Here is a 72089-nt window from a genome sequence, read left to right on the forward strand (position 1 = left end):
TAGTATGGGAGAGTAACCCAGCCAGAGGAAGACAGATCAATGTGCCACTCAGTAGGTAGATAGTTTAAGGGGCCAACCAACAGTTAGAAAGGATGAAAATTCACCCCTCCTCCAACTGCAGCCAACCAGCTTGGCCCAATTTCCATATACTTTCACACAACTTCTAAAGTTGCGCATCCTACAAATACATAAACACAGCCTTCAAGTACGTTCACTCCGGCTCCAACCTCCAACATTCGATTAGATTGCTTTACCATCTTTGATACTTATTTCTAGTGTACAACTTCGAATCCAGTTGACTCCTTTGAGTACAACTACCTAACCTCTGAATACGTTGACGCCATGTTGGAAGCCATCAGCCCAACCCTTACTATGAGTAATCTCCCCGGCCCAGCCTCCCTGGTACTCCTACCCATTCCACGGTGGCAGGAGAACACTGCACTTTATCGCCACGTTTACAGGTCCGTATCGAAGCGGTCATTACTTTGCATAGAAATTTGGTCGCTCCTCCTGCTGGCTGCCGTGGTTGGCTGCAGACTTGTGCAGCGCCGGGGGAGGTGGGCAGAGGAAAGACCATTAAAACTCTGGCAGGCAGGAGTTTGGGTCCATTACTGAGATCAAATATTTCTGGAACAGTTCCATCGTTAACATAAAGTTGGATTATATATCAGTTTTGTCTGGCAGTCTTTGAAAAAGAAACGAACGCGACAAAATGCATTTATTGAACCAAAAGAGTCATTACCGAGGACCCTGAAATATTCTGATTATAGGACCTAAGTCACACAGGCAGAGCTGGTAGGGATGTGTGTTTCTCTCGTGTACCTGACGGCTAGTGGCGGAAAACCTTCCGTCAATAACAGCGTCCGGTCACATTGTATCCTGCTGCCATGGTGATCCACCACGGCATGTTGTATTCTCGACAAGTGTGTGTGTGTGTGTGTGTGTGTGTGTGTGTGTGTGTGTGTAACCAAGTCTGTATTTATCATCATATTGTTATTCCTGTAAGACTCTACAGTATGTAGTCTGACGGCCTCGTTGTAACACGTTACTCGGTGACTTAACTCACACGTCAGAGTCTCAGGGTGTTAGTCGATTGTGTCTGACACTCTTGTCTTCCATCAGGTCGTCACTTGTTCAGGCCAACAGCTCACTCGTGGGGCCAAGCACCACAGACAGCCAGAGGTCCCTCACACCTCAGGGCCCGTGAGGTCATCCTGCCTCTGGTGAAGTCTTTTGCTAAGGATTTTCCTGGTGAGGACTCACCTGGTGAGGACTCACCTGGTGAGGACTCACCTGGTAAAGACTCCACGAGTGAGGAGTCGCATGTTAAAGACTGTGTGGTGTGAACTCCCCTGGTGAGGTGAAGGGGTCTCCTGACCTCCTGGCGAGGACCTCATTAATGAGGACTCCCTTAGGAAGAATACCTGCGGTAAGGACTCATCTGGTGAAAACTCCCCAGTCCATGGGTCACACCACCTGCCAGCTGGTCCATGAGTCACGCCGTCATCTGCCAGCTGGTCCACGTACCGCACCATCACCTGCCAGCTGGTCCACGGACCGCACCACCGCCTGCCAGCTGGTCCATGGGTCACATCACCTGCCAGCTGGTCCACGGGCCAAACCATCACCTGCTAGCTGGTCCACGGGGCCGCACCATCACCTGCCAGCTGGTCCACGGGGCTGCACCTTCACCTGCCAGCTGCTCCACGGGCCACACCACCACCTGCCAGCTGGTTCAAGGGGCACACCACCATCTGCCAGCTGGTCCACAGGGTACACCATCACCTCCGGCACAGTGCTGGCTCATTGCTCTCCAACTGACGTACGTACAGACCAGAGGTTTAATACCAGCTACAGGCGACACAGCTCCGCCTCCAGCTGGACCAACCCCAGCCAACAGCATCTGTGACCCAAGCTCATGTTGGCTCACGTTCGGGAGCAGTGCGTGTGTGCGTGTGTGTGTGTGTGTGTGTGTGTGTGTGTGTGTGTTTGTACGGCAGGGATAGTGTGTGGTACGGCTGGTCTTCGGTACTGGTGGTGTGAGATAGAGGTGGTGTTGGCCGTCTAGTACCACAGAAGGTAAGACATCATCAGTGTGAGTTTAACCTCAGTAAACCAACAGATATTTGTTCCAAGTGTCAAGACTCCACGGAGAATGTGTCAGACATATTCTAAAATGTATGATCGATCATTCTGTAGCAGGAACTTAAACTTGCAACAATGAATCTGAGATAATATTTGCTATTAACAACGAGACTGTTTGCAGCAGGAAACAGGTAGGAAGATTCTCTGTATGTAAGAAACAAGAATGTTCTCAAACTTTACCGTCTCAGGTTAAGGTCCTGCCTGACAACGACCCACATGACTAGTGTGCTGCTGCTGCTGACCAGACCTTCACCAAGACTGCACTGTCTCCACACTAATGACTGGTAACATCTTTATATATCCACTGATGCAATAACTTATGATGCACAACAATGAATGGTCTACGCTTAATGAAACACTACACTGTACGGCACATTGTCAGTGAGACGCTACACTGAACGGCACGTTGTTAGTGAGACACTACACTGAACGGCACATTGTTAGTGAGACACTACACTGAACGGCACATTGTTAGTGAGACACTACACTGAACGGCACATTGTTAGTGAGACACTACACTGAACGGCACATTGTTAGTGAGACCTTACACTGAACGGGACATTATTACTGAGAGACTACAGGAAAAGATAATGTGTCACTAAGAAAATACACTGAAGTGTACACTATCACTGAGATATAACACTGAACTGTACACTGTTTCTGCGGAAGACTGGGAAGATCAAAGTAAAAAACAAAACGTTGATGGCATGCACGAAGTACAGTAAAGAACAAGACAAAACACTACAAATGAAGGCCGTAAGGAACAGCAAGATTCATACTGCAATGCCTGAATAAAAGTTGATGGAAATCATTACAGAGAACCAGACGATATATCAGAGAAGCCAGACTTTAAACACACACACACACACACACACACACACAGAGTCAAGCAGAAGCTAACGTCAAGAATATTCTGGGCAAAACTTTCCTAAGAAGACGATGAAAGCTACTGTATGATCCGGTCCTCCATTGCCACGTCATTATCCGACCCTCTGCTGCTACATTATCATCCGACCCTCTACTGCTACATTATCATCCGACCCTCTACTGCTACGTTATCCTCCAGCCCTTCCATCTCACGTATGACCTGGCTCTTGACTCACATTTACACAGGACTCTTGAGACATATCACCCGTGCGGGCCCGGGAGAGAGTCTTGCCAAAGTGTAACAGTGTGGGAAGGCATAGCATCCCACAGGGAGCGAGCAATTGCCACGTGGACAGTATTTCCTCAGTACAGTCAGGCGAGGTGCGTACGTCTCCCTCACTCTTCACATAGACATCACATTCCACCGTCCACCAGACGCAACACACTCTCTGGTGTCGTCTGTGGTGCCTCTCACCCCCAGCAGTTCACCCACCCTGTCTCTCTCTCTCCTCCGCGATCTACATGCCTCCCACTCTCCCCTCTTCTCGTGCCTGCAGCAGTATCATCACAAACCCTCCTCTATAAACTTCTACTTGTCATAGTCTCTGGATGGCTTCACAGGTGAGTTGCAGTGGAAGTAAAGTTGCAGAGTCACAAAAGTTGGAGGGGGAGAAGAAATGATCGAGGAACACTGTCGTTATGGATGACCCGTTGGGAAATAAACAAGAGTGAAGAGATTGCGTTATCTCCGGAGGAGGCAGGCTAGTAATTTATGAGGAAACAAGTCCAGTGGACGTTTTTTACATAAGGTAGGGCAAAAATACAAAATCCAACGCATACAAAAATGAGTGAATGCGAAGGTAAATGACACAGAATTTGAGAACATATAAGTCGATAGAATGTAAGAGAGAAAAGATCGAATGATGAACCGAGACACTTGAAAAGGTGTTTGAAGTCCACAAGGCAAATGGTATCACCCAAACACCTCATGATATCATCAGAGTTGTCGAGACATAGTGCAGACCAGGGCACCTGCTCACCTACCAATACCTATCACGAGACGTTAGCTGAGGAAGGGCGAACACGTAATGCTCAACACAGTGTCTCCTTACCTTGTAGAACTATTGTCCTCTGGTGCACCAGGGATATGCAATTCTCTTTCCACGGCTGATCATAATTACAACGACCATATACACCAGTAATGATCACAACGACCACACACACACACACCAGTAATGATCACGACTGGTGTGTGTGGTCGTTGTGATCTTAACTGGTGTGAGGGGTTAGGTCTGAGGTGAGGCGTGAGGTGTGAGTTGAGAGGGATGAGATGTGAAGGGTGAGGTGTGAGGGGTGAGATGTGAGGGTGAGGTTAGAGGTGTAAGGGGTGAAGTGTGAGGTGTGATGTGTGCTGGTTGAAGTGTGAAGGGTGAGATGTTAGGTGTGAGGGATGAGGAGTGAGGTGTGAGGTGTGATGTGTGAAGGATGAGGTGTGAAGGGTGAGATGTTAGGTGTGAGGTGTGAGGGGCGAGGTGTGAGGTGTGATGGCCGGGGCAGCTTAACTGCTGGACTGCTGGTGATATTTCATTGGGATCATTGTTGCCATTTCTTGGCTTAATTAATTTCCAGGGTAATTCATCTTTGATTTCCAGTAGGATTTGTCATTACCAGAGCCAGTGAATACTTCACTCAGCCAACGCTAACATTCACCTGCATCTTCACTACACCCTACACCCGAGCCCCGTGTAATTAATTAGTCATTCGTGTCGTAAATGAAGAGCTTCATTCTCTTCAAGACCACTCATGGCTGAGGAGAAGAGGGGAGCAGCGTGGGGTCCAGCCTGCCTGGGTGTGGGGTACAGTTGTGGTCCAAACTACCTAGGAGTGGGGTACAGTTGTGGTCCAGCCTGCATGGGACCGCCAGGTGGCGGGGTAGGCTGAGTGAGGGAGCCGGTCAGTGGCCCAGCGGCCGGCCTGGCGTGAGGGTGTGTGGTAAAGCTCCGGGTGGACCATCTCGTGATAGCTGTGTCATCCTGCAGGAGGACTACTGCCGTCATGGTAGGTGATCTGACCTTCTACTTTTGTTGTCCCACGTTGTGTCCTAGCCTTCGTCAGGAGTGCATTTGTGATCGTTGATTCCGTACAAGATATCATCACATTCATTTGTGAGTTAGGGAAACATGGAGGGAACTCACCGCAGGGAGCGAAGGGTGTCATATGGTGTTGTCATTGCCATAAGCTACTGGAATGTCAACCTAGGGATCACGCGCGTCAGGTGGTAGTAGACGAAGTGAACCCGTGGGGCAGTATGGCATGTTCAATGATCACCACCCCTGGGGTATCTTGGCCCTGGATTTACGTCATCACCCCCGAGGGTCGTAACGTCCTGCTCAAGGGTTATAACATAGCGCTTACGAGATTACAAGTGGGTGGGGATGGGGGTCATATAGTGAACATAGCCAGGTGGCGTCAGTGGGGTCTCGGGTGCCGGCGCAGCCCTCATGAGTCGCCTGAGCCGTTCGTGTGGCGTTCCCCTCAGCATACTGCACCACAACTGACTTAACTCTCTTCATAAAGACGAAGGTAACACAGGTTTAGCAGGAAAGGATTTGCATTCAGTATTTACAATTTACAAGTTATTTGCAAGAATGTTATAAAGGTTCTAGTGATGTGAACTACATTAATGTAGAGTACAACCCCTTGTGTTCTGACAACGATGCGTGGCTTCCTGTGTTGTGCTTGACACCAGTGTGTGGCTTCCTGTGTTGTGTTCTGACAACAGTGTGTGGGTTCCTGTGTTGTGTTCTGACAACAGTGTGTGGGTTCCTGTGTTGTGTTCTGACAACAGTGTGTGGGTTCCTGTGTTGTGTTCTGACACCAGTGTGTGGGTTCCTGTGTTGTGTTCTGACACCAGTGTGTGGCTTCCTGTGTTGTGTTCTGACACCAGTGTGTGGCTTCCTGTGTTGTGCACTGACAATAGTGTTTATGATTGTTGTTTCTAAGCTTCAGGTCTCTCTTGCCAAGATTTCTTTTACCAGTGACACGTAAGCCTCAGACTGCTTTGTTCTCAGTGGATGTTTCTGCGATCTTTGTCATATGTTTAAGGCTCAGGGACTTCTACCTTTAGGATAAGGCTCAGAGAATTCCTCTTCCTTCAGCACAAGGCTTAGAAACTTCCTGCACCCTCAACGTATAATGTTCAGAGACCTCCTCCACCCTCAACATAAGACTCGGAGACCTCCTCTACCCTCAACATAAGACTCAGAGACCTCCTCTACTTTCATTATACAGTAAGGCTCTGAGATAAGGCCTCCCAACTACGTGTCGCGGACCGTCGTCGCGACTCGTAAGTTGTACTCTTGAGATTGTAAAGTTATGAATAGTAAATATTTGGGTTGTGGGTGAACACTTTTGTGAGGTGGTGCAGCAAGACCTCTAACCTTGCCTGCCCTCAGCAAGTATCCACGACACCACCTTCCTCGGAGTATGAAACTAATGTCTCTCCTCTCAGTAGGTACCTCAACACCACCTTCCTCAGTATATGAACCTAAGATCTCTCCTCTCAGTATGTACTCCCAACACCACCTTCCTCAGTATATGAACCTAAGTTCTCTCCTCTCAGTCATGTACTCCCAACACCACCTTCCTCCCGTAGGAAAAAGAACCTAAAGGGTTCCCCCCATCCCTTCCCCACATAGGGACACCCCAACCCCTTCCTCCAAGGGAATTAATGAACCCAAAAGGCTCCCCCCTTCCCCCTCCCGTAAAATTAACCTAACCCCCCACATTGGGATTCCCCCCACCCCCCCGGATTCCCGGTTCACAAGTAATTTCCCCCCCATGGCCCCCCCCCCAAAACCAATTTTAAGGTCCCCACACTGGCCCCCCCCCCAGTCCCTTTTTCCGGAGGAACCCCCCACCGGCCCACCCCAACCAAATCCTTTACACACCCATTTTAAAGCACAAACCCCCCTTGAAACAAAAACAATCCAAATGCCCCTTCCCCGTACATTAATAGCCCAACCCCCGGGGGGGGGCACCCCCCCTTGTTCCCCTTGTAACCCTCCCTGCCCCTTCCCAAAATTAACCCTAATAACTTCCCACGAGGACATCCCCCCCAAAACCCTTCCCCCCTGGCCCTTAATTGCCCCCCTTTTAGGCCCCCCCTCCCAGCCCCCCCAGGTTAAATGTTTTGTTTGTGTGGTGGGCGGTAAAAATTTTGGGGTTAAAATTTTTGATTTTTTGGAAAACCGCAAGACCCCCGGAAAAAGCGGGGGGAAGGGGTTTGCCTTAAAAATCCCTTTTACTCCCTCACACTGTCTACTTCCCTCACACTGGCCGCCACCTTCACACTGGCCACCTCCCTCACACTGGCCACCTCCCTCACACTGGCCACCTCCCTCACACTGGCCACCTCCCTCACACTGGCCACCTCCCTCACACAGTCCACTTCCCTCACACTGGCCACCTCCCTCACACTGTCCACCTTTCTCGCACTGGCCACCTCCCTCACACTGGCCACATCCCTCACACCGACCACCTCTCTCACACTAGCCACCCTTCACACTAATCACATCTCTGACACTAACCACATTCCTCACAACATCAACAACTCTTATACTAGCCACATTCCTCACATTAGCTACATCCCTCACACTAGCCACATTCCTCACAGTAGGTACATCCCTCACACTAGCCACATTCCTCACATTAGCTACATCCCTCACACTAGCCACATTCCTCACAGTAGGTACATCCCTCACACTAGCCACATTCCTCACAGTAGGTACATCCCTCACACAGTAGCCACTTCCCTCACTGGCTACATCTCTCACACTAGCCACATCCCTCACTTTGGCTACATCCTCCACATCGGCCACGCCCTTCACACCAGGAATTACATACTGTAAATAAATATTGTTTCCCGATACCGTGAGTGGGTCGGCCTCACTCTCGCCTCCCTGGCAGTTAAAATGTCTTGCATTTTATGTGAGCAGCAGAGAGCCAGAATGAAAATTAGAAACTGGAGTTTTGTTGAGGTGTAGCGGTATATAACATCCCGTGTTGAGGTGTAGTGGTATACAACATCCCGTGTTGAGGTGTAGAGGTATACAACATGCCATGTTGAGGTATATTGGTATACAACATCCCATGTTGAGGTGTATTGGTATACAACATTCCTTGTTGAGGTGTAGTGGTATACAACATCCCGTGTTGAGGTGTAGAGGTATACAACATCCCGTGTTGAGGTGTAGTCGTATACAGCATCCCGTGTTGAGGTGTAGTGGCGTACAACATCCCGTGCTGAGGTGTAGTGGTATACAACATTCCGTATTGAGGTGTAGTGGTATACAACATCCAATGTTGAGGTGTAGTGGTATACAATATCCCGTGTTGAGGTGTAGAGGTATACAACATCCCATGTTGAGGTGTAGCGGTATACAACATCCCATATTGAGGTATAGTGGTATACAACATCCCGTGTTGAGGTGTAGTGGTATACAGCATCCTGTGTTAGTGTAGTGGTATACAACATCCAATGTTGAGGTGTAGTGCTATACACCATCCCGTGTTGAAGTGTAGTGCTATACAACATCCTGTGTTGAGGTGTAGTGGTATACAGTGTCCCGTGTTGAAGTGCAGTGGTATACAACATCCCGTGTTGAGTGTAGCGGTATACAACATCCCATTTTGAGGTATAGTGGTATACAACATCCCGTGTTGAGGTGTAGTGGTATACAACATCCCGTGTTGAGTGTAGTGGTATACAACATCCCATGTTGAAGTATAGTTGTATACAACATCCCGTGTTGAGTGTAGCGGTATACAACATCCCATATTGAGGTATAGTGGTATACAATATCCCGTGTTGAGGTGTAGCGGTATACAACATTCCATGTTGAGGTGTAGTGGTATACAGTATCCCATGTTGAGGTGTAGTGGTATACAACATCCCATGTTGAGGTGTAGTGGTATACAACATTCCATGTTGAGGTGTAGTGGGTTACATCATCCCGTGTTGAGGTGTAGCGGTATACAACATTCCATGTTGAGGTGTAGCGGTATACAACATTCCATGTTGAGGTGTAGTGGTATACAACATTCCATGTTGAGGTGTAGCGGTATACAACATTCCATGTTGAGGTGTAGTGGTATACAACATTCCATGTTGAGGTGTAGCGGTATACAACATTCCATGTTGAGGTGTAGCGGTATACAACATCCCGTCTTGAGGTGTAGCGGTGTATAACATTCCATGTTGAGGTGTAGTGGTATACAACATCCCGTGTTGAGGTGTAGAGGTATACAACATCCCGTGTTGAGGTGCAGAGGTGTATACAACATCCTATGATGAGGTGTAGTGGTATACAACATCCCATGTTGAGGTGTAGTGGTATACAACATCCCATGTTGAGGTGTAGAGGTATACACCATCCCGTGTTGAGGTGTAGAGGTATACAACATCTCGTGTTGAGGTGTAGCGATATACAACATCCCATGTTGAGGTGCAGTGGTATACAACGTCCCGTGTTGAGTGTAGTGGTATACAACATCCCGTGTTGAGGTGTAGCGGTATACAACATCCCATGTTGAAGTGTAGCGGTATACAACATCCCATGTTGAGGTGTAGTGGTATACAACATCCCATGTTGAGGTGTAGCGGTATACAACATTCCATGTTGAGGTGTATTGGTATACAATATCCCATGTTGAGGTGTATTGGTATACAATATCCCATGTTGAGGTGTAGTGGTATACAACATCCCATGTTGAGGTGTAGTGGTATACAACATCCGATGTTGAGGTGTAGTGGTATACAGTATCCCATGTTGAGGTGTAGTGGTATACAACATCCCGTGTTGAGGTGTAGAGGTGTACAACATCCTGTGTTGAGGTGTAGTGGTTTACAGTATCCCGTGTTGAGGTGTAGAGGTATACAACATGCCATGTTGACGCGTAGTGGTATACAACATCCCGTGTTGAGGTGTAGCGATATACAACATCCTGTGTTGGTGTAGTGGTATACAGTATCGCGTGTTGAGGTGTAGTGTTATACAATATCCCATGTTGAGGTGTAGTGGTATACAATATCCCATGTTGAGGTGTAGTGGTATACAATATCCCATGTTGAGGTGTAGTGGTATACAGTATCCCATGTTGAGGTGTAGTGGTATACAATATCCCGTGTTGAGGTGTAGTGGTATACAATATCCCGTGTTGAGGTGTAGTGGTATACAATATCCCGTGTTGAGGTGTAGTGGTATACAATATCCCATGTTGAGGTGTAGTGGTATACAATATCCCGTGTTGAGGTGTAGTGGTATACAATATCCTATGTTGAAGTGTAGTGGTATACAATATCCTATGTTGAAGTGTAGTGGTATACAATATCCAATGTTGAGGTGTAGTGGTATACAATATCCCATGTTGAAGTGTAGTGGTATACAATATCCCATGTTGAGGTGTGTTGGTATACAATATCCCATGTTGAGGTGTCGTGGTATACAATATCCCATGTTGAGGTGTATTGGTATACAATATCCCATGTTGAGGTGTAGTGGTATACAATATCCCATGTTGAGGTGTAGTGGTATACAATATCCCATGTTGAGGTGTAGTGGTATACAATATCCCATGTTGAGGTGTAGTGGTATACAATATCCCATGTTGAGGTGTAGTGGTGTACAATATCCCATGTTGAGGTGTATTGGTATACAATATCCCATGTTGAGGTGTAGTGGTATACAATATCCCATGTTGAGGTGTAGTGGTATACAATATACCATGTTGAGGTGTAGTGGTATACAATATACCATGTTGAGGTGTAGTGGTATACAATATCCCATGTTGAGGTGTATTGGTATACAATATCCCATGTTGAGGTGTAGTGGTATACAATATCCCATGTTGAGGTGTATTGGTACACAATATCCCATGTTGAGGTGTAGTGGTATACAATATCCCATGTTGAGGTGTAGTGGTATACAATATCCCATGTTGAGGTGTAGTGGTATACAATATCCCATGTTGAGGTGTAGTGGTATACAATATCCCATGTTGAGGTGTAGTGGTATACAATATCCCATGTTGAGGTGTAATGGTATACAATGTCCCATGTTGAAAAGAATCTTGGCAAGCGGCGAGTTATTATCCTTATCTTTTGGAGGAGGATCTCTGATGTGGTTTGTTCTTTCCTGTATATTCTGAACCATATTTCCAAGCAGTTCATGATCATATTTCCAGGTAGTTCATGATCATATTTCCAGGTAGTTCATGATCATATTTCCAAGCAGTTCATGATCATATTTCCAGGTAGTTCATGATCATATTTCCAGGTAGTTCATTATCATATTTCCAAGCAGTTCATGATCATATTTCCAAGCAGTTCATGATCATATTTCCAAGCAGTTTATGATCATATTTCCAAGCAGTTCATGATCTTATTTCCAAGCAGTTCATGATCATATTTCCAAGCAGTTCATGATCATATTTCCAAGCAGTTCATGATCTTATTTCCAAGCAGTTCATGATCATATTTCCAAGCAGTTCATCATCATATTTCCAAGCAGCTCATGATCATATTTCCAAGCAGTTCATGATCATATTTCCAAGCAGTTCATCATCATATTTCCAAGCAGCTCATGATCATATTTCCAAGCAGTTCATGATCATATTTCCAAGCAGTTTATGATCATATTTCTAAGCAGTTCATGATCATATTTCCAAGCAGTTCAGGATCATATTTCCAAGCAGTTCACGATCATATTTCCAAGCAGTTCATGATCATATTTCCAAGCAGTTCATGATCATATTTTCAAGCTGTTCATGATCATATTTCCAACCTGTTTATGATCATATTTCGAAACAGTTTATGATCATATTTCGAAACAGTTCATGATCATATTTCCAAGCTGTTCATGATCATATTTCCAAGCTGTTCATGATCATATTTCCAAGCTGTTCATGATCATATTTCCAAGCTGTTCATGATCATATTTCCAAGCAGTTCATGATCATATTTCCAAGCAGTTCATGATCATATTTCCAAGCTGTTCATGATCATATTTCCAACCTGTTTATGATCATATTTCCAAGCTGTTCTTGATCATATTTCCAAGTGTTCATGATCATATTTCCAACCTGTTTATGATCATATTTCCAAGCTGTTCTTGATCATATTTCCAAGCTGGTCTTGATCATATTTCCAAGCTGTTCAGGATCATATTTCCAAGCTGTTCATGATCATATTTCCAACCTGTTTATGATCATATTTCCAAGCTGTTCTTGATCATATTTCCAAGCTGTTCTTGATCATATTTCCAACCTGGTTATGATCATATTTCCAAGCAGTTCATGATCATATTTCCAAGCAGTTCATGATCATATTTCCAAGCTGTTCATGATCATATTTCCAACCTGTTTATGATCATATTTCCAAGCTGTTTCATGATCATATTCCAAGTTGATCATATTTCCAAGCTGTTCTTGATCATATTTCCAAGCTGTTCATGATCATATTTCCAACATGTTTATGATCATATTTCCAAGCTATTCTTGATCATATTTCCAAGCTGTTCATGATCATATTTCTTCTTCAAATGAAAGAATCCGGTAAACTCCCTATGAAATCAAACATTAACATGTCAATACAGAAGTACTGATGATGATACACCGCTCGATTCCTTGCTCCCACAATTTATGTTTGAAGTGGTCACTGTTTGTCTGTCCCAGAAATGTCAATATCCACAGTTTTGTTGATGTTCTAGACTTAGAAGAAAGAAAACCTCTGTCTTCTGCCGGTACATTACCTCAACTTCCCACTTGATATTCCCAGTTTAGGTGATTTCTTGACTTCGTTGAAAGCAAACTATCTGCAAACGACAGTCATTTTCAAAATAATATAAAACTCAACGATTTAAGAAAAGACTGTAGATACTTGCTTATGTAATGCTAATCATAGTGAAGTTAAACGTACCTAGAGAGTCCAGGCCTAGGATCATATCTTTTCAAAGTTTGTATTTCCTTAATAAACTAACATTTTATAGTGCATGGTCTGCACAGCTGGCCGGTCCAGCTCCAACCTCAGGAAAGAGATGAAGGCTTCCTCAAGTTAAAGAAAAGCAAACACACACACACACACACACACACACACACACACACACACACACATACACACACACACACACACACACACACACACACACACACACACACATACACACACAAAAAAAAAAAGAATACTAAGTTGCAGCTATGGACTGTGTTGCGATGTAGAGGCCCATGATATTTATATATTTTCTTGGTTGGTGTTCCAGTCATGGACAAAATTCCACAAGAAGACCGGGTCTTTATTGAAGTTTAGAGAGATTAATGAAAGGGAAAAAGAAGAGACAAGAAAGTATATACTATTTTGGATCAGGTAAAAAACCTGTTTTTCAAAATGTGCGCAAGGTCATAAGTATTGGGAAAGACATGATAGGGTACAGAGTTCCAAAGCTTCGAGGTGTAGGGAAAGAAAGTTTTCAAAACGGCCCACTCTTGAGTTGCCAGCGTCCGCACAACAATCACGTAACACAGCAGATTGCCGAGTACTGCGTGTTCTAGCTAGTGGTTGGGGCACACAAGCAGCCAGCTCTCGGGAGCAAAAGCTAAAATAATATATATAGAAGAGGGAAAATGAACCAACATTATGGTGTAGGGCAAGCGGGTCGTGTTGAACTTACCATAGGAAGATTTCCAAGTTGGAGCTCTTTCGAATCAACTGTCAAGTAGGATGCAGAACTAGAACCACCCCAGATGTGAAAGAATAAGGGGAGCAGCTGTTTAGAACAGCTTTTGTTTATCCCACTATGATATTCTGGCCAAGTCTGAGTTTGTGAGGAAGTTGCGCCGAGATGCAGATCAAATGAGAGAAGAGGGAGCAGAATTGAACAATGTGGAAGAATGCAGTGCTGAGTCGCTAGCGTGTGAATGCATTTCGTTGTGTGTGGAACAAAGGAAATCGATGAAAAATAAGGAGGAATGTGTAGGAGACAGGACAGAACCTTGAGGGGCACTGCTGCTGATGGAGAGAAAGAGGAAAGGCTGATATATCAACAACCAAGGAGATAGATCGGCCTAAGACGAGGATGTATATGAAGAAGCAAAGTGAGGAAGGTACGGCAAAAGAGGGAAGCCTAGAGATAAAAACCGATGCCACATGTCAAAAGCTATAGATATATCAAGGCCAATTACATAAGATTCCCCCAAATCTTTCAGGGTTGATTACCAGACATTAGTAAGACAGGATCTTGCCTTACGGAAACCATATTAGTGATTAGAGAGAAGTCTGTGAGATTCCAGATGTTTAAGGATATGGGAGTTGAGGAGGGATTCAAAGACTTTGGAAATGTAAGATTTTAAAGCAAGGTACTTTCTTCTTAGGTATGGGATATACTAAAATGTGCTTCCATGAATGAGGAAATACTTAGGTTTTTAAACAGAAACGGAACAGACGAGCAAGCACAGGTGCAAGTTCAGAGGCACACTCTTTCAGTGCAATGGGATGGATACCATCAGGATCATGAGCCTTACTTACTGGGAGGGACATAGGATTAATAAGAGCATCAGGGGGTGAGAGTTAGTCATCCAAAGTGGAGTTAAAAGAGGAACGAAAACAAAAGAGGGTTGCTTTGTCTACGGGAGAGACAGTTATAGTACTGTCAGAACGGAAAAGTGAAGGAAAGGTGGAGCGATAGAAATTGTTAGCGATGCCCTTGGCTACAGAACAGAAAGACCTTGTCAGTGGATGACGAGGAGAGGTTATCGTACTTGTTTCGAATAAGGAACGCTTTGCCTCACGAACAACTCAATTGTAACGGTTACAGACAGTGATAAATGCTGAGAGGAAGTCAGAGGAAGGAGATTTTTTCGTAATTCGATATGCTGACCCCTTGCCTGAATGGCCTCAGAACGGGAAGAGCAGGAACGTCCCTCTACATTTCTTAGACGACGAACTACCCACAGTGAGGATCACTGACAGTCTTCTGTTATTGTAGCAAGGCATGCCATATAGTGGCACTAGCTGTGCAGCAACATTCAGCAATGTAAGTGTTTCTTCGCTTCCAAGGGAAGTAGCAGATAAGCTGTGAGGTTATGAATCAGTATTGTGTAGCGGTCAGATGGAGTGGTGACGGTTCATGAGGAAAGTGATAAACACTTGTGTGATGGCTAGGCCTCAACACTGATGGTTGTGATGGCATCTTGCTTCACTTAGACACTTGCTTCACGCAATGTAAACGGACATTTTGAGTAAAAAGGCGCACTAGTTTCATTCCTCAGCAAGATCAACACACCAGTGTATTAACCTTCCATTATATGTTCGCTCTTGGAAAATGAAGCTCGGCTAGAACTCAGGAAGGGTCATTAGGGAGCTATCCATCTCGGACCTGTAATTTGCATAGCTCTAGATTACTCAACATTTCCTGCTCAACGACGCACTAACTTACACTTTTATTAAGTGTGGCAGCAACATATTTCACAAAGCAAGAGAAAACGAAAACATACGAGACGATTGTATCCGTGTAGCTGTCTCACGAGGAGCTCTTACGGGAGCTCTTACTAGAGGGATCTGTCCCACCTGAGGCAGACCCATGGGTCGTTTGTACTTCCGTGGTCAGTGGACCAGGTCTGCTGTACCCCGTCTGTAGTACAAGTCTGTTCACACCCAGGAACACACCTCGAGGACAGATACGAACTGGCATGACCTGGTGTACTCGCACACTGCACTACCACTACAGGAGACGCGTCTGAGCTCAGATCATAATGTACAGAGCGAGGCTGGTACCCTCCCGCCCGCCTTCCTTCACGTATACAACCTGCTCCTGCGCTGCCCTCCTCCTGTGGCCTCCAGATGGACATTCCTCCTCCCATGACCTCCAGATGGACAAACGTTGACATTCACGATGGAAGGAAATCACCCGCAACATAAAAAAAAAAAAAAAAAAATCAGTGGCTCAGTCTCGTATCATCATAGTGTAGCCAGCACGGTGGAGAGGTAATGTAGAGGTGCATCAATACGGTGGACAGGTGATGTAGAGGTACATCAGCACGGTGGAGAGGTGATGCAGAGGTACATCAGCACGGTGGAGAGGTGATGCAGAGGTACATCAGCACGGTGGAGAGGTGATGCAGAGGTACATCAGCGCGGTGGAGAGGTGATGTAGAGGTACATCAGTACGGTGGAGAGGTGATGTAGAAGTACATCAGTACGGTGGAGAGGTGATGTAGAAGTACATCAGCACGGAGGAGAGGTGATGTAGAAGTATATAAACCAAAATGTTATAACAGTTGTCACAGCGCACGCTACAACAGTTGTCGCAGCGTACTTTCCGACAACTGTCTCAGTGCGTTCAGACAAATGTCACAGTGACATATTCTGATCCCAGCGTAAGATATTCCTCCCCCCCCCCCCCAACCCCCACATCACTCATGTTCACAACGATCATTTGTCACATTTGTTGCTGAGGACGGGTGTGGTCAGCCCCCTGTAGCGCCCCCTGCTCTGTGGACGAACACTAAACAATTAACACATGAAATTTAACAAAGCATGTCTCTCTCTCTCTCTCTCTCTCTCTCTCTCTCTCTCTCTCTCTCGTTTCATCATTCCTCTTTCCTCGTTCACGCGCGCCGGTCAGCATGTTGCGCTGCTGCTGTGCAATGTCTGTTATATCTAATTAAGTTAAAGGACAAAGGTCAATATTTCGAATCTTTTAAGCCTTTTGAGCTCTACGGTACGATCCCTGAACACGACGGCACGATCCCTGAGCACGACGGTACGATCCCTGAACACGACGGTACGATCCCTAAACACGATGTTACGACCTCACCCAGGTTCTATAGTGGCTCAGGTACAGCCTCCCAGATGTTAGAGTGGATCAGGTACAACCTCCCAGATGTTAGTGGATCAGGTACAGCCTCCCAGATGTTAGAGTGGATCAGGTACAACCTCCCAGATGTTAGTGGATCAGGTACAGCCTCCCAGATGTTAGAGTGGATCAGGTACAGCCTCCCAGATGTTAGTGGATCAGGTACAGCCTCCCAGATGTTAGAGTGGATCAGATACAGCCTCCCAGATGTTAGAGTGGATCAGGTACAGCCTCCCAGATGTTAGTGGCTCAGGTACAGCCTCCCAGATGTTAGAGTGGATCAGGTACAGCCTCCCAGATGTTAGTGGCTCAGGTACAGCCTCCTAGATGTTAGAGTGGATCAGGTACAGCCTCCCAGATGTTAGAGTGGATCAGGTACAGCCTCCCAGATGTTAGAGTGGATCAGGTACAACCTCCCAGATGTTAGAGTGGATCAGGTACAGCCTCCCAGATGTTAGAGTGGATCAGGTACAGCCTCCCAGATGTTAGAGTGGATCAGGTACAGCCTCCCAGATGTTAGTGGCCCAGGTACAGCCTCCCAGATGTTAGAGTGGATCAGGTACAGCCTCCCAGATGTTAGAGTGGATCAGGTACAGCCTCCCAGATGTTAGAGTGGATCAGGTACAGCCTCCCAGATGTTAGAGTGGATCAGGTACAGCCTCCCAGATGTTAGAGTGGATCAGGTACAGCCTCCCAGATGTTAGAGTGGATCAGATACAGCCCCCCAGATGTTAGAGTGGATCAGGTACAGCCTCCCAGATGTTAGAGTGGATCAGGTACAACCTCCCAGATGTTAGAGTGGATCAGGTACAGCCTCCCAGATGTTAGAGTGGATCAGGTACAGCCTCCCAGATGTTAGAGTGGATCAGGTACAGCCTCCCAGATGTTAGAGTGGATCAGGTACAGCCTCCCAGATGTTAGAGTGGATCAGGTACAACCTCCCAGATGTTAGAGTGGATCAGGTACAGCCTCCCAGATGTTAGAGTGGATCAGGTACAGCCTCCCAGATGTTAGAGTGGATCAGGTACAGCCTCCCAGATGTTAGAGTGGATCAGGTACAGCCTCCCAGATGTTAGAGTGGATCAGGTACAGCCTCCCAGATGTTAGAGTGGATCAGGTACAGCCTCCCAGATGTTAGAGTGGATCAGGTTTGATACCTGACCCTCGTGAGGCAGCTGATACGTAGATGGTTGTCATTATCATACCCACAGGTCAGACCGTCCTGCTCAGCCGTTACCTCACATTATCTTCAACTAAACTTAACAAATAATTTCTCTTTGGGAGGAAATTATACAATGATCTGGCAAAATTATGAATTAATCCGGCAGAAATTATACATTGATCTAGTGGTAATTATACACTGATCTAAGGATAATTATGCACAGATCTAGTGGTAATCATACACAGATCTAGTGGTAATTATACACTGATCTAGTGGTAATTATACACTGTCCTAGAGGTAATTATACACTGATCTGGGGGTAATTATACACTGATCTAGGGGTAATTATAACTGATCTAGGGGTAATCATACACTGATCTAGTGGTAATTATACACCGATCTAGGGGTAATTATACATTGATCTAGTGGTAATTATATGCTGATGTAGTGGTAATTATACACTGATCTGGTGGTAATTATACACTGATCTATTGGTAATTATACACTGGTCTATTGGTAATTATACACTGATCTAGTGGCAATTATACACTGATCTAGTGGTAAGTATACACTGATCTTGTTTTGATTATACACTGATCTAGTTGTAATCATATACCTATCCAGGGGTAATTATACACTGATGTAGTGGTAATTATACACTGATGTAGTAATTATATACTGATCTAGGGGTAATCATACACTGATCTAGTGGTAATTATACACTGATCTAGGGGTAACTATACACTATTCTAGTGGTAATTATACACTGATCTAGTGGTAATTATACACTGATCTAGGGGTAATTATGCACTGACCTGGTGGAAGTTACAGAGTTCCTGTTCATGAAACTAGCTAACTTCAATACACGACCTTTGATTGCGACTACTGACCTGACCAGCCAGGTGTGCTAACATCTAGCGCCAATAATGAAGGATTTAACTCCTTGATCCATTTCTATTTACCCCAGTGATAAAAGTAAGCATACTTCATGTTACAAGAGAGACAGAGCCTGACGTGAACTATCGCTGTCATGGCCAGGGTTGTCATGGCCAGGGTTGTCATGGCCAGGATTGTCATGGCCAGGATTGTCATGGCCAGGGTTGTCATGGCCAGGGTTGTCATGGTCAGGGTTGTCATGGCCAGGGTTGTCATGGCCAGGATTGTCATGGCCAGGGTTGTCATGGCCAGGGTTGTCATGGCCAGGGTTGTCATGGCCAGGATTGTCATGGCCAGGATTGTCATGGCCAGGATTGTCATGGCCAGGGTTGTCATGGCCAGGATTGTCATGGCCAGGATTGTCATGGCCAGGGTTGTCATGGCCAGGGTTGTCATGGCCAGGATTGTCATGGCCAGGGTTGTCATGGCCAGGATTGTCATGGCCAGGGTTGTCATGGCCAGGGTTGTCATGGCCAGGGTTGTCATGGCCAGGATTGTCATGGCCAGGGTTGTCATGGTCAGGGTTGTCACGGTCAGTGTTGTCACGGTCAGTGTTGTCACGGCCAGGGTTGTCATGCCAAGGTTGTCATGGCCAGGGTTGTCATGGTCAGGGTTGTTACGGTCTAGAATACCTCCACGGGACTCAGGTACAGCACCTGGAGCAGCGTATCCTCCACCCTCCGTCAGGAAACAAATTAAAGAACGTTAACTGTTGGACCACGTGACCCACGCTGACCACGCCCTGGTTACTGGCATGACCCGTAAGGATAAAAGGTCACGCCATCATAGCTCCGGGTCGTATCATCGTGTTCATGGATGGTACCGTCAAGGGTGGCACCGTCAAGGATGGTACCGTCGTGATGAAGGGCTTGAGAATGTGCAGTACACGAGGGCAGCAACACTGGATTGTTGTGTGCTCAGGAGCTGATGATGGCGTCGTGTTTGGCTGCTACTTGATGTTGGAGGGTTGTCAAATATTGTTTTAATAAACAATTTGCGAAATAGAAAGTCTCGTGTAACCTTTACGTAACCTTAAACGACTTTTTCATAAATGGAATTGGTTATCTTTTACACTTGGTTTCCAAGTTGGAAAATAAAAAAATGGAAAACATCTAGTTAGCGGCAATATTCGTCTTACTTGTAAAAGGACGTTCCATGAGTCTTGGATGTGTGGTATATCTCCTGTGGTACAGAACATTCAAGAGGAAATTTATGATGAGCCGCAGAATCTTTATCTGCTTAACAAATACGTTATCGACTGGCTACATGATTAGGAGATTGCATCGTAGGAAGTCTGGTAAACACACACACACACACACACACACACACACACACACACACACACACCAATAACTGTAAAGTTTTAAGGTTTCTCCTGTCTGTATTTCTTCAGGCGTCTTCATCTCACTTCTACGCGCGTGTCTCTTGTGCTAACTTCATCGACCAGATCTGTCGCTTGGTTCACACATAAGTCGTCAGAATAGACGTCATATCTTGAATCCGAAACTTTCTATCCCGTCCGAAGGTCTGGCTTCCCAGGACAGCAAGCGCCTCACAGAGGGCAGCAGGGGCAGTTCCAGACTCACAGTTACTCGCTAGGAAATTCTTCATGAGGAAAAGTCCAAAAGAAAAACATGAGTCCTATGGCTTGATGATGATGGAAAGTAAAAATCATGCGTGGGATAGAATGAATTTGAGCATTGTGTTATACACGGGGTGACGTACGGCCAGAGGTTTGAACTAGGGCACATGAAGCAACCAGGGAAACCACGGAAAGGTCTATGGAGTCTGATAGAGGGTTGTGGTTTCGATATACACATGACAACTAGAGAATTTGATGTGACCGAATGAGGCCTTTCCCTCCTTTGATCTGGGCGCTACCTCGCGAATGCCCGTCAGCAAACGGTGTATAGGGGGAGACAAACAAATCATTATATTTGTCCATTATCATATCTAGGTTGACCTCTTAGACTTGTCTTGAAACGTATAAGATACAACATATCAATATAATATCAAATATTGATATAGAAATTTACAACCAAGATCATGTACTCATCATTAGTAGACAGACATTGTCATTTATTTTTATGTAGCAGAAAACAACTTATGAGTAAAACAAAGACAATAAACATCAGTTAATTATTGTCTTGTTAAAAATCCTTCCAAGAATCTAGCCTGGGTGAAATCATTCTCCACTCGAAGCGATGTTGGTTGAGAAGGTGAAATGTGTTTATGAAAAACTGAACAGAAAGATATGCAGCGAGGATTAGTTTTAGTTTTTCTGGTGTTTGCAGACTTAAATCTTGACAGTGGAAGCGTTATATGGAGGGAAAGACGACAGCAGGAAAAGAATCCAAAACTTCACTGAACGAGGAAAGGAGGAATCATAACAGCCAGTTCTCTTGCGTCTGGTCTTCATACGGAGACTATAGGAAGAAACAACCAGTCTGGTACCACGCACGCGTGGGTCTTGTTCATTGGACACGGGCTGACGGCTGAGGAGAGAACTGACTGACGTGATGCTTTTGGAGTAAGGAGAAGGGATCAGCATCATAGCTGACGGGATAACAGGAGATGATGATAAGCTAAAAGGCCTTTGATTTTACTTTGGCTAGAGGAAAGTTGGAACACTAACCACACTAGAGATGTGAGGAGTGCTGGACGAGTAAAATCCCTGTACTTTCTAAATAATTGCTCAGAAGAAAAATTATTTGCCGCACTTATATACAAGACCCAACTTTTCGAAAGAGGGATTTATGAACATTATGTGGAGTGTCCAGGTTAACATGAAGAATACGGCCATGTTTAACATTTATGCTATTGTTGGGTTAAACATCTGATCGATCTTATTCACCTGCCGACTCCTGAGTTGAAGCTGCACACTGGAATCCCACAACCTTCACTACAACTGGGACTGTGAACAAGTGGGACTGGATAACTGGGAAAACTTATTAAATGAGAACAATGCTGAGAATACGTCGTCTGCCTCTGTAGGAACAATGAATCTCCCGGTATCTACTCAACGGTGCAACGCGGAACCATTCCAAGTACTTTATTCTTATGTAAAATTGTGGTAAATATAAAGAGACGGACATGTATTGTGTGGCTTCGAGAAAGCCTATGACTCGCTGAAATGTCTGATCTTAGAACCATTATCCTGAATCCACAGTAATCCATTACAAATTTTTGCTCCCTGTCTGTGAATTTTTCTAAGTTTTACCTTCCATGGAGGGAGATGGAACTTGGACTATGTTTACGTTATACTTACCACGGGTAAGTTTTCTTCCCTACCAAACCATCGATTCGTTTTCTATAAAAGATTAACAGCATAACTATTTTGTTTCTCAAGACTTTCTGCATTTTGGGTCTTGTCGCTTTTGTGCGTAAATGGAAATGAAAATAAGAAAAATAAAAGTTTTTCATATTTTGGTTAGTTAGCTTTCTATTGACGGTATTTTCATTTTCCAAGAAACCATCATATCATTGAAGAGAGAAGGAAACATTATCAAGGATTCAACCTTGTTTAAGGTAAGGCCCTTCATGCATATCTCCATATTCTGAGTGATGAAGACCTTTCTTCCAGTGTATGTTATAGCTTCCATCATCTGATGAATCTGTTCCCCAGTAACATTTGGATGCAACATTCTTGGCCTGTGTATGTCACCTGCTGCTGACGTTTGACCCAGCAGTGACCAACCCACAGTTCACTGTAGCCAATAACCAACCCCCGTCTACTTTTCACAGATCTTTAAACTAGGCCGCGATGTACCGCTAGGCAATGGTACACCACGCGTTCATATACACTACCAGGTGATGGTACATCACTAGGTCATAATGTACTACCAGGTGATGGTACATCACTAAGTCATAATGTACTGCCAGGTGATGGTACATCACTAGGTCATAATGTACTGCTAGGTGATGGTACATCACTAGGTCATAATGTACTGCTAGGTGATGGTACATCACTAGGTCATAATGTACTGCTAGGTGATGGTACATCACTAGGTCATAATGTACTGCCAGGTGATGGTACATCACTAGGTCATAATGTACTGCTAGGTGATGGTACATCACTAGGTCATAATGTACTGCTAGGTGATGGTACATCACTAGGTCATAATGTACTGCTAGGTGATGGTACATCACTAGGTCATAATGTACTGCTAGGTGATGGTACATCACTAGGTCATAATGTACTGCCAGGTGATGGTACATCACTAGGTCATAATGTACTGCTAGGTGATGGTACATCACTAGGTCATAATGTACTGCCAGGTGATGGTACATCACTAGGTCATAATGTACTGCCAGGTGATGGTACGCTGATAGGCCACGAGTGGCACTATGGTATGGTGCATCAAAATGTCCTCGGCCGGTGGTGCTGGGTGTCCTCGGCCGGTGGTGCTGGGTGTCCTCGGCCGGTGGTGCTGGGTGTCCTCGGCCGGCGGTGCTGGGTGTCCTCGGCCGGTGGTGCTGGGTGTCCTCGGCCGGTGGTGCTGGGTGTCCTCGGCCGGTGGTGCTGGGTGTCCTCGGCCGGTGGTGCTGGGTGTCCTCGGCCTAGTATCGCTACATCTTCCTCTGGTCTTAACCTTCCCACTACTGAGCTCCTCGCCCACTCTACTTATTGGGCAGATGTTATATATTTTTGTGGACTGAGACAGATGATTATATCGTCAGCGACGGAAGAGAATCCTTCATGGTGAGGAAGGAATACACGCTAACGAACGCGTCTGCGTCTTCTGCCATTAGGAAGAAACATTAAAAGATTAAGGAGGCGTTGTGACTGCTGTAGTGGCTGTGATGATGATCGTACCTCACTGTCATGACCAGCTGAGATCAATACTCCAGCCCACAGCAACACACACACTCTGACCACTGCAGGAGACGCACCATCATCCAGGTTTTTGCGATCGTTGTCTCGTTTCCCGAAAGACCATCGTTATAGGGATGTATAGTGACGTGTGTGGGAGGAAGGAGGAAAACAGATCTAGATGCGCACTGTTACAGAGGCAGATTGTTTTAGGGTGAGTGATATGAATGAATTATGAAAATGAGAGAGAGAGAGAGAGAGAGAGAGAGAGAGAGAGAGAGAGAGAGAGAGAGAGAGAGAGAGAGAGAGAGAACAATGATAGTATCAGGTCGTTATTAGTGATGTTAATGGAAGTCATCTATATTTTCTCCTTTGTAACTTTTTTGTCTTTTCTCTTTCTGTTCACAATCTGTATGACAGTAGAAGATATTAATGGTTGGTACAGCTCATTTAATGACACTACCTGTTTATCGTGAAAAACTCGTATGATTTCTCGCAAAATAGACATGAATAATGAAATATTGGAACCATGAGGCAGATGATGCACACACGTATCGCTTCAAATTATCTGCAAAATATGCAGAAAATATGAGAAAGATAATTTTTTTTTCTTTTATTCATGTTTGCCGTTTCCCGCGCTAGCGAAGGAGCGCAAGGAACAGAAGAAAGGCCTTAGTTGCTCACATGAACTTTCTTCTGCATTTATTAGCCGCCTCATATGGCACGCAAGGGATACATGTGTAGTTATTTTTTATATTCTTATCCTTACGTATAAAGGAAACTTGTGATTTAGGATAAACGATCGTGTGAGTCATGTGTTGCCATGTGATTAATATGGTACAGAGGAAGTTTCTGTTTGTGAACAGACTTCCAACAACCCACTCGTGCATGAAGCAGAAAAAGACAAATTGCAACACTGTCCATGAAAAAGGAAGATATACAGCACCATGTGAGCAGATCCTGCTGCAACAGACGTCAGGAATGGTTGTGTTATCAAAAGATATCTGGAAGTTTACACAGTGTGTCCTTGTGCTGTATTGATATTACCTCCCGCTGACAGAAGCGGTATCCTGATGTAGGTTGTGAACGTTCGTCCGTATAATATAAAGTCATGTTGAAAAGTTTTGGAAATTCATTTCATGGGCAAAGAGCAACAGCTGATATCGTGTGTTGTGACTATATAAGCGTAAAGCTTCTACACCACAGTTGCTTTTTACACAACTAGTGATGCATTTCTGTGGCACAACTAATAAGAACAGAGGTTCGTAATAGGAAACAACACCTCAGTACACTAGAATTCCACCGGTGCGCTGTCTCCCTCCCGCCGTTCCACCATCCCCCTCCCGCTTCTGTTACACGCATCTTCCCCCGACGAAATTTAGTGTTGTCCCTCATTAACCCGTCACACAAGTGCCTAGCTCAAACACCAGTTTCTAAACTGAATTCATCGTCGTTAGCCTTTGCTTACGTTTGTGAATTTGATTCGACTATCCATGATGATTTTGTTACATGTAATGTAACTATATATATGTTTTTCCGGTGAGGTAGGGGAGAAAGAATTCTACCTCCGTATTCCCTGTGCCTTAGACGCTGACTAAAAGGGGCGAGAGAGGGGGAGGGCAATAAATCTTCTCCCTCATCTTTGTATTTCAATTTCTAAGAAAAGGAGCAGGAGGAGGAGCTAAGCAGGGAGTGCTCATCCTCCTCGAAGGCTCAGGTTGGGGTGTCTGACTGTGTGTGGATGTAACTAAGATACGAAGAGAGGAGAGATAGGTAGTATGTTTAAAAAAATGGAAGGTACGCATGAGATAGATTGAATTGGACCTATGCGGTATAGTAGGGCCGACGTGCTGTCATTGGACTGAACCAAGGCATGTGATGCGTCCGGAGTGCACTATGGCCTGCTTGTGGATAAGGAGCTGTGGTTTCGCTGCATTACACATGACAGCTTGAGAATGGATATGAGCGGATGCGACCTTCATTTGTCTGTTCCTGGCGTTACCTCTCCAACGCGGTTAACGGCGATCAAGTACGGCATAATGAAGCTGTCATATAAAGTCGTACTAACTTCTGAGATACTTATAGCTTCTAATGCAAGACGACCCAGCAAAAGGCTAATCTATCGTGTAACACAGCCATCCACACTCGGAGACTCCATTACCTGCAGAGCCGTACGACGGTTTCAAAATCGAATGGCATCATTCGCAACCCGGCCGACTAGTCGGCCACTTCAATGCCAAGCGTACGATGAATAGAATCGCTGTAAACTAAATCTGACACATATCTTCAGAATTCTTCGTCTCCTTGTAAAAGATTCAGGTTGCAAAAATGTAGTATTTGTCATGTACCAATCTTGGGCTATATTGCGTTACATACATCACAAATTTAAATAGACCCACAGACACCAAGGGGTTGGCAACACGTCCCGACTACTAAATGAAAGTGGGATCATTTTGGTCCGACAGTTTAACATGATTGTTCAAGCAAGACTCACTGTTAGGAAGATATAACAAATGTGGTCATTCTGGGAGGGAAACTGCATGTTTGAAATCGGGTGTGAACGAATGTGGCCTTTCTTTGTCTGTTTCCTGGCGCTACCTTGCCTCAGGTATGGGTATCATGAAGAGAATGTACATATCTTTTTCTTTTCCCTCAAGCATTTATGCTGTGTTCCATGGGGCAGGATGCGTCGGAAATGGATGAAGACGAGCACCTTCCCAGCCATGTAAAAAGAGATATTATACAACTTGGAAACATTATCTGTTCATGGAAAAAGCCTCCCCCTTATGCCTGCCTGGTGATCCAGCTGCATGATAATTATCAGCATCTCGTGTGGTGAAGTGGCAACTGCTCTGTGGTCGTCCAGATACAAGCACAGTACAGATGTCAGTGTATCGCATAAATCTAACACGTTCGTCACACATGACGCTTGAAACAGTGTCTTTATTTCATCAGGGTAATTTTTTGTCTGCAGGAAGTCATTCATTTGCCTTCTGAATATCCTTTCCAGTACCATACAGACCATACTCGTCTGACCTTTATCTGGTCTCATTTCTTACCACGATGTCTCTCTCAACCCCTCCAGTCTGCCAACCTTCTAGTTTACCGCAGTAACGCAGAAAATGCTTCAGTCTTCCAGGGTAACATTTTTGCTCCCTTCCTTCCCCTGGTTTAAATGACTCGTGTAACTTTTATCATTTACCCTCCTCCATTCCTGATTGAATCTATCAATCCATTCATTAATTAAATTACATTTTGCTCTATTCATTTCAGTTCCCCTATCGACCTTTATACTTTCTCACGAAAATCGATCAGCAGAGAAGAAAGATGTTATAATTTTGAGTTAGTTTCGCAACAATACCGACCTCTGCAGTGTAGAACCGTAGGATCCTCGGCCCACTGTCGTGTCGGAATGAATTATGTTACTTCTGCAGGTCCCTGGCAAGGCAAGATGCCACTGTTGTCTCTCACTGGGATGAAGTAATCAAGTGTACTGAACCATAAATGTGTACAGCTGTTAAGCTGATCTTCTATGATCAGCAGGTGTAGTAATGGGGCACATAGTTTCATATACACAGTGGCGTCATAGTTGAAAATAAGTAATACAAAGGAATGCAAACAACAACACAATATAAGATCCTTTAAAACACTTTTGTGAAATTAGATGAGATTACCATCACGGAACCTGGCATGGAGAGATTAGAAAGGTTAATAGATGAATTAACAAAAATAGCTTCAACTGTATAAAAGCCTCCCCGGCGGCATGAATAACAACAGTTGTAGATGTGTACTGTACATTTTATATGATAAAAACAGTTGTAGAAGTGTGCTGTACATTATATATGATAACAGTTGTAGACGTGTACTGTTCATTATATGCAACAACAGTTGTAGACGTGTACTGTACATCAATATAATCCTGACCTATCACTGGTTGTGCTTCGGGTTGTGTGGCAGCAACCACTGGTGTCATCACAGTGGGAGATGCTAGGCTCCGCATACTCTCACCCGGAAATCAATACATTTCTCTGAGTCACAGTCATTATCATCCCTTCAGGAAGTACTGTAGTACATCACTGTCTGGTACTTTGGTCTACATTTTATTTTAACGTTTTGTGTAAGTGTCTAACACGTGTCAGCGGCGTCGTGTTCATGTTTGTGGAGTCTGTCGGTGAAACCGCCTCTTCAGTTGACCCCGCCCGGCCTTCCTTACGTGGAATCCTACTGAAATTTTCTGGACATATCAATGTTGATTTGCAGGACTCTGAGTTCCTGGGATGGATGAGCGATGCTTTATAGTGGTGACGTACCGGGAACTCACAGTATATGAGAAAATGATCAAACTTCATTTGGCCACAGATTTACAGTTCGATACTCAGGCTTAACCAGTGTTCCCTCAAATGTGAGGCCAACATATTGACTATTTTCACACCAGGCAAACCTGACAAATGTATACATACATATACATATCATACTGACACTGTCTACTTTCTTTAACTACGTAATTTTCTCGTAAGAAAACTCGAAAGTCATTGTAAGATATAATGATTCACACTTAAACCAAACTTATAAACTTAATGTTCAAGATTGAGAACACATTATCTTCCATGATTCACATTCTGAAGCAACCCTGCCAAAAGTCTGTCTGGCCTGATCATCATGGAATGACTTTGATGGTAAAGTAGCCACAATCAGCTCCGTGGATCTCTCATGAACTACTTAAGGTGACCATGGTTCACAAATGGTCCAATGCTGGATCAGACAGGTCAAGGATGACACAGGGAGGGAGGTGCTCCTGTGGTGGGCTTCCCTCCACGGTACATGCATGAATATGTACTGGAAATATGTTATTTAAGCACTGTGAAGCATGATAGTCTATGATAACTCTACGGCGTACATACGTACAACAATGACAACTAAACAATGACCAACATAACAGAGGAACACAATGCTACACGAGACATTAATGCAGTAAGGTAAACTTAAATGTCACATCGCTTCAATCGCAACTTTTTCTTTTATTTATCGTTGTCAACTCCCGTACATGAGTGTCAGTATCTGCTGGCTGACTATGGTGTCTATATACGACGTTTATGTAATGTGTGGAATATTGTATGCTACTTTGAACACACGTGTTCAACAGCAGCTGATGTTCAGTCTAAATCTCAATGGGATTTAAGTATGATTCTACGTGCAATGCAGTTCCGCGTTTTAAACAGTCTGTATCTTTTAGATTTACTTTATGATCTGGTAAAACTGTAATCGCTGATCACATTGTTGTCTTTCGTTTTTAGGAAAGTTTCTGCTAATCCAGTAATAACGCGTTCAGTGTTTATAAGCATAACAATTCACTTATTTTTTTTCGGATTATCCTGTAATTCATGTAAAGTCAATTCAGTTTCTTCTTGTGATTTCTGCACGAAACTGGTGGCAGCATTTGGTGACCGGCTGTTCCTAGACCGAGGTGTACCGAGCGCCCGACGCCAGTCATCGTTGTCTGATGCTGTCGGGAGGAACTTCATGTGACCTCTCTCGCGTGATATGTGCTATGCCTTGACCTGACCTCTCCCGTCTATACCATATGGTCGAGTGATCGGCCTCTACTGGACCCTAACGAAATTTTTACCCTGCAATTGTAAGGCAAGTTGTTTGATTGGCACGGCTACGAGGAAGTCTGACACTTTGTTGCTAAGGAAGATGCCGTCTCTCTCTTGTATAATCCCCTGTGAGGTCAAGCCATTGGTCTACAAAGCCTGTGTTAGCATCTGTGCACATACGTCTCAGCATCTGATCTACAACCAGCGCTCTGCTTAGGGCCAAGTTACCTACATTATATCTAAGGTGAGCGCCAGAAAACGATGCTATCCGATTTATCTTTCAAGTTACCAACCAGTTCGTTGTATTCTTATACAGTAAGGTCTGAAGTTGCATTGTTTTGGTGAACGTCGCTGTCTCCAACACTCGCCACTAAACATGATGTTTCAGTTAGTACTTTAATCTCCTGGGACCTTGGTAGCTGGGAATAAGAGAAGGAGGGAGGGGGGGGGGAGGAGGGTAAACATGACAAGGTTCAGGAGTGAGTGTGGGTTGGGAGAGGTAGGGGCACTGCACGGGTGCTGGAGGAAAGGTTGTGGGGAAGGTGCCAGCGGGGAGGGGGTGGTCCGGGCTGGGGAGGGAAGGGATGGGGGAAGCATTCCCTACGGGGGAGGTAGTGAGAAGTGAGGTCATGGCGTCTCTGCACTTCGTTTCTGAACACTGAATCTGCAGTTAAGGCTCTGAGCGCTGCCTTAATTTCATTATATCACTTTGTTTCATCTAATCTTCCAGATTACCACAATATTACGTACAAAGGACATTCTTTTTAAGGTGCGCCTGGTTCCGTTACCATAATATCGGTAACATAGTACTGATTACAGGATGGGTAACATGTAGCGGTGGCACCGGAATGAAAATGTACACAGATATAAACTGAGATGTAAGGAAATGTAAATCATAGTGAAGGAAAACTTACCCGTAATAGAATCCAGAAGATGCTCCGAGGTGTCAGCAGATGTGCGAGGAAACTGACCGGCAGTCAAGGTCATTCTCACCCATGACTCAACGCACGGCGGCAGGTGTAGTGTGAGCAGCCGCAGTGCACCGGCAGCCAGAGCATCTGTAGTGACTTATACTATCCTGCTTTCTCCCTACACACTGCTTTTCTTGCCCCTACACTCTGCTTCTCCTTCAGAATGCTCTGTCTCCTTCCCCATGCCCCACCGCCTCTACCACACACAGACACACACACACACACACGTCTCAGTTCTGAAGCCATGCTAGCCTGATGACTTCCCTTGCCATCCATAACCATCAACAAATACTATCACTCATTCCTGGTTACCTCACCTCAGCCCTCAGTCCTCACATACAGTATGTTGCTGACACGTGAGAGATGACAGTTGTACTTGGTGTAGTTATTAACCTGGTTTTCTGGATGAAGGTCAGACTGTAAACTCCCCACCCAACTCCTGGCGCGCCGGCTGTGTTGTGTTACTCCATACAGTATACAAAGGCGGCCATTTTTCATCACTTTGTCATAAACGTTGGCTCTGTGAAGTAAGTGTAGCGGGGACCAGGTGAGGTTAGCGGCTCTCTCGTGTCTGGTATTTACTATTTTTTCATCCACGAGTTTAAGAAAAATGTACGACTAAGGTACAAATGGATATGTTTGTTGTGTACGGAGGTGAGGCAGGGCAGGTAAGAACAAGAGATAAAGACGTGACAGAGAAGGGAACAATAAAATGATGGGAGAAGGAAACGAAGATGAAATGAAAAGGGAAGAGAAAGCATTAGGGAGAGAATGGAATGAAGTAAAAAGGACAATAAATGAAGAAAACGAGATTGGCTATCGAGGTGGCGTGGTGGTAGTGAGCTGCAGAGAGGACTGGAAGGACTGACTGGCTTTGTGTATCACCCACTTAATTGTGAACACGTCTGGCCGGAGGTGGGGATCGCTGTCCATTTCATTTCCACGTAATGGAGTTTCATTTCTTACATTATCCTCTTGGAAGTTATAACGTTAGGCTTGTAGTTTGTGTGTAAAAATAATGAATAAGGGTTGATCAGAAATTACATAATTTACGAAGAATTTCGTTATTTGTTCATGATAGACCAAGAAGAAAGTCTTGTGTTAACTGTACGATAAGGGAAGCTACAGAACACAGTCGAGAACATTCCCTGAGGAGAGAGAGAGAGAGAGAGAGAGAGAGAGTCAGCGAGTTTGATGGACTCGTTCTTGAGAACAACAACGCCTGTCATGAGACTCTCATGTATATCATGGAATGAAAAGCAGGAATAAGTCACCAACCAACCAGCTGTTCTCTGCGGTCTACGGAAGTATTTAATGCCAAAGAAGTTGGCGTTAGCCCAACCCTTACATGTCCACGTATTAGTCACTTGTCGATGAGGGTCCCTGAGATCGACAACGGGTGAGGAGTTACGGCTCCTGCACAGTTCCTCAGTGTTGCAATGTTGCAGTTGTTGACTCTGAGGCTTAATCAGCTACGTTTATTTTCTTTTTCTGTGTTCAAGGATTGTAATATGACAGTAAGCTCTCCGCTGTGATCATTACTCCCTTATACATCTGTTCCATCAGCCTATATCGAATAAGCGTCTTACATCCAATATTTTACTTCACTGCCGCCATTAACTAACAGTCCTCCCAAGACAAGGTCTCCTCTCACTGTCTCTGTCTTCCCGCTCCTGCGATAACCACAGCTGAATTCAAGCAGCAACAGACCACTGGGTCCTACCGAGGCAGTTTTTGATGATGGAAGAGAACAGAAACTCATGGGTTAATGGTAGGAGCAGAAAGACAGATTTTTCAAAGAGGAAGACGCGTAGAAAAATCATGTAGCTGAGGAGCAAGTAATTTCAATCGTGAATTTGAAGCGAAATATTCATGAAATCGATGCTTAACCGTATCTATGGAGCGGCTTTTAACTATTCTAACTGGTCAATCATTCTGTATGTAACCAAAGCTGTTGATGAGAAAAGTACTCCGTCTCAGGCGAAGTAGCGTTTGCCCACGAGTTTACCTCCATTACTTCGAGTGGTATCAGACGAATCTATTCTTAAGCAGGTCGTTAGATCGAGATTATCGAAGTCTTTAATGTTCTGCCATATGATCTTTAGAAAATATGAGGGAAGGAAAATTTAATGTGAAAAGTAAAATTTGGATTTTTGTGTTCACTCTTGTCAGGACTCGCGAAGGTTAGATATTCAGAGGCATCATACCAGACGCTTCAAGAATGTGAGGGACTGAGTGTCCTGCTGTGCAACTTAACGAGAACTAGATAGAAAATCAAGTAGGTATTCAAGGAGTTGCAAACTAAAATCTTTCTTGATTTGGACATTAAGGAGACAAAAATATCATAAAGAATATTAGATGATATTTTTGATATGATGGTCACATTGAACGTTTTCAATAAAACTAATGGAATAAGATCATTATGACTGTAGCTTCTGTATGATTCATCATAGAGTAACTTTCGCACCGTCCACGTAGGAGGAGGCTCAAGCAGTGGATACTAAGGCTCGAACTGTGGTATAACTTTTCAGATGTGTTGTGTGACGTCGTAATTCAGCTTGAGATCTTACCATGATTATCCCACCTAAGCAATGCAGCCGCAAATTTCATAGATAAATCTTTCGACAAACTTATCAAGTAAATGTTTTACAATAGTGCTACTCCTCAGACGACAGTAAGAAGAAAGTGAAACGGAAATTTTACCCCAGTTCCAGTTGTTAATAAACATTAAGATCCCTTGCGGCGCGCGGCTGACGCTATCAGCCAGTCAGTGTTGAGATGGTCGGTACTCCCCCTCGCATATCTTGTTATCGTGAAGACTACCAGCCACCATCTTTAAGCCAAGAAAATGTACTCAGGGCAGAAAATGATGGCCAGATGTAGATAAAATGCAAATCAGGCAATACAACAGTCTGACCCGACTATTTTTATGGCTTTCTTTACCTCATTACCTTTAATGTTTCCGATATCTCAGTAGCTAATTGTCTTGACTGAACGGGATTCGCTCGCGGGCAGGCGCAAGACAGTTCAACCATTCAGTTCCTCATACTAAGTTGGGAGAGGGAGGCAGCCAGTCACCGGTTGTGTTCGAAACCAACCAAGTCATCGGGTAAGACCTGCTGACAATGATACACAACTTAATTCAAACAGCAACAGACCACTGGGTCCTGACGATGTTTGTGATAATAGAAAACCGAGACTTATGGATTGATGTGGTAGGAATAGAAAGAGATTTTTTCTAACGAAGAATACATATAAACTTATTGTGTAGTTAAGGAGTTGCAAATTGTCAGTCGTGGACTTGAAGCAAAATATTCATCAGTCTATGATCACAAGTATCTCTGGTGCTGCTTTCAACTACTGTAGTTGGTAAATCATTCCATATGTTAACAATTTTGTTGAAGTAAAAGTACTTTGCCTCATTCGAGGTAACACATTTATCCACAAGTTTATATCCATTTCTAAGAATGAAATCATACGAATCTATCCTTAAGTGTCTCGATAGATCGAAATTATGTAAGTATTTACTGATTTTCATCACTTCTCAACCTTCTCTTTCCTAAAATGAATAGATTTAATTCGATTCATCGGTTCTCGTAAGATATTGTTTCCCAGTCAGAAAATAGTCTTTACAGCTAACTTCTTCACTCTCTCCAGTTTTATTTTATCTTTCCCCAATTAGGGTGACCACAACTGAGCACAGTATTCAAGACGGAGTTGCAGTAATGAGCTGTAAAGAGTAAGAATAATTTCTCGAGCCTCAAAATCGAGTTCTTTCTATAAATCCAGGAATGTTGTTCGCCCTCTATACTGCGCTTGTGCACTGCTTGCTGACCCTTAGGTCACCAGAGATTATTATTACACGCAAGTCCTTTTCCTCAGTGAACTTTAGTAGCACAACGGAACACATAATGTAGCTTAACCCCTGCTGCTGCCCCAGCTGATGATGCCTGCCCCCTGCTGCTGCTACCCCAGCTGATGATGTCTCTTTTCCACTCTACTTTTCATGTTCCTCAAGACTTCACACTCTCGTCATGTTTCTTAGAGCTTCCCCTGTACATCTCATGTTCCTCAGTATTTCACCTCTCCTGCTCCTCATTTCCCTGAGCACCCCACCTTTTCTGTTCCTCGTGTTCATGAGCGCCTCACTTTTTCTGTTCCTTAGTTTTCTAAGCTCCTCAAGTCTTGTGTTCCTCAGTTTCCTGAGCACCTCACCTCTTCTTTCCTGATGTCCCTAAGTACCTCACCTCTTCCGTTCCTCTTGTTCCTGAGCATAGCATTACTTCTGTTCTTCATGTTAATTAGCATCGTAATATTTCCATTCCTCAAATTTCTGAGCGCCTAACCTCTTATATCCCTGATATTCCTGAGTTCCTCACCCCTCTGTTTCCCATTCATCTCAGCACATCACCGCTGATGTTCCTCAGCACTTTACCTTTTCTGTTTCTCATGTTCCTAAACACATAATCTTTGCTGCTCCTCATGTCCCTGAGGCCGTTAACCTCTTATGTTCCTAATCAAGTCCCTTGTTCTGTTCCTCATGTTCCTGAGCATCTCATCTTTTGTGCTCCTAATCGTCATGAACGCCTCATTTCTTTTGTTCCTCATGATTTGAGCGCTTAACCTCTTCTGCTGCTCACGTTCCTGAGCATCTCAGCTCTTATTCTTCTCATGTAGTTCATCACTTCATCCACCTGCTTGTCATATTCCTCAGCATTTCACCTCTTCTGCGCATCCTCATGTTCTTGAACACTTTACCTTCTACGCTTCTCATGCTCCTAAGCAGCAGACCCCTCTGTATTCTCATGTTCCTGAACACGTCACTTTTTCTCTCCATGTTCCTGACCTTCTTGTCTTCGTGTGGGGCGGGTGAAGACACCAGTTCTCGTCCAACTGTTTATTTCTGTTTCAAGTAATAACATCCTGAGGAAACTAGTGAAGGAGGACTTTACCTCCAGGATAAGCTAGCAATAAACAATCCTTCACTCATATATGTTCCCGTAACATTGATGACAACGTTACAGAATATTTACAGCTGCACATGTCTTAGTGAGGGAGTTCACGCCCTGTGTATCTTTATCCATAAACTAATATTGTAATATTGGATATATTTTTTGCGTAATAATTTCCCAACGAGATTGCATTTTTGTTCATAGAAAAAAATATTACAGGGCTTTTATTTTCGAGATTGTAAAGAAATATAAAAAAGGATATAAAAAAGAATTTTACCATGGTGAATTTTATCGTTATGAATACACTCTATTGAGTTTTCTAAAAGTATCCTAGACACTTATTGCTATATATATATATATATATATATATATATATATATATATATATATATATATATATATATTTTTTTTTTTTTTTGTGCTTTGTCCTGTCTCCCGCGTTTGCGAGGTAGCGCAAGGAAACAGACGAAAGAAATGGCCCAACCCACCCCCATACACATGTATATACATACACGTCCACACACGCAAATATACATACCTACACAGCTTTCCATGGTTTACCCCAGACGCTTCACATGCCCTGATTCAATCCACTGACAGCACGTCAACCCCGGTATACCACATCGCTCCAATTCACTCTATTCCTTGCCCTCCTTTCACCCTCCTGCATGTTCAGGCCCCGATCACACAAAATCTTTTTCACTCCATCTTTCCACCTCCAATTTGGTCTCCCACTTCTCCTCGTTCCCTCCACCTCCGACACGTATATCCTCTTGGTCAATCTTTCCTCACTCATTCTCTCCATGTGCCCAAACCATTTCAAAACACCCTCTTCTGCTCTCTCAACCACGCTCTTTTTATTTCCACACATCTCTCTTACCCTTACGTTACTTACTCGATCAAACCACCTCACACCACATATTGTCCTCAAACATCTCATTTCCAGCACATCCATCCTCCTGCGCCTCCACGCCTCGCAACCATACAACATTGTTGGAACAACTATTCCTTCAAACATACCCATTTTTGCTTTCCGAGATAATGTTCTCGACTTCCACACATTCTTCAAGGCTCCCAGGATTTTCGCCCCCTCTCCCACCCTATGATCCACTTCTGCTTCCATGGTTCCATCCGCTGCCAGATCCACTCCCAGATATCTAAAACACTTCACTTCCTCCAGTTTTTCTCCATTCAAACTTACCTCCCAATTGACTTGACCCTCAACCCTACTGTACCTAATAACCTTGCTCTTATTCACATTTACTCTCAACTTTCTTCTTTCACACACTTTACTAAACTCAGTCACCAGCTTCTGCAGTTTCTCACATGAATCAGCCACCAGCGCTTTATCATCAGCGAACAACAACTGACTCACTTCCCAAGCTCTCTCATCCCCAACACACTTCATACTTGCCCCTCTTTCCAAAACTCTTGCAGTTACCTCCCTAACAACCCCATCCATAAACAAATTAAACAACCATGGAGACATCACACACCCCTGCCGCAAACCTACATTCACTGAGAACCAATCACTTTCCTCTCTTCCTACACGTACACATGCCTTACATCCTCGATAAAAACTTTTCACTGCTTCTAACAACTTGCCTCCCACACCATATATTCTTAATACCTTCCACAGAGCATCTCTATCCACTCTGTCATATGCCTTCTCCAGATCCATAAATGCTACATACAAATCCATTTGCTTTTCTAAGTATTTCTCGCATACATTCTTCAAAGTAAACACATGATCCACACATCCTCTACCACTTCTGAAACCACACTGCTCTTCCCCAATCTGATGCTCTGTACATGCCTTCACCCTCTCAATCAATACCCTCCCATATAATTTACCAGGGATACTCAACAAACTTATACCTCTGTAATTTGAGCACTCACTCTTATCCCCTTTGCCTTTGTACAATGGCACTATGCACGTATTCCGCCAATCCTCAGGCACCTCACCATGAGTCATACATACATCAAATAACCTTACCAACCAGTCAACAATACAGTCACCACCTTTTTTAATAAATTCCACTGCAATACCATCCAAACCTGCTGCCTTGCCGGCTTTCATCTTCCGCAAAGCTTTTACTACCTCTTCTCTGTTTACCAAATAATTTTCCCTAATCCTCCCACTTTGCACACCACCTCGACCAAAACACCCTATATCTGCCACGCTATCATCAAACACATTCAACAAACCTTCAAAATACTCACTCCACCTCCTTCTCACATCACCACTACTTATCACCTCCCCATTTGCGCCCTTCACTGATGTTCCCATTTGCTCCCTTGTCTTACGCACTTTATTTACCTCCTTCCAGAACATCTTTATATATATATATATATATATATATATATATATATATATATATATATATATATATATATATATATATATATTCCATATACATTTGGGTTACTGTTACTGTGCGGCAGCAGACAACCTCGTGAGACACCAGTGGGTAACCAGCACACACACACACACACACACACACACCGTGCAGACCATCTCTTCCGGGGTGTAGATGGTGGGGATAGTTGGGGGGTGGTGGTTGTGGGGTGGGGGGAGCTGAGGGAAAAGAAATAAGGAGAGACTGGGTGGGGGTGAAAGTTGGGGATAGAGGCCAGCAATCTTCGCTTCACAATACCAAAGTTTAAAAGTAAAGGTCACAAGACGTGAAGGCTTGGGAATATCGCTCTGGCAGAACCTTGGCTGTTGTGGGAACCTTGAGAAGTGAGTTCTGGGTCATTTAGAGCAACTTGGGGGCTATCTAGGGCCACAGAAAACCATAAGAGCGTCTCCTCCGGCTGCAGTAATCGCCTCTTTTGGTGTCTAGGTATTTAGCAGGGTATTGTCCGGCTGCCAGCGTCCCCACTCGTCCGTGGTGAGCCTGCAGTCTTGATATGCTGCTGGAGTGGTGGCTGAGGAGGACGAGAGGATGAGGGAGAGAAGGAAAGAAACGGGGAGAGAGAGAGAGAGAGAGAGAGAGAGAGAGAGAGAGAGAGAGAGAGAGAGAGAGAGAGAGAGAGTGTTGGTTACTTTCAGTCTTTATGATTCAGTTTTCCAAGATCATTTAAAAAACTAAGAAGATAAAACATAACAGCTGCACGTCAACTCTCTATTGTTGACTTTACAGCAAAAGTCTTAATCCTGCCGACCCACCGCCTCCATTGCACGATACAGACACATGTCTTGATCAATGATACAAACACGTGTCTTGATCAGTGATACAAACACGTGTCTTGATCAATGATACAAACACGTGTCTTGATCAATGATACAAACACGTGTCTTGATCAATGATACAAACACGTGTCTTGATCAATGATACAAACACGTGTCTTGATCAATGATACAAACACGTGTCTTGATCAATGATACAAACACGTGTCTTGATCAATGATACAAACACGTGTCTTGATCAATGATACAAACACGTGTCTTGATCAATGATACAAACACGTGTCTTGATCAATGATACAAACACGTGTCTTGATCAATGATACAAACACGTGTCTTGATCAATGATACAAACACGTGTCTTGATCAATGATACAAACACGTGTCTTGATCAATGATGCAAACACGTGTCTTGATCAATGATGCAAACACGTGTCTTGATCAATGATACAAACACATGTCTTGATCAATGATACAAACGCGTATCTTCATCAATTTCGTGAATGTAATTCACTAGATTTGGAAGATTGTGTCTGAGTGATACAGACGAACGCACACTGCACTGCAAGCACAAACATCCGGTCATTCGAAGTAATAACAGTTTATAAGCGTTACGGTGTAATGCAGCCAAGAGTATCAAACATGCCGAGTTTAATTAACATAGCATCAAGGCTATTCTCCAAACCAGAAATTATGCAAAGCTATTTCAACCAACCAAAATTCACTTTAATTAAGTAAACGTCCGCCGGAAATCTGCGCGTGGGAGTCGACCACAGCTGGTGATGATAGCGACCAGCCACGAGCCGCATCTCTGCCGCGCTCATCACCTGGTGTTGTCATTCTATGCTATTCGGTCATCTTTATTCGCGTTTCCTCCATCTATGCTTGTTCTGTGTATGAAAATGTAATTAAAATGTAGAATAACTTGGGTGAGCTCAGGAAAATGATTCATTGGTATTGATAACACAAGACATGGTGAACACTAATGACGTTACTGTTCAGCGTGGATGGATGGGTGGTTCAGTCACCCACTATTATGTCTGAATCATCGCTCTTCGAAATCGTTGACAAATATTGGCAACGTTTTGTCTATCCTCTCCATCGATGGAAAAATTTTTATACGATGGTATGTGAGGCGTGAGAGAGATTTATCGTCCCGTATATTGTACACTGACTCGTGGGTCACCGTATACGCCGGCCTGCTCGCCCAACCCACGCTTTCCATGTACGTAACCCACACACCACCACCCCTGGTACGTAACGCCACACACCACCACCCCTGGTACGTAACCCACACACCACCACCCCTGGTACGTAACGCCACACATCACCACCCCTGGTACGTAACGCCACACATCACCACCCCTGGTACGTAACCCACACACCACCACCCCTGGTACGTAACGCCACACATCACCACCCCTGGTACGTAACCCACACACCACCACCCCTGGTACGTAACGCCACACATCACCACCCCTGGTACGTACCGCCACACATCACCACCCCTGGACCGCCCGTGTTATTACTTAGTTTGGCTTTTGAGTGAACAATAACTGATGCTGTATAAAGGACCAGTCAACAGTCTTCCAGGACCGCATCACCAGTCAACAGCGGAAATAAACAATAACATGCAGGAAGTTTTCCACATTCATACATCATTTCTTCATTAATCAAGAATGTTCAAAATCTCCATAAACTTCCCTGCAGCGACACTGTTGACGACCAAGCAGAGGAACACGGTCAGGTACTGTTGTTCATCTTGAGCCAATGGTCTCCTACCAGCACCTGTTCTTTTATTGCATTAGGCATCACTCTCACAACTGGCGCATCACAGGACAGGATAATTGTAAGACAAAATCATATCACCCAGTGCAGTCTGGACACGCTTTGGAAATATATGTTTATGCTCAGAATGTCGAGCGGAATTGGATCACCGTCACCCGGAAGCTTGACCGGCATCAGCCACTCTGTTGCTTCATTACGATTACACCCAAGCTGTGTTGCTCCCACAACTGGAGAATCAGAGGTCAAGGCGGAGATGCAGTTATGCCTGGGTAGTGTGTCTAGTGCACGTTGTCTGTGGCTGATTCAGTTGTTGGAGGCAACTGAAAATTATGGAACTAATGTTGCTTTGGGATTCACCATCTTTGAGACCCTATAGCTTCCTAACCTGCAGTGGTAGCAGATGTGTCGTCACTGTGATCACGTGAGTCATAAGCAACAAATAATCGAGCAGACTCGGTAAGGCCACAGACCATATCTAATGCAAGATATCCACTGTGGCTCACAGTGAGCTTAGACTGAAGCATCTTTAAAAATATATTTTCTGATGTCCTATGTATGTGGGAAGCTGTGTCACGCCTGTTGAGTGAATGTGGCGGGAGTGTCGTTCTATGATATAGCAGTATTATGCTCCGGCTATCTTGATGTTCACAACAGTACTGACGTCAGCTGGACCATAACCATGCGTTATAGAGGATTTTTTTGAGAGCACGAGTTAACAAGTACAACAGCGACGTCAGTGTAATCACTCACCACTGTTGGCGGCTGGTCGCTGCCATCATGAGAGCAGACCGTCATGTACGAGTGTCGTCAGGCACTCGACAGATACTCGGTCTTATATGGAGGACTGGTGTCTTGAGATTTAGGTGAAGACGTCTGCTGGTACGACTGCTGACTATTGCTGAACATACCGCTTTCTTGTTGATATGTGTCACACGCAGGTACACACAGTTGGTCTGCTTGCTGAGGGAGTTAGAACATTATCGACCTAGTCTTGCACTGTTGCTTTTGATGTTGTAGACAATGTCTTGCTGTGTTTCTTTTGATGATTATCCAGAGGAGTGCATATCCATCGATCACGGTCACCTCAGGGTCCTAGATCTGTCTTTCGGATTGTTAGGCCAAAAAGCTTAATACCCAAGTTATGTATCGAAACTCTCTTCCTGCTGTTACCATAGACATTCACGTCAGCATTTTGATTAACTTGGAAAGATGACACTTTGACGAAACGAACTGTGAGGAGGGTCATAATCCTCGTCTGTGTTTCCCTCAGCAACTTAGTTTCAACAATGAATATAAATCTGGTGAATTTTCATTATCAGTGTTGTCACTTTACTGTCTGACGATTTCAATACATAAAACCATATTAAAGTCTTAGTATGCATGGACAATGCACAAAAATTTTTTTGTCATCTATGTATGATATCAATACATAATTATTAATCTAAGTACCAGAACATTTATCTTACCACACACAAGGACGTGGAGAACCCCGTCTAAAGTTCATAAAATGCCAAAACACAATTCTTGTTGACTGTTACTTCTGTTACCTTCCTACTCCCCTCATTGCTTCTGTCGATCGCTGATTCTGTTGCCATTCTACAGGTGATGGGACGGGGTTTGTGGCCACTACCTGATCTGACAATTGTAGCATCCATCCTCATGACGGCTCCTCTACAAGTGATGTGTAAGTAACCCAAGCGTGGTCAACCACGACACTTCCAGCTGGTTAATGAGCAAACAACCCCCCAAAGATGTTTCCTTAACAAAACACGTACTGAGACTTCAATATCAGTTATTCATTATTTGAAAATTCCTTATTCAGAGTACTGCCATATGTGTGATCATATCTACCGAGGAGTAAAATAATTATGTAAGCGTCTAAAGTAACAAAGAAGAAACTTTATTTTGAAAGAAACGCAACTTTTAAACATGTTAAAGAGAATGGCTATCACTCCCAGCAGCACACAATCATACACATAACAGAATCATATAGAAAATATACACAATACCTCATCCTCTCCAATCTTACTGACAATCTTGATGAACAGCTGATGTTCAGAGCTGACTACATGATGAGAATCTTTACTGATGTCTCAGAAGTGTCAGCCATTAGTGGCACTCACCGGCACCCACGGATCACCCCGTTGGAAGATTGCCTTCCAATTGTAATTACCAATAGTCGAGTTGTTTACTTATTACTATATCGCAGTATCTTTGCTGTTATGGTCATAGGTATATCTTGGTCGGCCGAGATTTATCTGCAGACGCTACACATCTATCAGTTCGCGTTTGACCACCTCACTTGCTCTGTGCATCTGTGTAAGTCTTTCTCTGAGTTCTCCCCCCCATGTCGTCCCCAGGTAGCTGCTACTACCACTTCGATTCCCGGGTCTCTTCGTCGGGTAACTTTTCTTCACCGGGATGGCCGAAGCAGTACCCGCCAGGTTTACGATGCACCTACGTCTTTCAGGGTCAGATGTTCCAGGCTGTCAAGATTACTTTCCAGTCTTTCCACCTTGAAGAACCATACGTAGCAGGGTGAGTCTGGTGGTAATTTGGTGGCTGGGGTGAGGGTTGGGATGGATGGGTTGACTGGTGAAAGTAGATGGGATGGCCAGGTTAGTGACTGGAATCTATTTCATTATCCACTGAACTCTTTCATGTTAACCTTGGTTGTTGATACAGAACTATACCGCATTGTGAAGATGTTCATACTAGCGAGTTACAGAGGTCCAGTCAGTGAGCTGTTGTCTTATTAGGGAGTTACTAAGGTTCAGTCAGTAAGCAGTTGTTTTTCTAGCGAGTTACAGAGGGTCAGTCAGTAAGTTTAGTATGTAAAGTTTCTTGCTATGATCCTAACACTGTTTGCTTGTTAAGAGGCGACCATACTCTGAACACAAGGTCTCACATATGTGGTAGCTGACAACATCTCTCACGTCTGTCTCTCCTGTGGCGTCTGATGCTGTTTTCCGAACTTCTTGTATTTATAACTTTGATTATATTTCTACAACAGATTACGTTTTCTCTACACGAATTTATGAACCTCACATGAGTTTACCGGAAATTTGGTTTAGCAGGAATTGCCATGCTTCTCCTGCATGTGGTTACACAACAAATAAAATCTTACGTTTAACAAGACTGCATCATCGTCAGTGAACGAAACGGAATGAAGTCTCATTGTGGAAATTCTCTCTCCAAAAAAATCCACTGATTCTTTGCTCCTGATTGGAGTACAGACTTGAAGCAGCAGGAGGTCTATAAAAGAAGTCCTAGAACTTCATAAACATTTAACTAATTTTCCTGTCGCCGCAGTTTCCCAGGAATAACATTATGGTACGAGTAGTTCAGTAACTTCAAGTTATCTGTTCATCTTTGTTCACTGTGGACGCTTGGTGGTGGTGGTGGTGGTGTGTGTGTGTGTGTGTGTGTGGGGGGGGGGGGGCAGTATTAGCGATTAGGTAGATATTGGTCATGTCAGGTAAGGGTATAGGAGCAGCCTGGACGCCTGCTATCACCCTGGTGAACAAGCTGAACATTAACGTGTGAACATTACATGTTGTCACTGTCAGTAGGAGTGACGGTACGGCTTTGGGCAGGTGTGTGGCGGACTACCTGGACGTCAGCAGTGTGGACATGGCCGGTATGCAGGAGTTCGTGGGGCGATACTGCGGCCGGGGAGTGACCAACCCACTCCTCACCCTTCATCCTCGTCTCGATATCCTTTTCAGAACCAACCTCGCCCTCCAAGCCCAAGGTTTCAACGCCCATTACATCTTCCTCCACGAAGGTGAGTAAATCGGTCACAGTGTGGCGCTATTCGTTCCCTGGTCACGTTGGTTATTATCTGTTAAGTCATACAAGGGATATCAAGAGCAGGAAATGTGTGCCGCACTAATACGCTCCACACAGGCAATGATGGTAACCGCGAGGGTCTGGTTCTGTGGCTGGTTTATTGTTGGGTGGGGGGGGGCTAGGGACAAACAGACCTTTCTTCTCTGGTTTGGACACGTAGAGAAAAAGAGTGAGGAAAGGTTGACAAAGAGATATATGTATCAGAAGTGGAGAGAACAAGGAGAAGCGGGAGACCAAATTGGAGGTTGAAGGATGGAGCGAAAAAAGATTTTGAGCGATCGGTGCCTGAACGGACAGGAGGGTGAGAGGCGTGCAAGGAAAAGAGTGAATTGGAACGATGTAGTATACCGGGGTCGACTTGCTGCTAATGGACTGAACCAGGGCATGTGAAACGTCTGGAATAAACCATGGAAAGGTCTGTGGGATAATACAACTGCCTAAAGATACGTTATTATCCCAACTGGTGAACAAAGCTCACTGGAAAGCTATGAAGACATTTTATGTTTTTTTCTTAACACAAATGTGACACATAAGGATAGGAATAAATGTTTAATGTTGCCCTATTCCCCCAACTTAGCTATTCTAAGACACTTTCGAAAAAAACACTGCTTATAATGTTGCTTTCCAGTACAATAACACCAAGAGTAATACCTTAATAAATAGAAGGCCAAATCATGCAACAATCGGAAGTGTTTACGTCGTCAAATGCAAGGCATGTAAATATAATCATACATGCCAGACAGGTAAAACGGTAACGGAGAGGTGATATTGGCACCGGCATTCAGTAAGCAGGGACGACCACAAAAGAGCGATCGCTACACATTGTCATGAAAATGATCACCCTGGCCATTGATCTTGAAAATCTCGTTATGTTATACCCCTATGCTGATCATGCCACACGCAACGTAATTGAATCTGTCTGAATTGCTAATACTAAGAACGTTAATTTGACCTAAGGCAACTTTAAAGCCCATCCTAGCATTAACCAAATTATCATCAGAGAATTGACAAGACACGAAAACATAAAGAAGTTCAAGACACACCCAGCTATCCAGGTCAACCCCGCTGCATGACCCCCTCCACCCTTAATCTCTGAACTGTATGCAACTGACCCACCCAATATAAATATATATATATATATATATATATATATATATATATATATATATATATATATATATATATTTTTTTTTTCTTTGCTGTCGCTGTCTCCCGCGTTTGCGAGGTAGCGCAAGGAAACTGACGAAAGAAATGGCCCAACCCACCCCCATACACATGTATATACATACGTCCACACACGCAAATATACATACCTACACAGCTTTCCATGGTTTACCCCAGACGCTTCACATGCCTTGATTCAATCCACTGACAGCACGTCAACCCCGGTATACCACATCGCTCCAATTCACTCTATTCCTTGCCCTCCTTTCACCCTCCTGCATGTTCAGGCCCCGATCACACAAAATCTTTTTCACTCCATCTTTCCACCTCCAATTTGGTCTCCCTCTTCTCCTCGTTCCCTCCACCTTCGACACATATATCCTCTTGGTCAATCTTTCCTCACTCATTCTCTCCATGTGCCCAAACCATTTCAAAACACCCTCTTCTGCTCTCTCAACCACGCTCTTTTTATTTCCACACATCTCTCTAACCCTTACGTTACTTACTCGATCAAACCACCTCGCACCACACATTGGCCTCAAACATCTCATTTCCAGCACCTCCATCCTCCTGCGCACAACTCTATCCATAGCCCACGCCTCGCAACCATACAACATTGTTGGAACCACTATTCCTTCAAACATACCCATTTTTGCTTTCCGAGATAATGTTCTCGACTTCCACACATTCTTCAAGGCTCCCAGGATTTTCGCCCCCTCCCCCACCCTATGATCCACTTCCGCTTCCATGGTTCCATCCGCTGCCAGATCCACTCCCAGATATCTAAAACACTTCACTTCCTCCAGTTTTTCTCCATTCAAACTCACCTCCCAATTGACTTGACCCTCAACCCTGCTGTACCTAATAACCTTGCTCATATTCACATTTACTCTTAACTTTCTTCTTTCACACACTTTACCAAACTCAGTCACCAGCTTCTGCAGTTTCTCACATGAATCAGCCACCAGCGCTGTATCATCAGCGAACAACAACTGACTCACTTCCCAAGCTCTCTCATCCCCAACAGACTTCATACTTGCCCCTCTTTCCAAAACTCTTGCATTCACCTCCCTAACAACCCCATCCATAAACAAATTAAACAACCATGGAGACATCACACACACACACACACACACACACACACACATATATATATATATATATATATATATATATATATATATATTGGGTGGGTCAGTTCTTAGTATTAGCAATTCAGACATTCAATGACGTTGCGTGAGTCATGATCAGCATAGGGGTATAACATAACGAGATTTTCAAGATCAATGGCCGGGGTGATCATTTTCATGACAATGTGTAGCGATCGCTCTTTTGTGGTCGTCCCTGCTTACTGAATGCCGGTGCCAATATCACCTCTCCGTTACCGTTTTACCTGTCTGGCATGTATGATTATATTTACATGCCTTGCATTTGACGACGTAAACACTTCCGATTGTTGCATGATTTGGCCTTCTATTTATTAAGGTCTTACTGTATTTGCAGTCCAGAGTTTATTGATGGTGAGTTTGAGAAGATATATTCTATTGGATCTAAGTTCAAGTACCCTAGATCTTTCATTGATAAATCCCTTAAGTTAGCAAAGAAATCATTTTATAGAGTTGAGCCCAAACCTCCCATTAACACCAAGAATCTTTTAGTTCTCCCTTTTAATAATAATTTCACTTTGCTTCCCATGTTTCTTAAGTCCTTTAATGCAAATGTTGCCTTTAGCAACAATAATACTACAAAGAATATCTTAATCAGGAATTCCCCAGAAAATTCTCTTGGGTGCATCTATAAAGTGCCTTGTGGAAACTGTGATAAATTTTATATTGGTCAGACTGGTTAGGATCTTTCTGTTAGACTTAAGCAACTTAAATATAGTATAAGAACGGGACAAGAATCAAATGCCTTGTTTAATCACGTTAAAGACTATGATCATTGTATTGACTGGAGTAACGCCATCTCAGTTATTAACTCTAACTCTATTACCAAGAGAAATATCATTGAATCTTCTATTATTAAATACACAAAGAATTATAATCTTTATATTAGTGATGGTCTATACAAATTAGATAACTTTATTGTTGATAAAATTTGTAAAATGATAAGTTTATGAACGCTCGTTGTATGTTTTGGACAATCACATGTTTACCAAATGGCGTCCTAGCTTCGTCTCTTCGTTGTATATCAACTGACTTATATTTCTCTCTTGTGTCTCCCCTGATGATGTGATTATTGCACGAAAGTGCACTTGGGAACTTATCGTGTTTCATTGTCCCCGTGGACTCATAGGAATATCTTGATCACGCGCAAAACTGTGATCCTTTCCAATATATATATATATATATATATATATATATATATATATATATATATATATATATATATACATACATATATATATATATATATATATATATATATATATATATATATATATGATACAGCGCTGGTGGCTGATTCGGGTGAGAAACTGTAGAAGCTGGTGACTGAGTTTGGCAAAGTGCGTGAAAGAAGAAAGCTGAGAGTAAATATGAATAAGAGCAAGGGTATTAGGTACAGTAGGGTTGAGGGACAAGTCAATTGGGAGGTAAGTTTGAGTGGAGAAAAACTGGAGAAAGTGAAGTGTTTTAGATATCTTAGAGTGGATTTGGCAGCGGATGGAATCATGGATGCGGAAGTGAATCATAGGGTGGGGGAGGGGGCGAAAGTTCTGGGAGCGTTGAAGAATGTGTGGAAGTCGAGAATGTTATCTTGCGAAGCAGAAATTAATTGATTAAAGGAATAGTGGTTCCAACAATGATATATGGTTGCGAGGCGTGGGCTATAGATAGAGTTGTGCGGAGGAGGGTGGATGTGCTGGAAATGAGATGTTTGAGGACAATATGTGGTGTGAGGTGGTTTGATCGAGTAAGTAATGAAAGGGTAAGAGAGTTGTGTGGTAATAGAGTGTAGTTGAGAGAGCAGAAGAGGGTGTTTTGAAATGGTTTGGTCATATGGAGAGAATGAGTGAGGAAGGATTGACAAAGAGGACATATGTGTCAGAGATGGAGGGAACGAGAAATGGGAGACCAAATGGGAGGTGGAAAGATGGAGTGAAAAAGATTTTGAGCGATCGGGGCCTGAACATGCAGGAGGGTGAAAGGCGTGCAAGGAATAGAGTAAATTGGAACGATGTGGTATACCGGGGTCGATGTGCTGTCAATGGATTGAACCAGGGCATGTGAAGCGTCTGGGGTAAACCATGAAAAGTTTTGTGGGGCCTGGATGTAGGAAGGGAGCTGTGGTTTCGGTGCATTATACATGACAGCTAGAGATTGAGTGTGAACGAATGTGGCCTTCGTTGTCTTTTCCTAGAGCTACCTCGCGCACATGAGGGGGGAGGGAGTTGTTATTTCATGTGTGGCGGGGTGGCGACGGGAATGAATAAGGGCAGACAGTATGAATTATGTCCATGTGTATATATGTATATATCTGTGTTTGTATATAAATGTATACGTTGAAATGTATAGATATGTATATGTGCGTGTGTGGACGTGTATGTATATACATGTGTCTGTGTGTGGGTTGGGCCATTCTTTCGTCTGTTTCCTTGCGCTACCTCGCTAAGGCGGGAGACAGCGACAAAGTATGATAATATATATATGAATATATATATATATATATATATATATATATATATATATATATATATATATATATATATATTATATATATATGTGTGTGTATATATACATATATATTGGGTGGGTCAGTTGCATACAGCTTCAGAGATCACTCATATATTCACAGCGAAAGACCATCTCACTAAGATATCAAACTTTTTTTTTTTTTTTAGTCGATTTTACCTTTAACCTCCTCGCCTAATCCCATCACCATAAGGACCCAAAATTCTATCTAACTTGTTCTTTGATTCAATCAACAGAACAACATTATCTGCTGACCACAACTGCCGTAGTTTGCAAACAGTTCTACTATGCTTAAGTGGTGCACAACTATCACCGATCTCGCTCTCAATTTACCCAATGAGCCATCCATGACAATGTCAGATAACTATTCGACATCAAAGAACCCCTTACCCCATCCCACATTCACGTCTCGTCATTCAGTCATGCCAACAATCAGGCATTCACCAGATCTATTTCCATTATAAAAGCTTTTAACGGTATTCAGAAACCTTCCATACACCGGATTGGGTTCCCAATCCTAAGTGATGGAATCTTGATGCCAGTGACATTTTTCCGAGGCTGTCGGTACGTGTCTGTTCTGATGCCAGTATCGACAGGTCTTCTGTGTCAGTGTATATTTTGAAAATCTTATCAAGACTGAGTTGTCTTGCTGTATTCATTAACCAAAGTTCCCTCAGTTACCATAATCTGCGGTTTTGATAGACACTTAATCATGAATATGCCTTTTCTGTGGGGTAGCAGTAACATTGTGAATTTGAAATAAGTCGTCATAGAAAATTTCGGTTGGGAACCATTGTTACAGAAGGTCAGAGCTTCCCACATTTTTTCCTGTATTCATAACTGCTGCATGCACTTTGAAAAGCTTTTCATGATACACGCGTAAGTGGTTTATAGGCTTACTACCCCTTACATCCACCATTTCCTTTGTCTACAAGATTCTCAGTAATTCTTTCAACTCGATCCATTACATCCCTAACTTAACCAAGCTAACTCCACCAAGAAGACGTATTTCTTCTTGACATAATTCTAGAATTATCAAACTTGATGCAGCAAGTCAACCGTTGTCTTCGTGTGGTAATCAGGAACACCATCATTTCTCACACTGAGCCACACACACTGAGCAACGGTCGCCCCTTCGCCCCTAACGACCTATATCAGTTTTATTCATTTATTTTCGTGCATTATTGCTCCTCTTCTCTTGTTCTAGTCTTGTCTTCTTTTTTTTCATACCTTTTCTTCTGCGCCCTCGTAGTCTTTGAACCTCCTGTATCTGTCCCAACGTCTCTTGTAAGCATCGTCACAGGTTAGTTCTTTAAAGCATGGCGGACTACAGCCAACAGGGCGACGGGCAAATGTTTGAAGAGGGTTTTAGCTTCTCTTTCCCTGTCTTAAATATCAGTAACCTTGATGTTTTCATTCACATCTTATATTCACTAGCCTGAGGAAGGACCTGCAGGCGACACCGTAAGGCTTGCCGCGCCAGTTTAGCTCGCTTGGCTATCTTCTGTGAAGGAAACCAATAAGAAATGTTAGCGAATGGCTTAGTTATGTGTAATAATAAGATAAAAGAATTCTAAGGTCTCACTTCTCAGATATCAACAAATTTTAAAACAATTCCATATAAGCATGTCCTATCTCAACATAAACATGTTCTATCTCAATGTTTTAAGATTTTCAGACTCAGAATTTCAGAACCTTTGATTAATATAATGTAGAAATTTGACACTTATTTCCCCCAAACACCACTGCTGGTTAGTGGCCATTGTCCTGTTGCTTGTTTGTCTTACTGCGTCAAAGACTTGTGGGGACCTTCCTTGCCCGTTCCCGGGGACTCTGCTTCTAAGTGTTTTTTTTTTTTTTTGTAAATTTTTGTGGCAGTCACCGAAGCAGCATCTTTAGCAGCGTCTGTGGCAGTCGCTGTGACAGCCTCTGTGGCAGCGTCTGTAACAGCGTCTGTGGCAGCCTCTACCAATGCTCAACATCAAAGCGTGGTGCAGTCGGTCTCTTTCGATAACTCAGTAACATTCCTGTGTCACATAGCAAGTGGACTACCTGTGTCATTGTGGCGAGCTGTTGACCCACCTGTCACGATCCCAGAGTCGGTGAGGCCCACGTTGACGGTGGCAGCGGGGAGTGGAACGTGCGGCGGTCTGGTGGATGGTCCTGGGGGAAGTCTTGTTTCCCCGGGATTCCCTCGAGCCTTTCCTGGTGATTTGTCCTGTACGTGGCTCCTGCGGGCACGTCCTCACTATCACGTGTACTTGCGCGTGCATCAGCTCCAGCTTCAAGGCAGCATAGGTGAGGCAGTGTTCCTCTGGGCCACTGTAAGGTGAGGCCACCCGCTGAATCCTTTCCAATGTACTGTGAACATAATACAGGAGGAAGGACTGTTGTGCTTCATGACTATACTTTGTGATAAGACGAAATCTCACATGAAGAACCACTTTTTCTTTTATTTTATGAAAGTCGCTTAAGTGAATATAACTGACATAAAACATTTCTTTCTTGGAAGCTAATTGCCGACGGGCCAAGTTAGCCATTCACGACGGATATCGACCACTGGAAAGGCAACGAGATAGTCTCATGTCGTTTTGTGGTGACCTGCACTACTACCGTAATCAGGCCGACAGGGAGGTCCTCAGCCAGTGGAACAGGCTGGTCGTCACGTTCAGGTACGTCAAAGTTAACCTTAATTTTGGTTTTGATCTTCCAGCACTGAGGCTTGTCCCACAAGCGGGTCCGGGAACTCCGCTCGAGCTTTACATCCTCTTTGATTATCTTTTCTTTTTGTTTCGAGACTTTTCAATTCATTTTTCCCTTTTGTACACATATGTAGAATATAATATTCAGCTTATAATGGGCTTCTCAGTAACAAACCTGACGACTGTAAGTTAATAGACTCATTAAAACCGTCTTGTTGGCAGGACGAGCCAACCGTCAGACAACACTACAAAGTTTGCTGGATTCCACCTTCTCTGGACGGAAGTGTTGCTCACAACTCAGGGTAAGATATCTCGTCAGCTTATGTGTGTCGTCGCAGTCATATCATACCTGCTATTGCATGATATAATACCACAAAGCTATAATCATCCATTGGAATTCAAAGATTATGATTTTGTCATTTCGAAGTAGTTTTGTGCCCCGACCTACGACTTACGAACAACATGCAGACCACAACTATTGTTTAGCGTTAGATGGACGTATAATGATACCTTACCAACTACGTCACTTTATGTAATAATCTTACATATTCTCACTTTCGATGAATGCGTTGCCTTAAATTTTTTCTTGAAGTTCATCTGTTTCCCTATGATGAATTTCTTTCTCTTTCCATAATTTTTCCCTCAGAGAGATAGGAAGCCAGGATCGTTATCAGTAGAATAATCTTCTCTTCTCTTTCATGAGTCTTCCATTCCCAGCCAACTGCAGCAGTCGAAGAGGCTTTTGGTGTTCTCGGTCTACGTACTGCGTGGGCGTGACCATGGGCGGCCGATGCATCACAACTGCCAACTTCTGCATCCATCCCAGCCTCGTCTGCGACACTCAGCCCAACTGCTCCGCTGGAGACCATTCTGACGAAGCTGACTGTCAGTACTATTTTCATAATTATATGATATGTCTTTTGATAAACCTCTCTCACCCGTAATATATCTAATTTCAAAGGGTGGGGGAGGGAGCGAAGGTTCTGGGAGCGATGAAGAATATGTGGAAAGAAAGAACGTTATCTCGGAGAGCAAAATTGGGTATGTTTGAAGAGATGGTGGTTCCAACAATGTTATATGGTTGAGGCATGTGCTATAGATAGGGCTGTGCGGAGGTGGGTGGATGTGTTGAAAATGAAATGTCTGAGGACAATATGTGGTGTGAGGTGGTTTGATCAAGTAATGAAAGGGTAAGAGAGATGTGTGGTAATGATAAGTGCGGTTGAGAAAGCAGAAGAGGGTGTGTTGAAATGGTTTGGTCACATGGAGAGAATGAGTGAGGAAAGATTGACAAAGAGGATATATGTGTCAGAGATGGAGGAAATGAGAAGCGGGATACCAAATTGGAGGTGGAAGGATGGAGTAAAAGAGATTTTGAGCGATCGGAGCCTGAACATGCAGGAGGGTGAAAGGAGTGCAAGGAATAGAGTGAATTGGAACGATGTGGTATACCGGGGTCTACGTGCTGTCAGTGGATTGAACCAGGGCATGTAAAGCGTCTGGGGTAAACCATGGAAAGGTGTGTGGGGCCTGGATGTGGAAAGGGAGCTGTGGCTTCGGTGCATTACGCATGACAGCTAGAGACTGAGTGTGAACGAATGTAGCCTTTGTTGTCTTTTCCTGGCGCTACCTCGCTGGAAGGGGGTTGGGGGGATAATGTTTCCTGTGTGGCAGGGTGGCGACGACAATGGATGAAGGCAGCAAATATGAATGGGTACATATGTATGTATGCGGGAAGCGGCGACTGGATGTAATAATGTATCATAATACCCTCCAACAGCCAGTATTCGACCTAGGACCTTTCGCGTGGTAGTCAAAAACGCTAATAGCTAGACTATGATTGCTCCTAATAGGGAAGTGACAATTTGATTACAAGAAATTGAATATCCGACGTCTCACATCCATGATCACCGGGGTCTACAGCGGTCATTTCCCATCAGGCTCACTTTACCAGCATCAAACATTTTACAGAACCTTACTGCACAAACGAATCTATAAACTGCGTAAATGCATGAATGAGAAACAAAATGTGGGAATAAGCATTCCAAAAAGTTGTTAGCAGAGCTCTTATAATGTTAACGCATTTTTCATTGCGTCTTCAGATGTAATTCCGACACTAAATCAATATTTCAAATGAGTTATTTTGTTTTAAGGAATTACATTGCTTCACATAATGTGGCAGGCTATTATAGCATTCTTTCTGATGTACAACGACTCAGCTGGTGAAACACTAATGTCATGACCCACATAAGCCAGAGCAGACCTCCTCCACCGCAGGTGGGGGAACGGTGGCCGTCGCAGTGCCGGCCGGGACGTGTGGGGCTTTGGCGGCGGTGGTGGGCCTGGCCCTCCTGTGGCTTACATGGAGACGTCGCAGGTCGTCCCTCACCTCCGCCTGCACCTCCAGCACCCTTGTTCCCTCCTCCTGCACTTCCGACACCCTCCTCACCTCGCCCACAGTCTTCGCTACAACTCTGGCCAGCAGTGTGTCCGGGTGAGACTACTTCCTTGGTCGGTAAAGATTATGGTCAAGTTACTGAGGTTAAAGCTGAGGCTTCCTCATGAAACTCTCCCGCACTAACCTGGGTCCTATCTTAGGTGACCTAACCTGACTCACCAGGGAGAATTTTCGATTTGAATTAATGGATGACAACATGAAGTCATCGCAGACAGATTTTCATCACTAACGTTCCAAGACTGACTAGCTTCGTAAAGGTTTCGTGTCGAAATTACCAGTGTTAACCTCAATACCATTTTCGTAGATTTACCCTCTATGTCAATGTTATATATCAGTATTATATGAGTTTCATGATAGATCGGTGTAGCATAAGAACACAAATGTATAAATCTAATGCACACAAAGGAGTGATGAGGGATGCTTCCTCAGCAACATATGAAAATACTCATACATAGCTATGTGAACTGGGGATCAGATCATACCGGTCTGACCAATGTAGTCACCAATATGGTCACCAGTATGATCACCAACATGGTCACCAACATGATCACCAACATGGTCACCAACATGGTCACCAATATAGTCACCAACATGGTCACCAACATAGTCACCAACATAGTCACCAGACACCTAATGATGATTTGATGGCGATTTGACTTGTAGAGCAGACGACCAGGCGTGAATATCTGTTTACGAGACGGAGGACAACACAGTTATATGTACAGGAAGGTCATTGATAACATGACATGACTAGTTTTAATCGATCTTCCTCAGAAAGGAGACACCTGCGCCTCTGAGGAATCTTTCGTAAGATAAACGGCCACAGTAGAGATCATGGTCATTTCTTCCTTCTGTGGATGATGTACAGTTTTGTTTTCTGTCAGGGAAACGTACCTGTCTAAAAATATTAAAGTTGTTAACAAAGTTCTCACACGATGAATCATAATACCTTTAACTCAAGTTGGGCAGTGATCACGGTGCGGTGTATAGCTTTGTCAACTTGTGTACGAGCATCTCACCTGAGCTGGGAAAAGTAAACCTGGCAAACAATTTTTATTGGTTAAGGAATGAGACACCTTGATTCTCACATACGTTCTCATGATCTTACCATCAGTTATGTACCTTCTTGCCCATATCTTGGTGGCAAACGTTATCATGTAGTTACGCCGCGAGAGAAAAGTGACGATAACTACGTGGGTTCTAATTCTTCTGGCAACAGATGACCGCTGGGAGGAAACTTCCTCAATATGTATGTAGTCTCCTCAGAAACACGTTCAAGATTATACAAGCTCGAACATTCTACCTGAAAATTAGGTTTTGAAAAATTTTGATTAAAACGCTGTCGGTCGGGTAAACAACTTTGTTTATATAGTATCTGTGGTGCTGCTCTTGTGCACGACAGTCTCCAACATTCAGTCCAAACATCTACCAGACTGAGGCTGCCAGTAGAAGGCTCGGTGGCTGCTGCGTCAGATCATACTTGGATGGGAGGTGGGATGGGGCTGAAATCCTGGGGATGTACACCGCTTGTGTGTGATTCCAACTGCTTTATGCAGCATCTTCTGCTCTGTTAAGGTTAACTTCAGTGGGGCTGACTGGCCCTTGGTGCACAAATAGACGCTTGTAGGAAGTTATGCAGGAGCCTCCGGTTGTGACACTGAGGAGTGTAGCTTGGTTCCTCTTGCTAACCAACCGACGCTTAACTTGATCTGATCAGATAGTATGAGGGTTTTCCCACCGATTTTTCAGTCATGAGTTCGCCCATTTCCTCACTGGTTGATTTCAGTTAGAAATGATACTGAGCTCTTTGATGGGCTGTATCTTCCCACCGAGGCTACTCGCAAACCATCATTTCCTTTCAATGACTTTTCTGCTATTCTACTCTCTCATACTTTCTACAGCGTAACGGCAATGAGTAAGATGTGTTCGATCCTGTACATACGGATTTAGACTTTTTTTTTTTTTTTTTTTGCTTTGTCGCTGTCTCCCGCGTTTGCAAGGTAGCGCAAGGAAACAGACGAAAGAAATGGCCCAACCCACTCCCATACACATGTATATACATACACGTCCACACACACAAATATACATACCTACACAGCTTTCCATGGTTTACCTCAGACGCTTCACATGCCCTGATTCAATCCACTGACAGCACGTCAACCCCGGTATACCACATCGATCCAATTCACTCTATTCCTTGCCCTCCTTTCACCCTCCTGCATGTTCAGGCCCCGATCACACAAAATCTTTTTCACTCCATCTTTCCACCTCCAATTTGGTCTCCCACTTCTCCTCGTTCCCTCCACCTCCGACACATATATCCTCTTGGTCAATCTTTCCTCACTCATTCTCTCCATGTGCCCAAACCATTTCAAAACACCCTCTTCTGCGCTCTCAACCACGCTCTTTTTATTTCCACACATCTCCCTTACCCTTACGTTACTTACTCGATCAAACCACCTCACACCACACATTGTCCTCAAACATCTCATTTCCAGCACATCCATCCTCCTGCGCACAACTCTATCCATAGCCCACGCCGCGCAACCATACAACGTTGTTGGAACCACTATTCCTTCAAACATACCCATTTTTGCTTTCCGAGATAATGTTCTCGACTTCCACACATTCTTCAAGGCTCCCAGGATTTTCGCCCCCTCCCCCACCCTATGATCCACTTCCGCTTCCATGGTTCCATCTGCTGCCAGATCCACTCCCACATATCTAAAACACTTTACTTCCTCCAGTTTTTCTCCATTCAAACTTACCTCCCAATTGACTTGACCCTCAACCCTACTGTACCTAATAACCTTGCTCTTATTCACATTTACTCTTAACTTTCTTCTTTCACACACTTTACCAAACTCAGTCACCAGCTTCTGCAGTTTCTCACATGAATCAGCCACCAGCGCTGTATCATCAGCGAACAACAACTGACTCACTTCCCAAGCTCTCTCATCCCCAACAGACTTCATACTTGCCCCTCTTTCCAAAACTCTTGCATTCACCTCCCTAACAACCCCATCCATAAACAAATTAAACAACCATGGAGACATCACACACCCCTGCCGCAAACCTACATTCACTGAGAACCAATCACTTTCCTCTCTTCCTACACGTACACATGCCTTACATCCTCGATAAAAACTTTTCACTGCTTCTAACAACTTGCCTCCCACACCATATATTCTTAATACCTTCCACAGAGCATCTCTATCAACTCTATCATATGCCTTCTCCAGATCCAAAAATTGCTACATACAAATCCATTTGCTTTTCTAAGCATTTCTCACATACATTCTTCAAAGCAAACACCTGATCCACACATCCTGTACCACTTCTGAAACCACACTGCTCTTCCCCAATCTGATGCTCTACATGCCTTCACCCTCTCAATCAATACCCTCCCATATGATTTACCAGGAATACACAACAAACTTATACCTTTGTAATTTGAGCACTCACTCTTATCCCCTTTGCCTTTGTACAATGGCACTATGCACGCATTCCGTCAATCTTCAGGCACCTCACCATGAGTCATACATACATTAAATAACCTTACCAACCAGTCAATAATACAGTCACCCCCTTTTTTGATAAATTCCACTGCAGTACCATCCAAACCTGCTGCCTTGCCGGCTTTCATCTTCCGCAAAGCTTTAGATTTAGACTTATTACATTTAAATATTTCTATAGAGAAGACCAAATCAAGCAACGGTTCGCACTAGGTGACTATATCCCTGGGGGTAGATGGCGGACTTGCCAAGCTAATACTCGGTATCTCTCTAACATTAGTAAGTCAAACACTCGCATTAGGAAAATGATGCACAACATTTGATTTTTTTTTCTTTTGCAGACCTGATCTTGGTGTAGAAGTTAACTTTCTGGAGTCCTCTATGCCAACTCCCCCGCCTCCACCATTCTTAGCTTCATCATTATTGACTCAGAATCCTCCTTTACCATATTCACATAAATCCCTATCTGCCCAGGAGCAGCCCCTACTTTCCTCACTTTTGTCTCTATCTCCACTGCGCTCTCCTTTACACGCTCCCTGTTCAAATTCATCCCCAGATGTTTCTCCTCAGCTGTCATCACCACCACCATTAACATGTCATCTGTCATCACCACCATCCACACCCACTCCACCTCCTCCTCCTCTTTTAGAACCAAGAGATTCATCATGGGTGATGTCTTTTCATATCATATCCTCTGCATCTCCCAAGCATGATGTCACTGCGTTAGATGAGACAACTCAAAGCTCAGCTCCGAATGATACGTCAGCAGCAATTTTCTCAGCTGCAAACTCCATAGAACCTCCAGTGTCTACTTTTGATTCAGGAAGCTCTGGGTATCATGTGTCGTCCCTGCCAAACAATATACTTCCCATGCCAGCCGCATCGACAGTTCAGAACACTAGACAGTCTCCCCTGCTTGAGACGGCCATCATCCCGAGTGTCCTTCATTATGATAATGAGCACAACACATTGATGCCATACAGACCGACATGTTCCCGCCACAGACATTGCTCTCACTGCCCACACTTCACAGAACCTATTTCTTACTGTCATCATCACAGAAAGCCATACGGTCATGTACGTAGTCACAGTCTGCCTAGGCACTGCACTGTGGCACGGCCAGACTGGTCTGGTAGAGATACTTTACACGTTAGCCATCCCTGGCCACTAACGCCTAAGGTTACACGACGTGCATCGTGCATAGGAAGTTGTGGTGATGAAGACGGGAGGGAAAGCCCGGAGGAGCCTGTGTGTCTTCCATGTGTGTCTCCTCCAACACGAAGAGTTGTGAGAGCAGGTCGGGCGATGCTTCACCACCATCACAGTAGAGTGGGCTGGCCAGCGTCTCATTGGTATCCTCATGTGGTGCACTACTGCCGCTCTCGTGGCCATTGTTGCTATAAAAATCATTTTCCTAAGTAAATAATCAATAAATTGTGGTGACATTCTATTTGTGTAATTGTTTCCTTCATGTCGTTTGCTATAGGATATCAGGATATCACAAGTTTTCTTTTTGTTGTAAGTTTTGTTCGAAAAATTAACTTCTAGGTTTATATTATACTTTCAAATCAAAGCAATAAAAGACTATCACAGAATTTGTTTGAAGATATCTGTAGTTTCAGCAACATGTATTAGTCATAAGAACAAAACATGTTGGGATAATGATCTTTCTTGCACAGGATTGACAACTCAACCACCACATCATCAACCAGTACGTAGTACTGCACACCAAGACACGACACGACACCAACACACACACACAGGTACTATCGCTCGTTGTTAGCAGGTTTTGTGGTAGCCAAAATGCCCACTCAAGATGAATTTCATAAAAAAAACAAACACTCACTGCTTACATGTAAGACTTGTACTGACAATTCTTATATATTAGGGTTACCTGAAGGGCCACGTATTGCTTGGGCGTTACTAAGTAGGTTTAGGACTCCAATACCGTCAGTTGAGCTATACACTGAATTCTAAAACATCTAATTTACACTATATACGAGTCTTCTGAAGATATGCTTCTGATTTCAAACGATACTGTGAATTATTCTATTGTCGTTGCTGAATGATGAGAGTTACTGAATGATGTGAGGTACTGAATGATGTGCTACTGGATGATGAGGTACTGGATGATGAGGCACTGGATAATGATGAGGTACTGGATGATGTGAGGTACTGAATGATGTGCTACTGGATGATGAGATACTGGATAATGCGAGTTACTGAATGATGAGGTACTGGATGATGAGGTAATGGATGATGAGGCACTGGATGATGAGGCACTGGATAATGATGAGGTACTGGATGATGTGAGGTACTGAATGATGTGCTACTGGATGATGAGATACTGGATAATGCGAGTTACTGAATGATATGAGGTACTGAATGATGAGGTACTGGATGATGAGGTAATGGATGATGAGGTACTGGATGCGTGATCCTGCTATGTGGTTAACGAGAAAAGGTAAGACGGTTATAACAAAGTTTGTTGTACAGTGAGGAACGGTACAACAAAATAGTACAATAAAGAGAAAATCATAGGTTGGTCAGATCCTATTAATCATAGGCAACGTAAAGATAAATTCTGGTCATCTTTATTATGATAGCACGTTATGGAATAATACAGATATATAAGGAGATCTTTAATGTAGTTTTGTAGGGATATCAATCCTTGAAGGAACTTAAACTAAATATAAAGGGATAAAGGAGTCGTATAACTTTTGGGTGAAAAGTAAATAAACCAGATCATGTTCACTATTATCTTTGTAATCATTTTTTTCCCTGAACAGAAAATCGTTACATGAAGGAAAATGTAAAACAATTTACGTCATGTGGCGATGGATGACTCTTATAAGCGGGCATTACGAGGCGGTGCAACATGAAGACTAGGTAAGAATTTCAGAAAACAAACTAAGGATGGTGAAGAACAAGTGGAAAGATGAATAACTTTCAGCATTGAAAGTTTATTCATCAGCAGTGGTTAAGACATGTGTGCTAAACTTATTGTCTTTGTGAATACGACTTTCAGAAAAACTCCAGTTTGAGATGATAATACTCAGCATTGAACGATTGAAGAAACAGAATTTTGCACTTAAATGACGTCATCATTTGAGCTGCTACTTCGACCAGCCATTGACTCATGCTTTACATGTATCTGGTGAATGATGTATAAAGAGTAAATGTAGAGTGATCAGATATGTACGGATCAGCTGTCAGACTGTGTAGTGAACACGGCATTTGTGAGAATGTTCCCTCTGTTTACATATAAAAAGTAATAAACACAGCAAATAGAATTTATGGAAGAGGTTACTGTAACATCAGCAAGATTTCCCATTATATTTGCTCAGTGAAAACTTTGGTTACATCAGGTCATGAGTAACAGCGTGAACCTGGCTGGCCGCTCACTAGTACCGGAACAGCACCAACTGGACCACTGGTTGGCGGCATAAGACTACCTAGGCTTCTGAGAACTCTGGGAAGAAGAAAATTTGATCTACACAACCTCTGGGAACCAAGGAGCGACCAGCCATGTGCACTTATTTCTCCTACCAGAACCGTGGACGAGCTGAGGGATTACGGTCGTAAAAGCTGTTTTTTTCGAGTCAGTATGGCGAGAGATACATACACTCCATGATCGCGGGGAACCACAGGTATTTACCACGAGCTCGGGAATAAATGTTATGGTCTTTAGAACGAGTTTGAAGACTATATAGACAGTCCTCCAAGTGAGCTTAGAAAGAGTCACTGGTCTTGAGAAAGAAATCAGAGGCAAACGCTTCAAGAAGTATCTAAAACTGTATCTTGAAACATTAAATCTGGGAACCTTTGGAAGCTACCATGTTTACTCAGTAGAGTTCACTGGCCTCAGAGCCAGCTCTTCTCTCTGCCTGGGGTCCTCACACTTATGTCTCGCCCAGAGTAGGCTGTATCAGTAAGGTGTACATACCTGTGATCAGGTCGGTTTTTGTCATAGCCTCAAGTGCTGTTATATTAAGTCAAGATGATTTTACCTGTGTGTATTATTCAGGCAGTACATCGGTAAACAGAGAATGATAGTCAATCTTGATATCATTCTGACCTTCCTGAGGTAACTAAACACACTGTGATTTTCCTCGTATACTGTCTTAAGGGTCAGCCTAGTACTAGCTAACGTCTGACGGTGGACAATATGTTCTCTTCCTAAAGTTACAAACAGTAATTGAATCAAATGGACCAAGGGAAAGATTTAGCAGTGGCGTGGATGCATGGATAATCTCTATGCAAAACAACAGATTCTACTTCTCATACAAACAGCAAAACTCTGGAATGAATAAGACCAGTGAAGATAAATTTATTTATCTATATATAGCAGACTAGAGGACCTGGACGGCTCTGTCTTTTTACTTAAGTTGGCAACACTTGTTCTTTAGAATGGATCCCAGACAAGGCATATGTGAACGCTTGCTCCATCCAAGTAAATGAGAATGGAATAGAAATAAGTAGTATAAAGATAAACATATTTATAGACAAACATAACAATTACTCTTATATAGTCAGGGAAACATAATGTCTTCATAAATATTAAAGTTGATTATATAAATAATGATTCTGACACATATATTTTTTACTTAATCTGTTCACTTCTTGAAACACTTTTCCATTTAGACGTACATTTATATATATATATATATATATATATATATATATATATATATATATATATATATATATATATATATCATTTGCGTGTATTTGATACAGATAAAATACTGAGTACAGACAAGTGGCTTCATTTATGATGTAAAATTCAGGTAAAAGTCAGCACAGGAAAAACCGTGACGGTGGTTACATTAAGATGAGTTCCAATCTACTCTACAAGTCTGACACAGGCAATCTACTCTACAAGTCTGACACAAGCAATCTACTCTACAAGTCTGACACAGGTTTGTCAGGTGCCAAGGTATCATCAAAGTCCTCAAGAAAATTCTGACTCGAGTCACTTGTACTAGTACTTGACTTGTTCAACTCCTGCAAAGGATACGCATTGTCGATGGATTGTGGAATGTCTAACCCAAAGTAAGGCTGGTTGCGAGGATCATCCCAGGTGCTCTCCTCTCTCACAGGTGGGTACCTGAAAACACGAGTCATTAACGTTATCTGACATACATTGGATCAACAATATAATGGATTTCAGAAGGTCTGCAGCTCAAGCTGTTATATTTACGATTACTTTTCTATACCATGAATTCTAGACGAAATTTTTCATTTCACTAATTAGAAATGGGAATTAAGGGTAATATCTAAAACCAAATATAAATACAAACCTCAATCATAAGTGTTCAAATTCTGAGATAGCCCTCTATGTAAACATGTATAACTCGCATGTTTATGATTCACAACTTTCTTTACACAACACAACAGAATGATGTCAAATATTGCATATCTATTCCTGGTCCAGACACACACGTGACCAGATCATATACCTTGTAAATTCTGTTCAGTAAGTTCGATGACAAGGTGAATAGCTCTGGATTACTGACCATGAAGCAGTTGATAGACATTAGATCTAACAATTAGATCTAGCATTAAATCTAACAATCAATGACAGTGCAGCTAAGTTTCTGGGCAAATGAATAACCACATGCAGAGATAACCAGATGCACATATCCCTGGGGATAGGGGAGAAAGAATCCTTCCCACGTATTCCTCAGTGTCGTCGAAGGCGACTAAAGGGGACGGGAGCGGGGGGGCTAGAAACCCTCCCCTCCTTGTATTTTAACTTTCTAAAAGGGGAAACAGGAGTCACGCGGGGAGTGCTCATCCTCCTCGAAGGCTCAGATTGGGGTGTCTAAATGTGTGTGGATGTAACCAAGATGAGAAAAAAGGAGAGACAGGTAGTATGTTTGAGGAAAGGAACCTGGATGTTTTGGCTCTGAGTGAAACGAAGCTCAAGGGTAATGGGGAAGAGTGGTTTGGGAATGTTTTGGGAGTAAAGTCAGGGGTTAGTGAGAGGACAAGAGCAAGGGAAGGAGTAGCACTACTCCTGAAACAGAAAATGGTGGGAGTATGTGATAGAGTGTAAGAAAGTAAACTCTGATATGGGTAAAACTGAAAGTTGATGGAGAGAGATGGGTGATTATTGGTGCATATGCACCTGGGCGTGAGAAGAAAGATCGTGAGAGGCAAGTGTTTTGGGAGCAGCTGAGTGTGTCAATAGTTTTGATGCACGAGACCGGGTTATAGTGATGGGCGATTTGAATGCAAAGGTGAGTAATGTGGCAGTTGAGGGAATAATTGGTGTACATGGGGTGTTCAGTGTTGTAAATGGAAATAGTGAAGAGCTTGTAGATTTATGTGCTGAAAAAGGACTGGTGATTGGGAATATCTGGTTTAAAAAGAGAGTATATATCATACTTTGTCGCTGTCTCCCGCATTAGTGAGGTAACGCAAGGAAACAGACGAAAGAATGGCCCAACCCGACCACACACACATGTATATACATACACGTCCACACACGCACATATACATACCTATACATCTCAACGTATACATATATATATACACACTCAGACATATACATATATACACATGTACATAATTCATACAATCTGCCCTTATTCATTCCTGTCGCCACCCCGCCACACATGAAATGACAGCCCGCTTCCCCCGCATATACATATGTGCTGAAAAAAGGACTGGTGATTGGGAATATCTGGTTTAAAAAGAAAGTGTATATATCTATATCTATCTATCTATCTATCTATCTATCTATCTATCTATATATATATATATATATATATATATATATATATATATATATATATATATATATATTATAATTTGTCGCTGTCTCCCGCGTTAGCGAGGTAGCGCAAAGAAACAGACGAAAGAATGGCCCAACCCACCCATGTACACATGTATATACATACACGTCTACACACGCTCATATACATACCTATACATTACAACGTATACATGTATATACATACACAGACATATATATATATATATATATATATATATATATATATATATATATTTTTTTTTTTTTTTTTTTTTTATACTTTGTCGCTGTCTCCCGCGTTTGCGAGGTAGCGCAAGGAAACAGACGAAAGAAATGGCCCAACCCCCCCCCCCCCCCCATACACATGTACATACACACGTCCACACACGCAAATATACATACCTACACAGCTTTCCATGGTTTACCCCAGACGCTTCACATGCCTTGATTCAATCCACTGACAGCACGTCAACCCCTGTATACCACATCGCTCCAATTCACTCTATTCCTTGCCCTCCTTTCACCCTCCTGCATGTTCAGGCCCCGATCACACAAAATCTTTTTCACTCCATCTTTCCACCTCCAATTTGGTCTCCCTCTTCTCCTCGTTCCCTCCACCTCCGACACATATATCCTCTTGGTCAATCTTTCCTCACTCATTCTCTCCATGTGCCCAAACCATTTCAAAACACCCTCTTCTGCTCTCTCAACCACGCTCTTTTTATTTCCACACATCTCTCTTACCCTTACGTTACTTACTCGATCAAACCACCTCACACCACACATTTTCCTCAAACATCTCATTTCCAGCACATCCATCCTCCTGCGCACATCTCTATCCATAGCCCACGCCTCGCAACCATACAACATTGTTGGTACCACTATTCCTTCAAACATACCCATTTTTGCTTTCCGAGATAATGTTCTCGACTTCCACACATTTTTCAAGGCTCCCAAAATTTTCGCCCCCTCCCCCACCCTATGATCCACTTCCGCTTCCATGGTTCCATCCGCTGACAGATCCACTCCCAGATATCTAAAACACTTCACTTCCTCCAGTTTTTCTCCATTCAAACTCACCTCCCAATTGACTTGACCCTCACCCCTACTGTACCTAATAACCTTGCTCTTATTCACATTTACTCTTAACTTTCTTCTTCCACACACTTTACCAAACTCAGTCACCAGCTTCTGCAGTTTCTCACATGAATCAGCCACCAGCGCTGTATCATCAGCGAACAACAACTGACTCACTTCCCAAGCTCTCTCATCCCCAACAGACTTCATACTTGCCCCTCTTTCCAGGACTCTTGCATTTACCTCCCTAACAACCCCATCCATAAACAAATTAAACAACCATGGAGACATCACACACCCCTGCCGCAAACCTACATTCACTGAGAACCAATCACTTTCCTCTCTTCCTACACGTACACATGCCTTACATCCTCGATAAAAACTTTTCACTGCTTCTAACAACTTGCCTCCCACACCATATATTCTTAATACCTTCCACAGAGCATCTCTATCAACTCTATCATATGCCTTCTCCAGATCCATAAATGCTACATACAAATCCATTTGCTTTTCTAAGTATTTCTCACATACATTCTTCAAAGCAAACACCTGATCCACACATCCTCTACCACTTCTGAAACCGCACTGCTCTTCCCCAATCTGATGCTCTGTACATGCCTTCACCCTCTCAATCAATACCCTCCCATATAATTTACCAGGAATACTCAACAAACTTATACCTCTGTAATTTGAGCACTCACTCTTATCCCCTTTGCCTTTGTACAATGGCACTATGCACGCATTCCGCCAATCCTCAGGCACCTCACCATGAGTCATACATACATTAAATAACCTTACCAACCAGTCAACAATACAGTCACCCCCTTTTTTAATAAATTCCACTGCAATACCATCCAAACCTGCTGCCTTGCCGGCTTTCATCTTCCGCAAAGCTTTTACTACCTCTTCTCTGTTTACCAAATCATTTTCCCTAACCCTCTCACTTTGCACACCACCTCGACCAAAACACCCTATATCTGCCACTCTGTCATCAGACACATTCAACAAACCTTCAAAATACTCATTCCATCTCCTTCTCACATCACCGCTACTTGTTATCACCTCCCCATTTACGCCCTTCACTGAAGTTCCCATTTGCTCCCTTGTCTTACGCACTTTATTTACCTCCTTCCAGAACATCTTTTTATTCTCCCTAAAATTTACTGATAGTCTCTCACCCCAACTCTCATTTGCCCTTTCTTTCACCTCTTGCACCTTTCTCTTGACCTCCTGTCTCTTTCTTTTATACTTCTCCCACTCAATTGCATTTTTTCCCTGCAAAAATCGTCCAAATGCCTCTCTCTTCTCTTTCACCAATACTCTTACTTCTTCATCCCACCACTCACTACCCTTTCTAAACAGCCCACCTCCCACTCTTCTCATGCCACAAGCATCTTTTGCGCAATCCATCACTGATTCCCTAAATACATCCCATTCCTCCCCCACTCCCCTTACTTCCATTGTTCTCACCTTTTTCCATTCTGTACACAGTCTCTCCTGGTACTTCCCCACACAGGTCTCCTTCCCAAGCTCACTTACTCTCACCACCTTCTTCACCCCAACATTCACTCCTCTTTTCTGAAAACCCATACTAATCTTCACCTTAGCCTCCACAAGATAATGATCAGACATCCCTCCAGTTGCACCTCTCAGCACATTAACATCCAAAAGTCTCTCTTTCGCACGCCTGTCAATTAACACGTAATCCAATAACGCTCTCTGGCCATCTCTCCTACTTACATAAGTATACTTATGTATATCTCGCTTTTTAAACCAGGTATATATATATATATATATATATACACACATATATATATATATATATATATATATATATATATATATATATATATATATATATATATATATATCATATTTTATATTTATTTATTTTGCTTTGTCGTTGTCTCCCGCGTTTGCGAGGTAGCGCAAGGAAACAGACGAAAGAAATGGCTCAACCCACCCCCATACACATGTATATACATACACGTCCACACACGCAAATATACATACCCATACTTCTCAATGTACACATATATATACACACACAGACACATACATATATACACATGCACACAATTCACACTGTCTGCCTTTATTCATTCCCATCGCCACCTCGCCACACATGGAATAACATCCCCCTCCCCCCTCATGTGTGCGAAGTAGCGCTAGGAAAAGACAACAAAGGCCACATTCGTTCACACTCAATCTCTAGCTGTTATGTATAATGCACAACAGCTCCCTTTCCACATCCAGGCCCCACAGAACTTTCCATTGTTTACCCCAGACGCTTCACATGCCCTGGTTCAATCCATTGACAGCACGTCTATGCCGGTATACCACATCGTTCCAATTCACTCTATTCCTTGCACGCCTTTCACCCTCCTGCATGTTCAGGCCCCGATCGCTCAAAATTTTTTTCTTTCCATCTTTCCACCTCCAATTTGGTCTCCCACTTCTCGTTCCCTCCACCTCTGACAAATATATCCTCTTTGTCAATCTTTGCTTTCTCATTCTCTCTATGTGACTAAACCATTTCAAAACACCCTTTTCTGCTTTTTCAACCACACTCTTTATATTACCACACATCTCTCTTACCCTTTCATTGCTTACTCGATCAAACCACCTCACACTACATATTGTCCTCTAACATTTTATTTCCAACACATCAACCCTCCTCCGCACAACTCTATCTATAGCCACGCCTCGTAACCATATAACATTGTTGGAACCACTATTCCTTTAAACATACCCATTTTTGCATTCCGAGATAACGTTCTCGCCTTCCACACATTCTTCAACGCTCCCAGAACTTTCGCCCCCTCTCCCACCCTGTGACTCACTTCCGCTTTCATATATATATATATATATATATATATATATATATATATATATATATATATATATATATATATCAGTATGGCGAGACAACATAGTCAGCAGGAACAGTAAAAGTACAGAGGTATCAGAGGTATAGACAGATAAATCATTCAAGCAATAAGGCACATACAGAAGTTGGATTTAAAATTAGCAGAAATAAATATCCTGCAAGTATTTGTGAGGTTCGTAATACAAATGTTTTACCAGAAGGAAATATGTGTAGTATGGAGGAAATATGTACGTGTAGTAAGAGGGAAATATGCACGTGTAGTATGAGGGAAATATGTACGTGTAGTATGAGGAAAATGTGTACGAGTAGTATGAGGAAAATATGTGCGTGCAGTATGAGGGAAATATGTGTGCGTACTATGAGGAAAATATGTACGTGTTGTATGAAAATGGGAAGAAACACATTTTGACTATGACTTCAAGAGGTACAAGTGTACATACGTTCATTGTAAGGATAACTTACTGTTTTCTTTTGTTTATGTAGAAGACCAGTATTGCCAGCAGAATGATGAAGAATATAACTCCCAGAACGATCCCAGCAACTTCACCAGGGGTGAGGTTATCATCATCCAGTGGCGGTGGTGGGGAAGTGGGTGGAGCCAGCAGTTCACAACGGTTGCCAGTGTATTGGCTTGTACAACTTTGGAATGATAACATAATAAAACAATAAATCCATTTCTAGACACAATATTGTATATCATACAACTAAGATGGTAACATTATTGAAGGTGCATAAAGGTAGATGGGTAGAACAGGAGGGCAAAGCAGAAGCCGCTGACAGTAATAATAATGAAACAAAATACAGTACAGCATTAGGGAAAGATACAGTCAGCGTAATTTTATAGGGAAGTGCAGACAGGGGAAATTTACTGTAAGACTGACGAATCTGTTCAGTGATTGGTTGCTGAGAAAGAAAGACATAATTAGCGCAAAGGTCACTCCAAGGTTCGGTTCATCTTATAAAAGAAAGACATGATTGGTGGTACATTTCTTTCCTTATTACAGATCTAAGTGAAGTGTTTGTTTTGCCTCAATTTGTAACTATTTATAGTGTTTGTGTTGCATTCGGGAGATACTATATTACAGCACTTCACTACTATACAAGTATAAATCTTTCGCCCACATTATCTTAATTCCACTATCATTTCTGGTCAATGGATCACTATTTACGGTGAAGAAATATTCGTATAATATGTTATCAAAATTACTTAATAATTTCCACCGGACCTCCTCGGAACCTGCGATTTTTCCAAGGTAATATGCTTAAGGTTCTGAGTTTCCTCATGAGGCTTGTCCGAGTGAAGGAATTAGTTTGGCTGCTCTTTGAACTTGCTTAAGCTTCTCTGCATTACACTACACATGTGTCTGATCAGGGAAGTGAAGAGGCTGTGCTATATCCTTTGTAGTGTAAGTTTCTAATTATGAAAACTATCATTCTCTTGTGACTAATAGTGCACACTATCATTACAATGTTCTTTTCTTCCTGATCTTGTAGAAGTTTGCAAATTCTTGTCACTCAAAGTGTTTTCCACACACATTCTTTAAAACAAACGCCTGATCCACAAATCGTTCACTAATTCTAAAACAGCATTGTTTCTCTCTAGTGTGTTGCTCTGTACATGACTTTGTGAATGGACGGCGAGATACTGGGATAGATGTCAGTGAAAATATGATCTGTAGTCTGATGTGATGGCCATTTGGCATTATAATCCTCTTGCGTGGCCAGACACATGATCACCCGCGGGTAAGCCCCAAGCGATATGTATAATGATGGAATGACTGATGTGTGACTTCCTAGATAATGACAGGTAGTAGATAAGCCAAAGCCAGGGTTAGCTCCATAGAGCCTTCGAGAGTAGCCTCCACGACCTTGTGGCCAGATACGGTCACTCCACCTGTGTGGGGTCAGTACCCGTAGTGTGTCATAGTCCATTATGTCTCTAGCTGAGAACACCTGTTTACCTCACGTGAAGTTTAGGGTGATCCTCACCCGTGCAAACCTTGTGTACGATGATGTTTTCAATAACTTGAAACTGCTTTATCATAAGAGCGTTTGCCATGAAACTCATTTACACACACACACACACAAACACACACACACACATATATATATATATATATATATATATATATATATATATATATATATATATATATATATATATATATATATATATATATATTTTTTTTTTTTTTTTCTTTTTTTTTTTTTTTTCTTTTTCGCTGTCTCCCGCGTTTGCGAGGTAGCGCAAGGAAACAGACGAAAGAAATGGCCCAACCCACCCCCATACACATGCCTTGATTCAATCCACTGACAGCACGTCAACCCCGGTATACCACATCGCTCCAATTCACTCTATTCTTTGCCCTCCTTTCACCCTCCTGCATGTTCAGGTCCCGATCACACAAAATCTTTTTCACTCCATCTTTCCACCTCCAATTTGGTCTCCCTCTTCTCCTCCTTCCCTCCACCTCCGACACATATATCCTCTTGGTCAATCTTTCCTCACTCATTCTCTCCATGTGACCAAACCATTTCAAAACACCCTCTTCTGCTCTCTCAACCACGCTCTTTTTATTTCCACACATCTCTCTTACCCTTACGTTACTTACTCGATCAAACCACCTCACACCACACATTGTCCTCAAACATCTCATTTCCAGCACATCCATCCTCCTGCGCACAACTCTATCCATAGTCCACGCCTCGCAACCATACAACATTGTTGGAACCACTATTCCTTCAAACATACCCATTTTTGCTTTCCGAGATAATGTTCTCGACTTCCACACATTCTTCAAGGCTCCCAGAATTTTCGCCCCCTCCCCCACCCTATGATCCACTTCCGCTTCCATGGTTCCATCCGCTGCCAGATCCACTCCCAGATATCTAAAACACTTCACTTCCTCCAGTTTTTCTCCATTCAAACTCACCTCCCAATTGACTTGACCCTCAACCCTACTGTACCTAATAACCTTGCTCTTATTCACATTTACTCTTAACTTTCTTCTTTCACACACTTTACCAAACTCAGTCACCAGCTTCTGCAGTTTCTCACATGAATCAGCCACCAGCGCTGTATCATCAGCGAACAACAACTGACTCACTTCCCAAGCTCTCTCATCCCCAACAGACTTCATACTTGCCCCTCTTTCCAAAACTCTTGCATTCACCTCCCTAACAACCCCATCCATAAACAAATTAAACAACCATGGAGACATCACACACCCCTGCCGCAAACCTACATTCACTGAGAACCAATCACTTTCCTCTCTTCCTACACGTACACATGCCTTACATCCTCGATAAAAACTTTTCACTGCTTCTAACAACTTTCCTCCCACACCATATATTCTTAATACCTTCCACAGAGCATCTCTGTCAACTCTATCATATGCCTTCTCCAGATCCATAAATGCTACATACAAATCCATTTGCTTTTCTAAGTATTTCTCACATACATTCTTCAAAGCAAACACCTGATCCACACATCCTCTACCACTTCTGAAACCACACTGCTCTTCCCCAATCTGATGCTCTGTACATGCCTTCACCCTCTCAATCAATACCCTCCCATATAATTTGCCAGGAATACTCAACAAACTTATACCTCTGTAATTCGAGCACTCATTCTTATCCCCTTTGCCT

At 43.3% G+C, this 72089-nt stretch overlaps 2 protein-coding genes across 3 annotated transcripts in view; one reads left to right on the top strand and one right to left on the bottom strand.

The window, feature by feature from the left end:
- The first annotated feature begins 4896 nt into the window (after positions 1–4896).
- LOC139750162 (uncharacterized) lies at positions 4897–59159 on the top strand. 2 transcript variants are annotated; one of them, XM_071664506.1, is made up of 10 exons: positions 4898–5070; positions 41931–42012; positions 42689–42866; positions 43925–44115; positions 51134–51334; positions 51549–51708; positions 51961–52040; positions 52456–52623; positions 54016–54232; positions 58053–59159. In XM_071664506.1, the coding sequence occupies exons 1-10, from the start codon at positions 5068–5070 to the stop codon at positions 59131–59133; spliced, it is 2361 nt and encodes a 786-aa protein (XP_071520607.1). In that variant the 5' UTR covers positions 4898–5067; the 3' UTR covers positions 59134–59159. The 2 variants fall into 2 exon arrangements, with proteins under 2 accessions (XP_071520608.1, XP_071520607.1); XM_071664507.1 differs by lacking the exons at positions 41931–42012; positions 42689–42866 and having other exon boundaries at positions 4897–5070.
- A 2876-nt stretch (positions 59160–62035) lies between these two features.
- LOC139750148 (MAM and LDL-receptor class A domain-containing protein 1-like) overlaps positions 62036–72089 on the bottom strand; it is a 308596-nt gene continuing 298542 nt past the window's right edge. Inside the window, 2 exon segments of the mRNA XM_071664474.1 lie at positions 62036–62821; positions 68904–69080. Of these exon segments, the coding sequence (XP_071520575.1) occupies positions 62617–62821; positions 68904–69080 (382 nt within the window). The 3' untranslated portion in view covers positions 62036–62616.

Source organism: Panulirus ornatus, chromosome 9, assembly GCF_036320965.1.
Source record: "Panulirus ornatus isolate Po-2019 chromosome 9, ASM3632096v1, whole genome shotgun sequence".
NCBI lineage: Eukaryota > Metazoa > Arthropoda > Malacostraca > Decapoda > Palinuridae > Panulirus > Panulirus ornatus.

What these genes read in the sequence shown, in the direction of transcription:
- LOC139750162 (XM_071664506.1), top strand. An exon ending in CCAGCTTCAAGGCAGCATAG is followed by an intron (nt 51,335 to 51,548) that starts GTGAGGCAGTGT and finishes CTTTCTTGGAAG; the next exon opens with CTAATTGCCGACGGGCCAAG. An exon ending in CTGGCCAGCAGTGTGTCCGG is followed by an intron (nt 54,233 to 58,052) that starts GTGAGACTACTT and finishes TTTCTTTTGCAG; the next exon opens with ACCTGATCTTGGTGTAGAAG.